At 43.2% G+C, this 72089-nt stretch overlaps 2 protein-coding genes across 2 annotated transcripts; one reads left to right on the top strand and one right to left on the bottom strand.

Moving 5' to 3' along the window:
* Positions 1-18366: 18366 nt before the first annotated feature.
* On the bottom strand, positions 18367-37010 carry LOC8040419 (lipase 3-like). Its single transcript, XM_040216099.2, has 7 exons — positions 36981-37010; positions 34187-34391; positions 32152-32263; positions 30470-30620; positions 30058-30150; positions 22457-22525; positions 18367-18606 (listed from the first exon to the last, which is right to left on the bottom strand). Exons 1-7 carry the CDS (start codon positions 37008-37010, stop codon positions 18367-18369), a joined length of 900 nt encoding a protein of 299 aa, XP_040072033.2.
* Positions 37011-46428: 9418 nt separating this feature from the next.
* LOC120844354 (lysosomal acid lipase/cholesteryl ester hydrolase-like) lies at positions 46429-61597 on the top strand. Its single transcript, XM_040216103.2, has 8 exons — positions 46429-46533; positions 46942-47149; positions 48297-48408; positions 49743-49893; positions 52009-52164; positions 57279-57350; positions 58405-58473; positions 61235-61597. Exons 1-8 carry the CDS (start codon positions 46429-46431, stop codon positions 61478-61480), a joined length of 1119 nt encoding a protein of 372 aa, XP_040072037.2. The 3' UTR covers positions 61481-61597.
* Positions 61598-72089: the final 10492 nt, after the last annotated feature.

Genomic DNA, 72089 nt, shown 5'->3' with positions numbered 1-72089 from the left:
CACCAGAGCTTCGCCCAAAATCAGCATCATTCACCACGTGGAGATGCATTTTTTTTTTCCCTACACGAGCACGGGAGCACGTGCTCACGTTCTCGTGAGCACGAGCACCCGACGCCGGACATCGGACGGACATAAGGACATGACTAGCCTCTAAGGAGCTTTGCCCCTAGAAATAATTATGCAGCTCTCGGCTTCAGCGACCGATTAAACATTCCTTTCAGCTTTATTATTTGCGTTTCTTTCTTTCATAGCTTCCGTGAGCCTGCCATCACTTTACGTGATTGCGAAGCTGAAGCTACTTGCAAAATCATGTTCCCCTGAACGACGCTCGCACTGCACGCGCGCGCGTGCTTGGCAGGAACGTTGAAAGATCGGAGTTCGCACTTGGAACCTCTGCTACGCTGGCACTTATAAAGAGATGGAGTATAAAACAAAAAAGTAAAGTAACAAAAAAAAAAAAAAATTGACGTGTTTGGTTTATTTTTGAAAAAAAAAAAACAAAAAAAACTCGATATGCACTGGATTCGTTTATAGGCCCCGTTAAATATTTTGATTTGATTTTCGTACAAATGGCTGGTAGAGTTATTGCACACTGTCATGTCTGCTAGACCGCCATCTCATCATTGTGAGCAACTAAGGTGCATGGCATTCGGACATAAGTATGCGCATGGGCGTCTTCCGGCTTGTGATAGAGCAGCTAAATAACCCTCATCAAGGTAAATAATGTTCGACAAGGCAGTTGTTTTGATAGAATCGAGAGAACTTGAACTAAAACAATCATTTCCTTCTCGCGAACAGTTAATGACATACCTGGGACCCACATGCACGGAGCACAAAGCCTGCCGAGGTGTTCATGTTGGAAGTCACGTCAAGTCTGTAGGCCAAAGTCAAGCAGCCGTGAGTCATTCTTAATAGCATATGCCGAAGTGTACCTAGGGTAAGAGTTTAATGTTCATCGCAATAATATATTCGATTTGATTTCGACAAACGCTGCAAGCTATCAAGAACTCCGCTGCAGCCAGAGCCAATTTTCCACAAACCGTGTATTCCCAATGGCAGACGTTGAGAAAATTGAGGGTGAGATAATAGCATCATTTTGATGAAAAACAATTACTACACGTTGGTACCAGGAATATATCACCGCTTCTGATCCTTAGTTTGGAGAACCTAACGATCAATATCGGTTACGTAAAGAAATTTATTATAAAATTAACCCTCACTCCTTAATTAAAAACGCGGTACGAAGATTGAAATATATTGAACCTTCTTTAGATTAGTTTGCCATAGTATTAAGGACCGCAAGAAGTAGAATTAGGGTAACAAAACAAAAGTTAACTGAATTTAAATCGTCTTTTACCACGAATCTATATCGCCGTACAGGGAACTTTTAATATCCCGTAGGAAAATGTCAAGTTAGATTCGGTCTTGTCCAGTGTCAGCCACGCATCTCCGACCTCGATCTGCGCTAGTTACGAGGCACCCGACTTCAAATCTCGCCGGATCCAGACAGTGACTTCGATGGTTCTGTTCGATCCAAAACGAGCCCGGCGACTCCAGTGTGGCCTGATCCACCAAACAGGATTCTTTTTTTCTTCAGATTTTAACATAAACAGTCGCAGTAAGGAAATTAAAATCAAACGAGACGATTTAAGATTCTAGCAGGTTCGAAGTCTACTGTTCTTTATTGCCTGATATCGACGAATTGCGTAGTTACGCACGATGTATTGGCGCTACTCTGCCCGTCCGAAGGCCCGGTCGGCTCGTGGTGAGCAGCTGCCGTCCACGTCCCAATGTTTTGGCCGCCGATTCCGTCGTATTTTTGGAGTTACAAGTTGCTTATGATGCATCTTCTATGACGTTGATAATGCCAGCCACTTTCACATCCACAAGGCGGGCACAGGTGTTCGGCCGGCTGCCCAAGCATGATCATGAGCGACCTCCGCCGCGTCCCGACGGCTCGGCCAACGGTCGCGCGCCGTCGACACCGTTGCCCTCACTCCGTTCCCGTGCGCGCAGCAGGAACGAGAAAAACAAGAAAAAGGAAAAAAAAAAAAAAACAACGCTCCCAGCGACAGATTCGCTCAAAGGATCTGTTTAAACGAGCAAACTACGAAAACGAGGAGGCCCACTAACAAAGTTCTTCCAACGACTGAGAAAGGAGTTCCAATAAAATCGTTTCATAGTGTTCATTGCAGGAGCAGAAAAAACGATAGGACACAGGTTAAGGCCCAGAGAACATACTGTAATCTTTCCTTGCGGCACCATTGATTAGCAGTTCTCGTGTTAGTTTGAACAGCTTGAATAAGGGAATCGCGCGTTGTTACAAGCTGAGAGCACGGCGCGGCAATATTTGTCTGTATGTGTCTTATCAATGCTGAATGCTGGGCTAGTTGGTAATGGTCTTGGGTTGCCAAAGGCATGGCAGCGCTTTTTAGACGAGCACAAAAGAAAGAAAGACAAGACAGACACGAGCGCTCGTGTCTGTCTTGTCTTTCTTTCTTTTATCCTCGTCTAAAAAGCGCTACCATGCCTTTGGCAACCCAAGATGTATGTGTCTGTTCGTTCTTGGACGTCAATGTCCTCGTAAAGTGTTTCGATCCAGTGGCTTAGCCATGGGGGGAGCTGATGGGGCTTTAACCCCCCACCTCCCTCCCCTTGAAATTCATGCCCCTCTGCACCACAAATTATGGGCATCCCAAACTCCTCAACCCCCCCCCCCCCCTCCCCTCTGAAAAAAAAAAAAAAAATCCTGGTTACGCCACTGTTTTGTTGATTGCGATGTGTGCTGCCCTTGTACCCGAGATGTTGAGTGTTTGCAACAGCTTCACTTGTGATTGTATTTTATACAAGCGATCTCTGATTAAATGTTTGGAGTCTTCTGTTCTTATCGTGAGTACATTGTACCCGCCCGAATCTTGTGTCAACGGACGTTTGCTTTGTTCTTGCCGGTTTCTAGCGTGCTATCCCGTGACGCCTAAACAGCTAAAAGAAGCTAAAATTGCTTCACTTTCGATTTGCATTCTGCAGAGCAGTTTCAAGTTTGAACGGGTTTGAGACATAGAGCAAGTGTGATGCAATTATAAACGTGGATAATAAAAAAAGAAAAACTTGCGTCCTGTACCCCTCCTTCCCATTTTACGTTAAACGAAACGAATTTAGCGCATTTTCAATCTACTCCGTGTGGACCAAAATTAATCTACGTTTTCAGAGGCAATATGACCTGTCTCTAGAAATGTGTCGGGCCTCTGTTGACCCTAAATACTGTCGACTCGTCGCTCGATCGTCTCTGCTGTGTGGAAGTTTCAGATATATATTGGCATTCAGTATCTGGGCGTCTCCTATTGAATTCTGTCTTAATCGTAGTAAGTAGTGTGATTTGCGTTCTACAGAACGGTTTCAAGTTCACACTTGTTTGCGGTATAGGCTTTATGTGATGTAATAATAAACATATGAATAATTTAGGACAGATCACCTCCGTTGGTTTTTTTCTGCTAATTTTTAACGACTTTTCAAACTAACACGTACAAATCATAAATGTGCTTGGCGTTGTTGGTGGCATTCAAAAACTTAACGCGTTTTGGCATTCAAAAACTTGTCGTGTTTGGTCCCAGATGTAGTGTCGACTTGTCATTCGATCGCATTTGTGGTACTGAAGTGCCCAATACATTGGTATCGTGAACTCAGGGGTTTCTCTATTGAATTGTGTCTTTCCACAGCGGCGATGGATCAAGCAATTCCATCCCCGCACCCGAAAAGCCTGATTCTATCGGGGGCCCTGGAAGCTAGTTGGACCAGATTGAAAGGGGATAAAAAAATTGGGCAAAAAGAAAATTCTAGTCTGCAAAATAAATAGGAACGAAAAGTTCCGCCCAGATTAAATCTGACATTTGTTCACTCCCAATTTCAGATCCTGACTGGATCTAAAATGTTCAACTCTGCTTTGTGTGTGATATTTTTTTACGGGATATTTTACAAACCAGATAGAAATGCATGACAAAATTGCGATGAACTTATAGAACATGTAAAAATCAGCTTTCTAAGATCTTGGGATATCTACTGGCCTGCTTACGAGTATAGCAGCTGATTAGAATGACATGCACAAAAAAGGAAGCAATTATTTTTACGATATTCTCATAAGCGACAAAGATATGAGTTACCATTGGGTCATTGTACGCCAAACAATCCAGTCTTGAATTCGACTCGCACGGGTTCGATCTAAAAATGTTTGTGTTTTGGTGATATAGAGGCACCATTTCCCAGATATTTTTGCTATAACTATTTTTACGACACCTCAAGTTTTGTGGAAAACAAATCTCAAGAAGTAACATTCGATTGTTTTCAAGGCAAATTTAAAGCGAGATTGTGAACTAAACACCGTATTTAGTAGGTCAGTATGTTCTAAATTATGCAATAGGTTGTGCCACGGATTTAAAACTGTTTTAAGGGTGGAGAGGCGTTACAGATGTGATAAACTGTTCGTAGTGACATCTTAGTTTTAAATACACGCTACCATAACAGGACGGAAAGCGTGTGTATTACTAGTAAAGAAAAAGAAGTCGACTTAATAGATATATTGAACATATTGAACATGTAGCAAAATAATTCATTTTCGTAAAAAAGAATAACTCGTAAAGGTGGACGGTCTCGAAAAATATGTTTAAACTCTTATAGATAATCTATAATATAAAAAAGACACAAGACAATGTAAAAAAGTATGATCATTTTCAAAGCGAAAATACAATTTTTTTCATTGGTTTATGACTTGGTATTTATCTATATGTCCAATATTGTTAAGGTATTTTAAAAAACCCACTAAGAAATCTTTATTTATTTTTTAAGCATATTTTTTATACTAACTCTTAAGTTTTAAGTCTTATGAAACCGTGTTTTTGAAAACAAGAAGTTACTGTGATTTTTAAGGACATTCTTAACGCACCTGCCCCCTTAAAGACCGACGACCAGTTCGCGCTTTCCACTTTTCGCCCGCTTCTCCTCTCCCTCCTACCCTTTCCACCCACGCCCGCCCCTCTTGGTCCCTTCTTTCCATCCTTCGCTTCCCTCGCCCGAAGGCGTGGAGAGGAGGGTCTTCTGCCTTGCAGAATCTCGAGTCTGGTCGTCGGCCTTTAAAACACTCGGGAATGAGTTAGAATAGCTGTGGGATAATTTATAAGAAAATATATACCTGCTAAGAACGGTGTTTTTTTAGCAGACTCGTTTAAAACCCTTCCTAAAAAGTTGTGTTCTTCACTCCTTGGGTCATTCTTTCCGCAAAATGCAAGGTGTCGAAAAAATTTGGCAGAAACACTTAAGACTGAATGCGTTCAGGAATGCAAAAGCATTCCTGCATGGCGGCGCATTCCTGCAAGCAGCGCGTCAGGTCTTTCTTTTTCACACGGCGCTTAGGCGGTGACTTCACGCTCCCTCACTGCGCAGGCGCGGCGAACCCCGCCGACTTCATGACGACTTCCTTTACGAAGGATCCGCATTGCTGTGCTTTTCTTTGTGTTTTATTTCTGAGGCGCGTCCACTTTGACCTTGAGCGCCCCCGCAGGCTTCCGTGTCGAAGCGCCTGCGTTGCTGGGCTTTTCATTGTTTTGTTTCCGAGGCGCGTGCTTGACGTAGTGGTGTAACCATCTTTCGGGCAACGCTGCACAAAGTCGTAGCGCGATAGGTTAAGAAACCGAATTTTCCGGTCGATTTAAAGAGCCTGGCGTCTCCTTGTGTCACCCTGTGGAGCAAACGTGGGGCGCCGCTTATTATCTTAATTGTTCTTAATTGGCTATTACTTATTCTGTCACGCTTTTATTGTTTAATGTTGCCATTTCCCTGACTGCGGAGTGATAGTAAAATGTTTACATGCTTGCCACGCCCTTCGTTTTCTCAGCTTTTCTCTGCGCATACGCTGTACCGACAGCAGTGCCACCGCAGTGGCGTTAAGTGAGAGAGTTAATTTTGGTGTCTACTTTATTTTCTCTTGAAATCGCAGAAGGCACTCATGACGATAGGGCTGTCTTTAACCCGTTGGGTTTGCATCATTATGTGGCTGTATGTGTAAAAAAAAAAAAAAAGTAAAGTATCGAGTGTACCAGGGTTCTGCACGTGTCATGACCGACAACAGAGCTCGTAATTCACACTTTGTGCGGGAATAACGATTGCTCTTTGCGTCGCGTACAATTACAGCATTTATTACAAACCCATTCTGCGTACGGAACGTTCGAGTGGTGCATCAAACGAGCACCTTCGAATAAAGCTTGGCTGTAACAGCCATAGCCCCTCAGAGGGTTTTATACCCCTGTCAGACGGGAAAGTGAATGTTATTTTAATCGAATGTTATTCACCGCTTGGCGAATCAGCTCGTAATACTGGTTCTGCACGTGGAGGGTGCACGCGCGGCGTGGTGTATTAAACACGCGGATTGGCCGAGCTGTAATGTCATTTTGCTTAAATGTCATTTAGCGTGCCCGTCTAATACCCCTGTTACACGGGCACACTTAACCACGGTTAACTCAGCTTTAACTGCGGTTACGTGGAAGCACAGGTGCCGCACTATACCCTCGGACAGCAATTTCAAAAGAAGTGAAGAGAGCGCGTGCACTGCTTTGGTGGGTGCTCAAGATGCTCAAGCGCACGTTCGCCCATAGCTCTGACTGCATCGCCGCAGAATGTTGTCGGCAAGTATTGTGTGCTAATTGTGGTTTAGCGTAACTGCAGTTAAGTGTGCCCGTGTAACAAGGGCATTACAGGGGTATTATTAGCCTTGAGAGCAATTCTTATTGCGTCGTCCCGTGACGACCTACGCAGCTGCCAGCAGGAATACCGCGGGGTGTTTTGTCTCACATTCCACGCCGGTAAACATGGCTTTACCCGTGGAATCGACTATATTTCGTTTTACCTTGAAGTGGACAGCAACAAACTTCACGAGCCATATGAGGCAATCAGGGGCCGTGGGTGCGTCAAGTGGCCTTCCGGTTGGCCTCAGCGACTTGCTGCAAGGTGAAGTCATACGACACTCTTAAGCTTAAACTGGCTTTAATAAATCGTTACATCCGCAGCTGCTCTCATAAAGACGAAAGAGAATTTTCTCGTGGAACGCGGACGTTGTCATGCACGAACCACCACACCCAGAAATACCGATTCGAAAAGGCAAAACGATCCCGATCTTCTGTTCCTGAATGAAAGTCACCGTTGAATGCCTAAACACCCGACAGCACTATTGACGACGCGCACCATCGAAAACGTCGCTGTGGTCGGCCTTCTACGATTGGCTAAATGCTGACTATGACGTCAACAAAGGATTTTCCATCGACGGAAATGAGAGTAATGGGAGAACTTCAACTTTGACAGTGTTGGCAGTGTTGGTTTGAGAGCGCGATTATTTCAGGCTTCCAACATGCTAATTACAAACACCACTCACCTTGTTCGCAGGGTAATGACGTCATGACAGGGAACCATAGGAGGGCGCCACCAAAACATGTCGCCGCTACTACTCTGTTTCATATACACGTTTGCAAGAAAGGCTCCTGTGCGCTGCCATTTTGAGCGATGCTGGCGCCCCGTACCGTTTCCGCCATGCTGGGGTGCGCCAGGGGCACGTCAGTGGGGTGCGCGATGACAAGATGGTGCCGTTTGCTGCATCGCCGATGGCTTACGTTAGCGGTCCACTTACTGTCTCGGAACGCAGGAGGAGGCATCCACACAGAATCGTAGCGTCACATATTGTAGGACGGGGCATCTTTCAGGGTTGGAGCTGACTTTATAACGATCGCAGCCTCTGTTCCTGCATGTTGTGGAAGCCAGAGCTGCCGCGAGCGCAGCCATCGTTGATGCAAAGGCCATGCGACTTTTGGCGCATTCTGAAGAGAGCGCCTTGAGACTTTAGATCTTTTTGAAAATTTTCGATTTGTTACCGCTTTAGGGATTTTATTTAATTGTCCTTGCTATTTCGCTGTCGAAGACGACACGTGTACGTTTTATAATTATTTTTTTTAAATTTCTTTCTGCGCTCAGTGGTGTACGCTTCGGCGAGAGACGCTTGGCAACATTGTACGACAATCATCGAACGTCCTGGCTGGAGAGTAGGTCCGCCTCACCTTGGCGCGCGGTTCGAGGTTAAGCCGGGATCCCACTTGCAAAGGTGTATATAGTATGCACGGTGATAGTATGCAACGCTGTCAAAGCTACTGGCTCGAGCGCGTAGCTTCATCTACGGTTTCATTTGCGCGAGAACGCGTGCAGATGCGTCAAGGAGAACAAGCCTCACGCTCGCGCCAGCAGATTTGACAGCGTTGTATACATTAAGTATGAAACTGAGTTGTTCCGGCTTTCTGCTACCCTCACCACTTACTGCTACTGAAACTGAGTATAGACGCTTTCAGCGCGCGCCAAATTCAGCCGCCATAGCCGACCTTCTCTTGTCTTACCGAGATGCCGAGCGACTGAAGCGGGCGTTGACGAGTCTCCACAAGGGCCTATGCTGGGGAGAAGGACACGCTAGAATCTGAAATGGCAATTACATGTCCTGCTGTGGTAATGATGAAGTGGATCGAACGGAATAAGAGGAAACAAAAACTGAAGGTCGGTTATGGCGGCGCCCATGCACAGCTGCCTGAAAGCGTCTATAGGGAGTATTCACTGGCGGCCATAGCTGTGTGCGCGAATGCTGAGCGCGTGCTGATGGCGAGCTTGAACAGTTCTTCTGCAACGTGCATTCTGCACCATCAAGAGTGCCGGTCTTAGCAGCCTATTGATGTGAGCTCGTTCTGAGCATGCGCTCTAAACAGCACCCATAAATATGGCGTCCAGTGAATACTCTCTATAGTAAGGCTCGATCTCCGAGATTCTTTTTTGACAACTTCACTTTCTTTCAGTCATGAAACGTTGGACTGCCTTCCTATTAATCTCAGGTGATACCCTGACGACGGCTAAATGCCAGTGTCCCTACTCCGTTTCCTGCGATTTGTTTTCTGGAGGGATGCCACGTGCTGAGACGTTGCGGTCTTTTATTGGTGCAAGATTAGAGGCAGGTAGAGGCGTGAGTGTGCTTCTAAACCTAAAATGATATGAATTAAAGAAGTTTCTACAAGCTGGAATGTTGTACGTATTAATTACGGAGAAGCAGTCTAAAACAAAATACATGTTTAGAATATATATATTGTGGGCACCCTGACGGCTGCCTACGGGGCATGGTGTACTACGTGGGTACTTTTCCCGCGTGGCGGCCAAGTCACGCCGGCCACGCGCACATCGCACTCCCCGCCTAGATGAGGCGGGGGAGAGGAAGCGCACGGGCAGTCGCTGGCCACAGCCGTATATTGGGAGAGTATGGCCAATAGGGCGGAGCAAAGGCCGCCGCCAGCGCCGAATACTGCCCCCGCTGTTACAGCGTAATCTAAAAGGGCGACACAGGGTCGACCAATCAGCAGACCACGACGTCACAATATTGAAAACGACAATTAAAACGTAAAATACAGAATTTCACAAAAAATTAGTTTTTTTACCGCTAAGATAAACTAGGCATCGCCCAACGCTCATTTTTCGCCCAAAGGTAGCGCTATGGAGGTCACAACCAGATGCCAAAGTTTCACCCCGATCTGATGTCTTGTTCAAAAGTTATAAGTGGTTTTCTTAAAATTCCAATGGGAAAATGAAGTCCATTTCTGTTTCGTTTTCGGTTTCTGGTGCCATAGAGCCCCATGTCTTCAAAAACTCCGTCGGCCGACATTTCCCCATTTAAATTTTCAGAAAATCACTTATACTTTTTGAATAAGGTATCGGATCGGGCTGAAACTTTGTCATCTGGTTGTGACCTCTAGCGCTACCTCTGAGCGGAGAATGAGCTATCGGCGATGCATAGTTTATTTTTGAGGTAAAAAAGAACGTGTAAATTTTTTTGGTGACACCTTCTAGAAGCGTCCAATCTCGGCGTCTCGGTGCCAGTTTGCTCTGGGCTCGCTTGCTCGAACAGCGTCTCTCCAGAGACTGAATGAAAGAAAACAGTGCGAAAGCTGGAATGCGCGAGCGTCTCGAGATGCGGCTTGAGTCCCGCTCAGCTCGTGCGGTGGCTTTGGCAGTACTTTCTTTGCCGCAGTCTCAGCTGAGACGGTGTTTCTAGCAAGTCGGCCATTTTTCTGGAGCGCACGTTCGTTTATTCTATTGTTGAATATAGACGTGACGACAACCTCACACGTGCGAAGTTTTCAGTCACAAAAAGTTAAACCTTTTCACTCTAGCGACGTTACAACGGATTAAGTCAGTCGTGTCACATATTTAGAGCTCACGACCACCGCAAGGGGCTGTTTCGCGGCCTGTCGTTGGCCCCGAGATGCTCGCCTATTCAATCCAATGTATGGCCAAACTCTCCCAATAAACGGCTCTGTAGCTGGCTGGACTCAAGCGCCGGCGGTGCTGGTTTGTTTTGTGTTAGTCTTCTTCATCCTCTCGTCCATGTCCAATTAATTGTAGTTTCTTGTTCTTGCAACCGCTGGTTCCGTGTGATTCCTCCGGATCCGGTCTCTAGCAAGGCTAACCGACCACAATATATATATTATAGGGCAATTTGTACACTGGCCTTTACTTATACTCTGTTTCATACATAGTGTGCAACGCTGTCAAAGCTACTGGCGCGAGCGTGGGGCTTGATCTCGTTGATCATTTGCACGCGTCCTCGCGCCAGTAGCTTTGGCAGCGTTGCACACTAGGTATGAAACAGAGTGTAGTTAGCTGTTTGCGCTGTAGGGTGCATCGGTATCGTTCACATTCTCAGTTGTGTGAATTTCAGTGTCATTGAGATATTTCTTTATACTTTGGATTTATGAAGCCGAGAGGGGTGGTATACTATAAAACAAAGTCTTGTTCGAATGAAAAACCGCCGGAATATGGTATGAATATCCCCGTGCTATCGCCACCATGTCTTGGTCGTGATTTTCATAAAACAGCCTCAAGCGAGAGTTGCCTTACTTACAAAAGACAAGTCCTAATTTTGTTTTGGCAGGCCTGCTTCTTTCTGGGTTAAGTTTTACGAAATGTCGGCCTCCTGGAAGTGGACTGTTGAAACAGCAGAACGATGAAAGGTAACCGGCCTTTTAGCTCACAGAGCACGATGTTCTCGCTCCAGTCCTAAATAAAACAAAACAAACGCTGAAATGCGCAGAGGATTTATAACTCCACATAATAAGCCACTTGATTGAGCCAAACTCTTCCACGTGTGGTGTGCATTATATAGGGAGCAACGCCTTGTTTTTCGTCAAAAGACGTACATACATTCATTTATTGTATGATGTACTCACTGACAGGGTGAGAAGGCTGGGCGTCTATTTCACATGCCCGTCCCCCAGCATGCGCTGGTTGCATTATGACGTGTTTTTGCTGCGCCTGCACGCTCGAAGCTCAGAAGTGTCATCAAGGGTAGAAAGCTTGCTCTGAAGGCGGAATAAACTAAAGACCTCCCTACTCTTTTTTATGCTGTTCGTCATTGCATTCAGCATTAAAATAATCTAGATATAGAGCGTTCGAATGGAGCGTACACATGAGACGGAATCTCACTATCGCTATTTTCTTTATATTTTAAACCACAGCATTTGCTTCTTGAGAAAGTGTTCACATAGAAGCAAACTAAATGTTTTTATTGAGAAGCCTTCAGTGACACTCAAACGAGGTTTCAATTCCAGGAACGAGTCTTTTATCTGTGGTGGCCATAGCCATGATGACCTGGTCGGATCTGTTCACAAGCGTGCCGGCCGAATTCTCGACGACCATAGCCGGTAGTCCTGCATCCGGCCGGGCCAAATACTGCGGGGCGATACCAGTCCGTGCTGCCTCCAGACGGCCCGTATCCTGAACAGCCTCGATGGGAAATGGATGTCATAAGATAAACTTACAACGAAAAAATGAAAGGCGTTTGCAATTCTCTCTAATGCCAAATCAGAGCGCAGCTCTTGAGAAGGAAGAGGGAAGGTTACGGAGGAGAGGGAACGGTACGGAGGGGAATTTATTGTGATATTGTGGGACAATTGCTTGGTAAATTTAGCGGAAAAATGTTCCGTCAAATTTAGCGTGAAAATTTCCCGCTAGATTTAGCGGGGAAACGTTCGTCTAAATTTAGCGGGGAACTTATCTTGCTGAATATATCGCAAAAGCTCTCCGCCAAATTTAGCGGAAAAATTCTCTGCTAAATTTTGCGGGAAAATTTCCCGATAAATTTAGCACAAAAATTTTCCCGAGAAATTAAGCGGGAAATATTCCCGCTAAATTTAACATAAAATTTTCCCTCTAAATATGGCGGAAAGCTTTCGCGCTAAATCTAGTGGGGAATCTTTCCACCAAATTTTGCCGCCGTGTGACGTCATTATAGAAAACTCCCCATAATGCAACGCGCAGTTACGCCGACAGCGACGGCGACGGTGACGCCGTTCAAGCCGGAATAGGACACCTAAGAGTTGCGTTCTAAAAAAAAATGCGAGAGCTATATTTACGGCGCAAAACGGATCTGTAGTTGGAGCCCTCGGAAAAGTGGCAACTAGCAGTCACGTGACTGGCCACTATAGACACGAGGTGCTTGCGCTCTTTCGGGAGATTACCAAGGGCCCTAAAAGTTACTTATTAATGTTCGTTTCTTTTCTTTTTTTACACTTCTTGTTTTAACAAAATTTATTGATGTTCGAGAAACAAGAAAATCGTCACTTTCTTTCTGACTCGTATGACTCGAGCGGGAGCTGTGAACCGCCTGCGCAGCTGTTTGCGGCACCATCGCTGGCCTCGGAGCTTTCCGCGTGGAGGTTCGCTGGTCTTCGTAGAGTGTCTTCGTAGGGACGAAGCCTTAGCTGTTTGATGCGGTAGAGAAGTCTACGCTTCAACTCCGGATTCATCACAAAAGACGCAGACTATCACTGCTACTGCCACCAGCACAGAAACCCAAAAGCAATAGCGCGCGCCGAAGTTGAGCGGAAGTCGCACAAGGCTTGCGTACGTTTTTCAGCCGAGCAGCCAAGCCAATCCTAGCGATTTACATCTCCTCCACGCGGGCACAGGCACGAGAGAGAAAAGCGCAAAGGAGGACCGTTACACCTTGCTTGATCAAAAATCGCCTCGAGACGTAAATATAGGTATCAATATTTTTTATCTCGTTGTAGATTCGTTTATTGGCATTCTTTATACATCCAGGCTGTTAAGACCCGTACACACAGTTGCGTTTGAGAGCCCGTGAGTGCCTTTGACTGCGTTGCTGCGGCGAGGAACCGGGACATTCCTACTTCCTATGTCGCTCGCCAAGCTATTCCTTGCATTGAATTTCTTGCTTCATAGGAAGCAGATTCATGTATAGAAAGAGCTTGACCAATGGGAGGAGCGGACAGAGCCAGGGCCTCCACCCGACGCAGATAGAGGGCTTGGCATGCTCTTTAGGCCAACCTGAAGCCTAAAAGAATCCCCGAGCGGTGTTAGCGAAAAACCGTTTTCACTATTTTTGTTTATTTATTTATTAACGGTACCTCACGTTGATGACATCTTTATTTGCGATTTGAAAGAACCTGAAGATGGGATCCTGCAATTTTTTAATTTACGCATACGTGTAGAACAGGGCCTTTGCTGGAAGTACAGGAAAGAAGCCGCAAAACCGGTGTTAACTAGAAGTAGTTCTCACGCTAAGTCCCTAAAAGCAGGATTGGCTAAATCATAATAACAAACGCGCTGCGCAAATCGTGCACTCATATTATAAGCAATGCAGTAAAAGGAAAATGGATGAGGCTAGAAGCTGCAGGTTAGAGAGAGTAATTCATGAAAAGGCAATTGGAATTCAAACTTAAAGTTGGCCACCAGCAAAAGGAACAAAAAAGGAAGAATAGCTGGGATCCAGTATTTCCACTGGGTTTCCCATAACTTAAAGGCTTGTGCAAAAATGTTTGGAATAGACGTAGTATTCCCCTCAGATTTCACAATTAGCAGGACAAACCCCGTGATGAATGAACCACGGGGTATTAGAGCGTAAGAGAAATGTAAGCACAAATGCGTCGAACTCAGATATGGAAAAGCACATTAACGAATGCAACAACTACACTGCGTACTGGTCAGATTTCAATGCCCACAATCAACTTTGGGGCAGCAGGAAAACAACGTCACGAGGTACAGCCCTTGCCGACCTCATGGAAAACTATGGGCTTCTTTGTCTTAATGACGGAAGTGTAACATTTCTAAAAAATGCGAAATCGGAAAGCTGTCTCGATGTTTCTTTCGCATCCAGTGACCTCTTCAACAAAATGTCCTGGCACACGGACCTTGAAACGCAAGGAAGCGACCATTATCCAATACTCATGACATTAGAAGGAATACCCTCAAGGAAGAAGCAAGTACAATCCATCAACTGGGACAAATATAGAGAAATGGCAAACCAAGGCATAACAGCTGCGACAAGTGATGATGAATTAATTCCAACTCTATCATATTCCCTTACTGAGCAACATTTTTTTCATTTGTGCGTCAGGTTGAAAATGCATGCGATCAAGAATACTCAAGATTACGTGCTTTAAGACGTAAAGCAGAGCGGAAAGCTTTTCGCACAAAAGGACCGGTAGATATGCGAGCTTCACGACGGGCGCAATTACACATTCGGAGACATCTAAAAAAATTAGCAAAAAAGATGTGGAGGAAGATATGTAGAAATCTCGATGTTCGTAAATCATTTACATACATATGGAAAATTATGAGAGGTCTAAGGAGAAGCCCCCATCAGCGATATCCATTTAAAGCACTCTCACTACGTGAAAATCGAAGTGAAGTCGATACTGCGAACAATTACTACGCTTTCCTAAGAAGTGGTGGTACAGATAGTAGTACTATCTCGACTGCGGGACCTACCATACCTGCTGCAACAAACGAAAGTCTAAATTTTCTCTTCACTATTGATGAGCTAAATGCAGCAATTCAAGGTGCAACTAATTCAGCGCCAGGTAGAGATGGCATTACGTATAACGCCGTGGCACACCTATCCCAACATCCAAACTCAAATTTCTTGAACACTACAACAATTCCTGGATCAAAGGAGCCTTACCACAAGAGTGGAAAATTGCAAAGATTTCGCCGATTTTGAAGCCTGGTAAGCCGCCCACTAGTCTCGAATCTTTCCGACCCATTGCACTCTTGAGTTGTATAGGAAAGCTAATGGCAAAAATGGTACTCGGTAGAATTTCATGATTTTTAGAACAAAATAAATGTTATTCAGAGCAAATGAATGGCTTCCGCCGCGGACGGTCATCCACAGACTGCATTATTGATCTTACAAAGAGTGTCGAAGAAGGTAGAGCCAAAGGGCACACGACCACTGCACTGTTTTTAGATATTACAGCAGCATTTGATTCTGTTCAGCATGAGGCAATATTAATGGCTCTCGCAGATCTAGGACTTGGAGGACGCATTTATAAATGGATATACGATTATCTCAAGTGCAGAAAAGTTTACATTGATACTTCAGAAGGAAATTCCAACTATTTTGATGTTGTCAAAGGAGTACCTCAGGGTGCAATACTAAGTCCCACTCTATTCAATATCACACTGATAGCATTAAAAAAAGCATCTTCCACGAGGAGTTAGTATTAGCATATACGCAGATGACATCTGCGTATGGTCTACTTCCCGCTCTAGGGTAACTGTAAAGCTTCGGTTGCAAAAGTCCCTCCATATATTGGCAAGTTTTTTAGGTTCCAAAGGCCTCCAGATCTTTCCCCAGAAAACAGTTGCCATGGCATTTACGAAGAAATCTATGGAAAAGTATCCGATCTTTTTAGGAGGAAATACAGTTACTTACGTCACAGTACATAAATTTCTAGGGATCAACATTGATCGAAATCTCTCATGGATGAAAGAAGTTAATTCTCTAAAAAAGCGAATCACGGGAGCAACCAATGTTCTACGCTGCCTCACAGGAACAGCTTGGGGATTTAACTGCAGATCAATGATTCTACTGTACAAACCTCTGGTTGAAGGTCTAATAAGGCACTCTATTCCACACCTAACAAATATAAGCCTTACGAGTAAACGACAGCTTCAAGGGACGCTTAACAAATGCATTCGAATCTGCCTTGGTCTACCAAGAGGTTCATCTGGACTTGGCACGGTAGCAGAAGCCAGATGCCTTCCTTTGGAAGTATTACAGAAACAAAAAATTGTACGAATTCATTTACGCCATAAAACTCGGCATAAGAATCATTATCTTTCTAAAATACACATAAAACGTCCAAGCTCCAGCTATGGGGATACTTTAGGTCGAAATATTGACAATATTCCCCAAAGCAGGCAGCTTTTACTAAATACTCCAAACTACCTCCATGGACGCTTCGAAAAATGGATATTAATCTAAACATCCCCGGAATCCTTGCAAAGCACCAACAGGGTAGCTTAGTTATGCTACAACTTGTAATGAGTTACATATATGAAACTTACACTGGAACAACGCACATATATACCGATGGCTCAACAACGGCGACGACTTCATCGTCAGCATTCTTCGTTCCATCGAGATTTCTTGCAAGATCTTGTCGTCTAAACCATCATACATCATCAACAGCCGCTGAGCTTCACGGAATTAAGAAAGCAATCAAGTATATGTGTCAACAACCACCACAAAATGGACCTTATTTACAGATTCGAAATGCGCTTTACAGTCGCTCAGTACTATTGGAAAGAAATCAATGTATTCAATTTCTTCCCCAGAAATAGCTGAGTACCACCACCTAGCGTTCGAATACGTTCATCAAATTACCATTCAATGGATACCAGGACATTCCGGTATACGGGGGAACGAATGCGCTGACAAATCAGCCAAGAGGGCCCACCAGAACATCGCAACACGAATGGTTCCTTTTATGAAAGGCGATTGTACATCTCTGACAAGACAAATTGCAAAAACGTGCACGTGAGATGCTTTGGTACTCACCGGATTCTAACTACAAATTTCTCTATGACATAGACCCTTTATTAGCAACACAACTACCAAGCGACCTCCCACGAAATTTAGAAACTCTTATACATAGACTTCGCCTCAACTGTGCGTACACGAAGAACTATCGCTTTAAAATAACAACGCGCGACTCCGTACTGTGAGAAATGCGGTGCGCCGGAAACCATCAAGACACATTCTACTCACATGTCAAGCATATGAAAATGAACGCAAACTTTACAAAAACTCTACGAATGCTCTGGACTGTAGACCTTTTGATCTACCAAAGCTTTTCGGACCTTGGCCTGCTAAGACACGTCGAGCAGCCTTAGGAGCTCTCTTTAAATTTCTCGAGGACAATGACTTGCTGACAGCGCTTTAATTATTTTTCTTATCTTTCTCTCATTTCCCATCTTGAAACTAGACACTATAGCGTGTATATATTTTACCATTTCATCTCATCATCATTTACCCTTTGTCGATCGTCTTTCTGTCCCCCCTCCCCTTCCCCACCACAGAGAAGCCTGTTAGAGCGCAAAGCTCAGACTAAACTCTCTGTTTCAATAAAGATATTCTCTCATTCTACTGGTCAGAAATGGAAGTTCTGCATAAAGAGCGGAATGATATCAAAAAAGTTATTAAAGAAACAATAAGGATAACGTCTATCGGAAACTGCATAAGTCAAGCCTCGATGCATTTTGGAAGCCACGGAGAAAGTTTCTCATATTGTAAGCAACGCCTTAAAGTTTTTTTTTTCTTTTTACAGAGGAAAAGATGTTTGAAGTGTTGTTAATCTTGGGAAAGCTTTGTCCAGGTTGGGGTACAAAGCTTCCCAAAGATTAAAACCACTTCAAACATATTTTCCTTTGTAAAAAGAAAAAAAAAAAAAAAACTTTAAGGTGTTGCTTACAATTTGAGAAACTTTCTCCGTGGCTTCCAAATTACATGTAGGTCCCGGAGCCCTCTCCCTTCGTCCTTTAGGATTAGGGCACTGTTGGTTTGACCGCGTGGTCTCTTGTAAGTGCATATGTTATTTGTGTTGAAATCGCTTTCAACAAAAAATATATTTGCGTAGAAGGTGATTGACAATGACGTTATTGTGGGTTGAACCGTTTATTTTCTTGTGAGTGAGTATGGTCTTTGTATTTGGAAGTGCTTTCAAGAGAGGAGATCGCTGTGTAGAAGGTGGTTCACAGTGGCTGTGTGGGTATATATAGATTGCTTCAGAAATAAACAGTTAACTGAGTTTTAGACTTTCCCTTCCGCGTCTCTTCCTTCGACTACACGTTTTTTTTAATAAAACATTATAACTGCAGAGTTATGCACAAAATGTAAAACACACACAAAAAAAAGACATAAAGAGAAAACTTTAAAAGCCAAATGAATATGGTCAAATATGCATGGATTGCAGTTCAGAAAACCGAAAGCATAATATATCGATTCTATTTGTATTTATCCATGAGATCAATCATTTCTCGGTAAAGTACGTTCGCAGACGTGATACCCCAAGCGAAATCAAGGTGAGTGAATTTATCATCTGGAACTTTGTAGAAGGCAACGACGTTGGGCAGCTCCGAGCGCAGTCTAGCGACATCCTTAGTTGTAACCAGTTCGTCGCCATCACTCCAGTAGATTGCGACAGGTAATTTAGTATTGCTTAACTGATGCTGAGGTGGGTTCACCTGAAAGAAAAAAACGTACTTCACAACAGGTTCTAGTTTATATACCTAGACTAAAAATGGTGTGAAAAGAACTTGGCTAAAATGAATAGGAAACAGTAAACTACTTAAGTGTAATGCATATTGATATCTCGTGCTAAGGTAGTTTAACATTATTCGAAGGTCGAATAGAAACGGTGATACTATAATCAGCTATTGTATCTTGAGTGTAGCTCGTTGCGTAGGTTATACGTATATATTTCCCCTAAACACAGCTTGTTTCGCCTGCATCCGCGCAGAATAATAACCGATCAAACACTGCCTGTACATACAAAATGTAGTGTACTTTTTAGACAATAAAAAGAGCCTTAATGAAACTGTGAAGTTTCAAAAGTGTTACGGTCGTAATATTTTACTGCATTTCAAGCGTATGACATGATCACTGTTTCCACATAAAAAGTGCTTGCGTGCAGGGTGAGTGCACAGAACAGTTAAACTGCGTTCATATTTGCAGCCTATTCGCTTCTAATAATTAGCGAATACTTAAGAGAGGAAGAGAGGGCTGGCATATATAAAACTGGCCTGTATTCAGCATAAGTGGAACGTCCAGATTTTAAGTAACTTTTAAAAAGCTCATATAAGTGGCTGCTCTGTGCTGAATATTTGCAACGAAAACAAAAGGTGACAAAATGTTTTGCTTAAAGGGGTAGTGCAACGATTTTAGTGTTGAAAGAATTTGCAGTTTGTATTTTTTATATTGTTTATCCAAGCACAAGTGACCAAAAATGCGTCACCTTGTACCGAAAAACTGCTATTCCACTGCGTAATCGCAAAGAAGAAAACGAAATATTTACCGATCTGCAGCCGCTTGTTGTGGTTAACGGAACTGATATGTGACGTAATCTGGGGGATACGCGGAAGTGAACAAAACCTGTCCCCCTCCGCTGCTACCCTCACCGTAACCCCCGTGGCGAACCGTCTTTTGTGTCGATTGCTCGCCGCGACCTTCGGCGATGCTAGTTCTTTAAGAGTGGATAATCGCGGAGGAAATGGTTGGAGCCTCTGAGGAGAGAACCCAAGGGGAAACCACGTGATCCCCCAGAGTACGTCACTCGAAAGGCGACGTGGAGACAGTGTTGCCGCATTGCCACTTCGGTTTTTCCCTCGCCAAGCGGCGAAAAGTCCCTTGTTTTCCCACGACACCATTTTAGTGACAGAAGTCGTTTTTAAGATACGCATGACGCCAAGTATATTTAAATGCACCAACACCTCCCCTATGTTTTTGTTTTGTAGAAGTTGGCATTGCATAAATTACGAAATGTAGTTGGCATTCGGCAAACTGGTCTCCCCTCTCCTTCTTTTCCGCACAATTCATTGGTTGAATGAACCAGGGGAACTGAATGAAGGCAAACGGGCCATTAACTAAACTAAACTAAAATCGCCTGCTCGTTTTCGTGATGTGAAAGGGACTCCACCCACTGTACAATTCATGATCTATCGCACTGACAGAGGATTAGTGTGCGTAGCTAGCGGTGAGAAAAGCGCGCGTACCGGCAGTACTATACCGGCAGGCTTGCAGCACGCACATGATCTAAGTCGTGATGAATTAGGTTGGCTCTTCAAAACAGCAAACTGCTATGCTGGCTAGTGCCACTTCCTTTCTCTTGTTCGATGTAGAAAAGAAAATTACAAAATTTTGGTTTAGTTTCGTATTAAAAAATATTTCCCACGTTTTACAAGTGTTTAAATTCTGGTTTCCCTTTTTCCCTAGCTGTCACGCTTTTTCCCACAATATGGGAAATTTCCCACCATTCGGCAACACTGCGTGAAAGCAGAGATGCACTTTGAACTTCGATTTGCTTCATTGTTTTACACAAAAACTAGCGCTCGCAAGAAAATATGTTTATCTGTTCTTCGTTCCATGGGTGACACAGATTAATTTCTGCAGTTAATTGGCCAAAGTCTGAAAACCGTTGCACCGCCCGTCTAAGGCCTTTCTTTTTTGGAGTTATTTTGAACCATTTCCCACATTTACAAGCCTTTTTTAATTTACAATCCGCGTATTTGTTCTTTTAAGGCGAGAGAGTTATATAATGTGACCTATGCAAGCGGGCTATGCGTCCTAGGGAGGCTCTCATCATGATAAATCGAACAATTATTTACATTTCGATTATTTTCTTTTTGATTAGAAACGATAACCTTATAAACCCAGATTATAAACTTTCTGACCGTCACTGAAAGAACAATCTGTAAATTTTAAGAAGACTAACTTCGTGAGACGCGCGGCGATGAGCTAAATTTACCGCTCGTGCAACAGGCAGAAGGATGGGCGTGGGAAAATGCGCCCGACCGGATGATCCAAATCTCACATCCTTCACGTTTTTGCACCATCAGCGTTGCGCCTGTTGCACGATCCATAAGTTCAGCGCACTACCGCGCTTCCACCGCGCTCTAGGTCTTTATTAACCTTACTGATTTAGTGGTTTTTCATTACACTCAACAAGTTTATAATTGAAACCCTATTATTAGCATGAAATATAAGTTTACTTAGCCAACCTTAGTTAACTTCATTTTACATATAATAAATAAAATTATTATGTCCCCATGGCCGTACAACTCACCTGCAGAAAACCCATTTTTGTAGCTTTCCTTGTTTTTTTTTAAACGAATCAGTCAAGCATAAACTCAATTCATGTATACATTGTAGACCACTTTGCATCAACCGCATTCTATGAAATATTCCACACCAAGCACAGGCAATTGCATAGAGTACTTTATATTGCAAGGTATTTCTTGATTCAGTAGACCCTTTCCGAACTTTAGAGCCATCTGGTGACTGAAATGGCGGTTTTACTTACTGGCCGTACTAATGGCAGCAATGAACCTGTAGTCTGCAGTATTTTCTCGGGCACAGTCACTTTTGAAAGTCAGCGGCAAACGAGAATGTGCTCTTCACAGTATAGTGTTTTTTTTTTTCTCGATCATCACTTTCAGTGTCAATGGCTAAAAAGACGCAATCATTCAGAATGAAGCGCCAACCCAGATGGACGCCTTGATACAACTCTATGCATCAAGGGGCTTTGAAGTCGAGTGAGTTCTCCAAACAAATTGACTGGGCCCGAGCTAGAAATGAACGTTTACGCAGTTCTTGCATTTAATTCCTTCATCAATAAAGAGAAGACCGCCATCAGTATGGCACATATGTCATTTTTTAGACGATGATGATAGTGATCAAAGCGGCCAGACTGAATTTCGGAAAGGGTCTATTGTTTTCTGCAATAGAACATCAATTGGAGGTAGAAAGTTTAGCTCCAAATTAAAATAATTAAAAACGTAATTGCGTGTGGAATGTTTACGATGAGATAGCCGAACAAGTTTCGACTCAAAACAATTTGAAAATCACAGAAATTCAATTGTCCTCGTTCTTGCAATATGAGATTGTTGTCATAGTGTTTATGAAATGTATTTATTAATGTAAATGTTCTATCCACAAGAAAACAGAATTTAAATTTAGTATTCCTATCTTATTATTTATTTTTCAAACTTAATAACACCTGGACTTTTATCCCTTTTGAGAATAGTTAAATCTGATAAAAATAAAACTACAAGAGAATTTTTGCTAATCAAGTTTTATTGAATATGCCACTTACGATAGATATAACATAGACACAGAATCGTTCTGTTCACATACACAGTTAAAACAACTTGTATTCCTCAACTTTAATCATCGAACGTACAGGACGGACTAAGGAATATTGCAACAATAAAACAAATTACCTATCACAAGTTTCGAAATAACGGTAAAAGGGATGGAACATTAAAGCACAATCTTCATGCTATGGTGCAGTAGTTTGATACCCGTGCTCTTTCTTACCTTTCCGTACTTTTCTTTGTTTCCAAAGGAGCCGAAATCATACTTCTGGAAGCAGTCGCATCGAACTAACTGAAAAATACACAAACAGTTACTAAAAAAATCCCAAAATGAACTCTCCTTCTTTCATTCTCCTATACAACCAATGATTTTTTTAAAATTATTATCGCGAACAATGCTCACCTGTGATAAATGGTTCAAGTTTCGAATGGAACTCCCGGCGGGAAAATTACTTAAATAAACTGGAAGACGTGTCTTGGGGAAAATGGAGCTTGAATTAGTTTCACATTGTTACGAAACCTTTCTATAATCAAAATCATTTGGTATCAAACATTTATGTCACAGTATTCTTAATGCTATTTGACAATCGAACGAATTTGAGGGTCGGATAGAGTTAAGAAGGCCACTGTTTATTTTACTTTATATTATGAACAAACATAAACATGAAATATGAAAAGGTTAAATCAAGTTTATATTCTAATGACACACTCAATGCAAAAATTCCAAGATCAAATCGGTCACCCAGATATCGCGAAAACAGCTGCAATACAGCTTCACAAGATTCTGGCCACTCGAAATGGCAAGAAAAATAGCTTGTGAAAAAATACACATATATGTCTTTACTTGAAACACATCTACGACAATTAAATATATTTCAAAGTTGGAATATGAAGTTTAATATTGGGGCAGTAGAACCACTAGTGTTCGCAAAAATACTGCTAGAGATATAAGTTAAGAAAAACGACGGGCGCTAAAATTAAAATTAACATTGTTTTGGTCAGTGTGTCTGCGCGGCCTGGGACCGATTCCGTGATTACCTAAATTTAAAAAACAAAACAAAAAAACTTTATGAACATTTTTTTAAGGACAGCTTATGCTATTTAGACAGCTCCTCAACAATGTTCAATGGGCTGACTCGAAGTAGAACAGAGTTTCGTTTTTTTTCATCTTATGCCCAATACTCCTTATTGGAAAGTGGATCATTTGAATCGTTCTTTCTAGACCGTGGTCGTAAAAGATTTGCGAAATTTTTTAAGTAATTCTTTTGATATTTGATATTCATGCTCGCGCACTTCATCAGAAACCGTGCCTAGAAAGCATTTGGTTTCCTGAGTTTAGTAAATTTGCGTTATGTGTGGACATACCTTATTCTGCTCGGAAGAATCAACGTTGTTTATAAAACCCACAAATGCTTCACATGCCAGACGTGATGTAGGGTGACTGCAGATTGTCTGAGCTACCCACTTTATTAAATCACTACTTGAAAAAAGTTCCCCGTGATATAATATGTCAACCAGGAGCTGAAAAGTCAGCAAAAGATGGCATCAAATTAGCAACTAGAGAAGCAAAAGATATTCGTAACTGCGTTTATTCTTGTTTCTTAAGACGGACACATACCGAAGCCTTCGCCATAGATTTTTATCAAATTTTAAAAAAAAGTCTGTCAAACAGATTTTTAAAGTGAACCAATTCATCATAGCTAATTATCCCTGGGCCGTTTTTAAATTTGGAATAATTGTAGACGGCAGCGCTCATCTGCAATCATTCTAAAATATTTCCTTTTATGCCCACCCTTCACAATCACAAAGATATTCAGGCAATTATAGACTTGAGCGTGTTGGTAATCTACATTGAATTAAATGCTGGTCCTTCCAACAGCGCTCTCAAAAACCTGTCCTTCCTTTCGCTAGCCATCATTCGAAAACAGTTAAATCCGGCATCGTCAAATCTCTTCTCTCCTCCTCCTGTAAAAAGTCCTGTCCCCACCTTATCAAGGAGAGTCTCTCGCGTCAAACGGCTAGGCTTCAGGGGGCAGGATACCGCGCGGATCTGATTGAAAACAACATCAAAAAGTTGATCGTGCAGTCCGGGAGCCGCCCCCGCAATTCCCCACCCAGATCCTTCTCCTCCCGCCCTGCTTGCATTCCCTACGTGCACAACACATCCCATCGTTTGAGTGCGCTTGCACGCAAATTCGACACCAGGGTCCTTTTCACCTGCAAATTCAAATTGGGTGGAATGTGCAAGCGCGTCAACAATCCCGAACCTCCGCCCTCCTGCACTAAAAAACACGCCCAGTGCTTCCGCCCCTGCGCGCGAGAGAAAGTGTACACGATCCCTCTTTCGTGCGGAGCGGAGTACATCGGTCAAACGGGCCGATGTATCAACGACCGTCTCCGTGAACACGCGAGGGAGATCACGAGCCCGCCCGAAGATTCCGTGCATCCGGTTGTTGTCCACGCAAAAAAATGTTCCTCTTGCACACCCCATTTCACCCAAACAAAAATCATAGGTGGACACCGATCTCGATTCGGAAGAGAAATAATAGAATCCGTAAGTATCAAGTCAGCGACAAAAACCTTTCCAGCCCTTCCCTTTCCCTCTCGGAGAGAGAGATTAGCTTCCTGCGAGGGAGGGGAGCCCCCCAGCACACGCGGCACTAGAACTTAAATGTTTGGGAAAACAGTGGCCAACAAAAACAACCCCGGAAAGCCGCCCTCTGTTTTTACTTCTTCTCGCCTTCTGTTTTCGCCTAACCCTCTGGTGCTCCGGTCCGTCTTGCGCCTTCCCCGGGGAATTCCGATGACCCCCCCCCCCCTCCCCCCGCTCTCCGCCGCGCCCCCGACGGCACGAAGCGACGCGAGGTGTCATCTACGAGAGAGGCGACACGGACCAGACCACGCCGTGGACCAGACTCCCGACCGCCCGCTGTGTTCGCCCCCGCAACGGTCTCCCTGTGTTTCTTACACCTCCCCTCATCCCCCTCCCCCCTTTCCCCATCGCCTCCCCAAGTCGAGCTCTGAGCGACGAGCCGCCCCAGTAAATCTGTAGTTGCAAGTCGAAAGCTGTGTCGTCTGTTTCGTCCTCTTGTGTGTTTCTTTCGTTTTAATTCAATATTCAGGCAACATTTCGATAATTCAAACTATTTTAAAGCCGCTTTTTATATGTCCACTTAAGAGGCCTTGCGCGACACACATGGCGCCACACTAATTTGAAACTATCAGTCAGTAACTTTTAGGCGGCTGACAACAGAAAGAATAAAACAAACTTAGGGCGAAGGACGACAAACTTTTCTTTCAACTAGCAACAACATGGATGAGCCTAAAAGCACTCCCTGCAATTCAGCACCGTCATGGAAAAGGGAAAGAAAGGGTGTGCGGTATATTATCTGCGTGTTCGCCACGTTCATCGAACACGACCCACTGAGCCAGACCACGGCGGATGTAACTGGAGACACCGGGAGGGGAGAGCCAGACGGCGGGCCACCGAGTTGCACGGAACGCCTGGATGCAACAGACTGGGCGCAGACGCAGACCAAAAAAAGAGAGGACCTAAAGTGTAAAGATAAATTGTAGAGATGTAAATAAGATGAAATGTGAGGTTACAGAATGAGCAAAACAAATTTTTTTTTAATGGGGGGGGGAGCAGTTATAATCCACGGTAAATACGGATTCAAGTAGGTTACCTTTTCTTTGGAAAGAACAAGGGAAGGCGTGAACCCATTATTGTCAACAGAGTTCATAGTGAATGACTCAATGATTTCCCTGCCAAATCTGTTAATGACCTCCTAAAATGTTTGTCTTCCTGAAACAAGGAACGCAGTGCATGCGCGGGCATGAACGACTATAGGGTGAAAGGAGTCAGCTGACGACCGTGAAACTTCCAAATTTCGCATTCTGAGTCTGTGGTTAACGCACCTTCCTGTCTGACCAATATACTGTTGCACGCACCTAAGATGTATAAAATAAATTTTTTCTTCCTTGCACGGAACGAACTGGTCAGCGTGCTTAACAATAACCCTTGCAGTTTTTTCTGATTGTTGACGCGCGTTGACAGAGCTGCTTAAGTCGCATTCCACAAGAAAAACTACGTTTTCATTGAAGCGGGATGCAAGAGCCCTTAGCCTTGCGATGAATTGTGCGTGTATGGGATTACGGCAAATCGTTCCGGTTTTGTGTTCTTGGTTGCTACGCAAGGACGAATAAGTTAAAGAATGAACCTCTTCAATGTGTTCGCCAAGAGGTCAGCTGGATACCCCGCGTTGACAAGCCTAAGATGCTGAAAATGAAAAATTGTTTCCGAAAAGTGTGGGCATGACTGAAAAAGATGACGAAATAGGAGTTCTTACAATGCTGTGCTTAACTGATTAAGGATGATTACTAGATAAAGGAAGCAAGAACTTGTTAGTCCTCTGCGGCTATCACGTGACCACATACTTTTTGATCAACGATAGGTTGGTGCATGAACCAAGCAGGTAGTGCATTAGGGCTCATTGACATGGCACCCCTTCTCCTAAAATTAACTGGGCCGTGAGTACTTGAGATTTGTCCACGCGCGTTAACATTACATGACTATTTTTACGAGGTCTTTCTGATCTATGATATTCAAAAATAAGTTCTTGTCGATATACTTCGTGTGTCGACATTTTGCACGTCAACCACATATTGCTTGTAGTCGATATTTATTATAACGTAGATGGTTAGACGTTACAATGGAGCCAGAACTGAAACTTGTCAAGGAGAGCACGGAAAAAGAAGATTTCTAGAAATTTGTAACATCCGGTAATGCGGATGGTGCTCCTGTTTGCAGTGGCAAGATGTGTTGAACTTTTTTTTAATTTGTACTTTCTAAGAACAAAGTCATTTAAAATTAACAATTGATCCTCCAGAGGTTTCCATGATTCACTTTCATTTATCAAAAAACCTACAGTCCATTAGCGAAAAAAAAACAAATGGTATATCCAGCTAAAGATATAAAAAAAGAACAAGAGCTCAAATCTACTCACACGGACAAGTAAAATACATCACAGTAAGCTGGCACAGGTGTGTGAAACGGTGGTACAAGCGTCAGAAAGCCAGTTGCTTCAAAACACTGTTTTCAAAAGTATTGGTTCGAAAACATCTGGACTGAATTTTAGAGCAATGCAGCTAGATTCTGTAAGCGTCATTTAGCTGCACTGTCCTAGACCGAGCTCCCAAACGTGACGTTTGTGCCTATCTTGAATTATTTGCATCTTCCATTTCGTACAACGAAGCCTTCTTTCCTATTCTGATAGCGCAAACAAAGACGCAGAGATATAACCAAATTCTGAAACCACTGTTTCTACAGGCGACACCTGTTGTTGCGAAACTCGATAATTCCTCTTGTTTCACAGTGTAGATACCGTTAAATTACTGAACGGATCATTTTTTGTGGGCATCGAATAATTATTTGCTCATGGAACTAAATCAAAGCCATGGAATCTATTTGATTTGGATTTGAAATCGAATGCCGTAAACAGAACACATATTTGGAGGTTACATACACAGGTATCGCGCATCAGCGGTAGAGTCTATAGCAAATACCATGAAAAAAACAATATTCAGCTTTATCAGCACACTGGGTTACAAATAATATTAAATTCCAAGAACATGATTTAAACACGCAGTGTGCAGTGTCGTGGCCCTAATTTGTTTCTCACGTGCCAACTCTAATTTGGAGTAACATTGGATCCGTCTTACCATTTTTCAGACATATATACTAACTAACGTTAGTGAAACGTGAAAAAAAAATAAAGTGCATATAATGTTTTAAGGCGTTTTCATTCTATCCAACTTATGTGAACCTTACTGACATAAAACAATGTTAAAGGATTTCACGCTTTACTTGATAGAAAATATAAAGTAAATTCAGATTCCGCGATTCTGAATAAAATTCAAAACCTGGCATAAGCAAACTATAAAAACTGATATGCCTAAAGAAAATAAATTGCTTCGATTCTGCAAGCTTTCTAAAACTGCGGACGATTTCTTCAAAACAGATATCGGGAGGAAACTTTCAAGATATGAGAACTTAAGGCAATGTTTTCTTAATGCGCACATACATCTACCAGGCGTGATTGTTGGCAACTCGATTGCCTAAAATTGATGCAAATATATCCGGTACAAAGTTATGGCTGCTTAAGCTCAACACAAACTAGCAACTGACGTTTTGAGATGATTCGGAAATCTCTTGTGAGCAAGGTGGGCTGGAAAACACATATAGCACAGGATTTTTCACACTCGACGGAAATTATTACCAAAAAAGACACTTGAAATGAAGATTATGGTTCCCTCACAATGACGTTGTTAACCGTGTTGGAGGAAGGGGTACGAATAAAATCTGGTTACTGTCCGCCTTATTACAAAAAAAAAAAAAAACAACAAAAAACAACCTATTAATTTCATTACGAATGTGCCATATCTAATACATTTTAATTAGAAATATGTTGCCCTTCATATAAGTATGTACGGTGCGCCCCAAACATAACGCCGCCACGAGATGGTCCGGTTTCTTCATTTCTTGAGCTGTTCCTGAACCTAGCAGTCGAACTAGTTGGTGAAGATTTGCATCCCCGATGAAAACCCAATCAGGGGAAGGTATTCCAGCAGCTGCAGCAATCAATTTATCTTTGGGTAGCATGCAATAGATCAATATTTGCGAAACCGAGTGGCGGAGTTAAGTTTGAAGGGCACTGTACAAGCAGTTCTTAGAAAATAGAAAAAAAATGTTATTCCCTGCATTATTCAACGGCAAAGGTAGGCTGTCTGGAGTCGGTCACACTAAAACCAGGGGGTCACGTGACTTCAGGGGGTCACGTGACCTCGGGGTGTCACGTGACCTCGGGTTGTCACGTGACCCCCTGAGGTCACGTGACTTCAGGGGGTCACGTGACCTCAGAGGGTCACGTGACCTCAGGGGGTCACGTGATCTCAGGGGGTCACGTGACTTCAGGGGGTCACGTGACCTATGGGGGTCACGTGACCTATGGGGGTCACGTGACCTCGGGGGGTCACGTGACCTCGCGGTTACGCCGACGCCGACGCCGACGCCGCTCAAGCCGGAAACGGGCCCCTAAGAGCTGCGCTATAAAAAGTGGTGCAAATTGTACGACTGCGAAAACATAGAGTGTGCGCGCCTTTTTTTACAGCTACGTGACCCAAAATAAAGCACCGCCCTAACATCAACTCCTGAAGACTGTTTACCGGCGAACGTTGCGGAGGCCTACGTCATCGCTCTTTTCCTCTTTGTTTCCGTATATCCAGGAATTTCCCTGCACACCCCTCTTGATTTTCTTAAGGTACCCCTTATCTCGCAACAACTAATCTATTCTCAATGCCCCCCACCTAACAACCCCTCCCCACATAATTTTACCCCCCCCCCCCCCTTAATCTCAATTCCTGGGGAAACCCCTGGGTATATCTCACACCCCATGGCTTAAATTAGCCACCGCACAGTACGGACAAGAATTTAGTTTTTGAAGTGTGTAGCTATGTCCTATTTTCACTATGGATAACGTATATTTAATTATAATTGTCCATCTAAGGTAAATATTTTTAAACTAATTATACAACGATAATTCATTACTTTTATAACATCACTTTACACTTTTAACCTGAGGTCCGCCGCAGTCAATAAGATTAACTAGGGAAACAATAAGTTTCCAGGTCACCTGAATAGCGTTCCACGAATCTATTGAATCTCAATAAGATATGCTGAAAAAATAATCCTCTCTGAAAATTGTTTTTTCCAGCTGAAACATGCCTGTTTTCGAGATTAATGTAGAGCAGTTATTTCGAGCCTACCGCAAGTATGTCTTCAAAAGGTAGCAAAACTCTCAAGGGAGCCCTCAGGTGTCCGAGATAAGCAACTGGTGCCATGCCACTGAAAAGTGTTATCTGAAAAAGAAACTACAATCACTTCACTAACTTTCTTAAAATATTACGAGCGATCTTTGATGTTACGCGACTCTGTACGCTTGTTACGTTTCACTGCTATTTTGTGATATTCTAGTAGACGCTTATACTTTGCTTTAAAAAATGCCTTTGAGTTTGCGATATTATGTAACTTTTGTATAGGTTACGCTGCTCTCAGTGGGTTTCAACATATTTTCAGACAAGATACCCTGCGTCTGTAAAAAGGAATAAATTGGATACTTTCTGCTTCCTAAAAATCTAATCTGGGTTTAATAATAAAAAAAAAAAAAACGTTTGGTGCCTTGTTATTAAATTCTGGCCTCTCTGAGAGAAGCTCAAATAATATCTGGGCTCCCTGGGACCAGCCAATGTATTGAAGCTTCTCTTGTCCAGATATCCTGAGAACTGCGTCAATCATGGCTGGAAGGTCGTAGATCATTATTTCATCAGCGCTGAAAAATAATATTTTAATTGAATTAGCACAATGGGTATCACAAAAGTTTTAAATTAAAGAACGATGTTAATCTATAATGATAGAATAATGGACTAGGTGAGCAATATATTAGAGGAAAGCAGGAGGGAATTCTGGATTAATTTATATATGTTTTGAAAGAGCCAACAGAAAATTGGATCTTTATTGTGCCTCTGCGTTTCATGAATCCAAACAATAAATTATTTGAAATGTATAAAATAATCCATATTGCTTTCAGCATTTAAGAAAACATAACAACAAAGTTGGAAATTTATGAAATATTTTTTGTTCTTTTTTATGAGAGCGACTTTTTGCGTCTAAACAATTTATAATTTGGTGCTTGCAACATCGTGTAGGCTAAATAAGGCAAAAACCTAAAAATCGCTGACCCTACACGGGTCTTGCTTCGATTAGATGCATCGGGAACAAAATATATTTGTGCTTGAATATAAACTATTTGTCTTTTTTTCTTCTGTACTTTTTATTTACACCTATCGATACGTGCAGATACGATTCAATCATCTAACGTACATATCCTTCAACTTTAATCTTGACCACAAGCGACCAAGTAATTGCATGAACAATTTGGCAACACTACCGACGACGCACCATATTCTCCACTGGCGCCAACTTGTTCAGTTTGCCCCCTCTGCTTTCAAAATAACCCAATACCCTGGTCAAAACTGTTCCATAACGAGATGTAGCGATGCCTTCAATTTACATGGGATTTGTGTTGCCGTGAAATATGATGCTGAATAAATTGAAAGCGCAGACGTCATGTTTCCTGATGTCTTTTTTCATTGCCGGACTACGTAGAACAAACGTGCACCGCTGTGAGATACAGCGCAAACAGGGCGTAGGTAGTTTTTACTGATGTTACAGTGGAGGCTAGAGACGAACGCCAAGCTCACTATTGGTTACCCACGGATGTCAATTATTTTCACTAGCAGATTTTGGTGCAGTAGTTTACCTATACAAGAAAGCAGAACAAGCGGGCAATCGCGTGTGCCTACTGTGTTGCCTAACCTTAGATTAAAGTTTAATAATCAAAATAATTGCCTTCCTCACTGCTTTAAACGTGTACACAAAGAGTTTTCAAATCAACCGGATAGAAAGTGAGATTAAAATTCGCTCGTTTTGCGGCCGGTCGTAAATAAAAAATCTAGCGAACAAATTCAGTTTCTCCGCTAGATGTAACGGCAAAATTAACGTCACGTGACCTCAACAGGAATTCAATTACCCGCTAAATTTAGCGGGTAATTGAAAGCACGTGACATCAGCACCAAAATGTTGGTGCTGATGTCACGTTACGTCAATTTTCCCGCTAATTCTAGTGGAGAATCTGAATTCGTCCGCTAAGTCCAGCGTCCCTTTTCCCGCTAAATTTAGCGCGGTTACGCCCAAGTGGACGCCGACGCCGCTCAACCCGGAAACGGGCACCTAAGAGCTGCGCTCTAAAATCTACCGACAAGCGACTGCAAAATAATATCTAGTACCCTCGTAAATGTTACCTGAAATTCCAGAACTCGCGGCCTTTCTGACTTAAATTCACATGACTGGTGTACGTGTTCCCTCTGGAATTTCCGAGCCAAACATCGTAGCCAGCGTCGGCGAGAAGAAAACCTACGGAATCACCACAATATATTGAGTCTCAGCATTGATATGTTGCAGACGTCAGGTTCTACTAAAGCTTTTCTACGGGCCTGATAAAGACGTGGTGTCGACAACCAATTTGTATTTTATGCCTGTCCGGAGGTGCACTCCAGTACCTGGACTGGAGTGGATGTAGAGGGAGCTTCACCATATTAGGGCAGATTCAGCTTCATAATGGGAGCTTCAGGCACTGGTAGTCGCACGTACAGGGCACTACTAATGATTTTAAAATAGTCGACGAACCCACTGAAAATTAATTAATGCATTAAATTTTGAGCGATTTATTACAAATCATAGCCTAAAAAAATCGGCAGTTTTGCTGTCACGGGCAATATATATTCCGCAAGCTCAAGATAAAGATCCTAATATCGGGCGATAGTTCTTTTCCCGGGTGCCATAATTTCAATGTACAATCGCGAACTATTTAAAATTTTGTACAAGAGGACCACGAGGAAGTTTCATTTAAAAGCTGCAATCTTGTAATTTAGCTTCTCGCTGATAAAGTTTTAATAAAATCCTGTTTATTTGACAACTTGTGTACTGAAGGCCCCTTCAAGTTATCAGACGGCATTAATTCAGTTTCTCACTTTTATGTGTTATGTCTGAGAATTTTTACACCCACCATCTAATTTCGGTTCACCAACACGTGATACCTTCGGGCAAAGCTGTTGTCAGTAAAAACAAAATATCAGTTCTCTCAAAAACAAAAACAAAAAAACGGCCCGCCATCGAGGTTTTCTTTCATACGTGAGATAACGTATATGCGCTTAGATTGCGCTGCTACGCACCATACTCGTTTTCATGACGTGGACAAAGCTTGGATATATTTCTGTCGTGCTGTGGCCATTAGTTGTAGGCTGAACTTTAAGAAAAAAAGTCGAGTCTATATATCCACGAATTTTTGGACTTTCGCAGCTAACAACCGCATTTATAACAGTCAGCGATCGACAGGAGCTATTCACACGTAGAACATAATTTAAACCTAAGACGAACAGCCGATAAGAGGGCCAAGACTCACTACTCCATTAAGAATTGAAATCTCTTTTTTTTGTGTGTCTTCTTTTTGCTCATTTCTATCCGTTTTAAATTATGTGTACACTAGTTTTCTCTTCATGGAGATCTCTTCAACAGCACGAGCTGTAGTAACTTAACAGCAGTTCTATCGGTGAGGATGTATTCTTGCAAACACTCACTGTCGCACAGCCGTGCTCAGCAAATGCTCACAAAGCGCACAGCCGTGGCTGCCAGTGAACACTCCCTATACTCCGGGTTGATGGAACGCGAATGTGTGGTGGCAGTTGATGGAGAAGCGGTTCACTTTCCACGCGAATACCTCACAAAACGTATTGCAATAACTTATAATATTTTGTTGTTAATCAATGAGATCACTTTGAGTTATAAGCTACAATTTGTACGTCGTTCTGACTGCTGCGCAAATCATGTTGCCATATTAAAGCTTTGTTATGTACTGTGAATTTCCACGCACCCATATGTGGTAGTAGACATGCCTGTCCATTTTGTCATTTTCATTAGGAGAGGTTATGTCCTGTCGCATGCAACTTACTTTTAATGACACGTCCACTACCTGCGTGGATATGTCTGGTAATTACCAACATTTTAAGTGTGAAGTTGAGTCACTCTTGTACACAGAGCTACCATACTGTTTTAAACGTTGTTTATGAGATTGTATGCGATGATGTATACATGTTGTTAGGAATGTATAACTATTTGTGAGCATGCTGCATTGTGTAACTAAGTGCCTCATACAAAGACTTCGGTCGTTTTTGTGGCACGAAGAACCAAATAAACAAATAAATATACAAAGCTGACAAGCCGCCAACTGGGTTATTATAACATTGGCCTACATAAGTTAAGTGGCAAAACCATACTCACCAAGACTCTGATTATAAAAGTTGTTGACGAAGTCCGCTGATGACGCTAAAATACCATGCTGAACCAAGACAGGCGTCGTTGAGGTTTTATCTACGGGAGCTCCGTTACGACCCCATGGGATTCGTTGGATTTCGAGGATATAGCCGTCCTCGGTGGTGACTTCGTATTCTTGCACGGGGTGCCCCTTGCTCTGGATCAGTTGCGACTAGAAAAAAGGCTAAGACATTTAGGCTGCTGCATTATATAGGGTAACATCTCCTAAAGATTAAGATGTAAAGTCGGCAATGAATAAAGCTAATATTGCAATTTCGTTGTATATGTTTAGACAGCAAGAAGATTGTCATCCTAATTAGGCATCTACTGTCTTCGCTGTAGCTGAAACATTAATCCAGTGCAGTACCACTGCTAGCCTGAGGTTTCAAAAATGCATCACGCAGTTGTGACACACGGCCTCCGGCAGGTACGATGCATATCTATATAGAAACGGGCAGGGTTGGCGAATACACCCGGGATCCCTTCTTTCTTCGTCACCACTTCTCGCTGCACGTACTCGAAACTGCGGTGTGTTAAAACACTTCCCCTTTTCCCCAAAAAATAAAAACAGTTCCCCTATATTAAAATGTACAAAAATAAAGGCATGACTAACACTTAAATTAACACACTAAAAAAAAATAACGGTTATTTGGCTTCAACTTTCTCTCGGCGATACGCGACCTTGTCGACATCTTTGCCTCCTAAACGGAAAATCCTGATAAAAAGTTTTTTTCTGTGTTTCTCGATCTTGTTTCTGAAAGTGAAGAGCCACTTAGAACGCTACCACTCCCTTGCTTGCGTCCTAGAGGGCAAGGAAAGCTCCCTCTTCACCCTCTAGGATGGAAGCTGGTGTTTCTAGCGTTCTAAGTGGCCCTTCACCATTAAACAGGATAACGTCAAAATGCGCGAAACTTTCTATTCGTCCTAATCATCCCAGAAATAACATTCCGACTCGGCCGCATCTTGCCGGGAGAAAGTTGAGACCCAGTAACCGTAATTTCACTTAGAGTGTATGCAATGTTTCGCGTAACATTGAGGCGGCACGGCAGGTTTCGTCATCTTTGCTTGCGGCCTGTGCGGTATTCGCGCTAGGAAGCGGGCCAACATTCGACCAGGCTGTTATCCAGATTGGCATTGACGCGCTGGCGCCTCCACTTTACGATACACAAGTAAAAAGAACAAAGCCAGCGGTGCAGCTCGGTATCGTGCGGAAAATGACACTGCAGACGTAGAAAGAGATCTAGGTAAAAGGAGGAATCTGCTGAAAGTGTATTTGCTTTTTACTTGCTTTTAAACAACGTTGTTATATGGCTGAATGCATTCTGCGAGGTAACTACGACATACCTATTGCTAAATTACCCAAGCATTTAGGAGAACGCAGAAAATGTAAATCTACGCTCCGTACGTCCTCGCCTTCCGCGTATTAAATGTCCGAAGTAAATAACCAAAATAGGGCGGAGACAAGCGCGCGTGCCAAGTTCCGTTTGTTTTAGACTTTTGATTTAGAACACTTACTGCTGCAGACGGCAGCGTGAGCAGCCCGTGCAGCTACACTGGCACCGTGCTCCTTGGTTCTTGGATAATTTAGGAAAGGGTATGCTTCGAATTATATTTGAAAGCTTACATATTAACTGCGTTCCCGATACCTTATGGACATGGTGTTTTGCACTTGGAAGCCACTGACCTCGGTAAAGCTTAGTACTTCCTTCCACGTTTGTTCCCGCGAAACTCCCATTAACGCGAGCTAACTAGTTGTGACAACATCGAAGATTGCTTCCTAGATGCGATGTTCGTTCATATAAATGTTCTGATTCATATTTTAACATGCTTACCACATTCATTGAAACGTCAGGGTCAGATGAGCTCAAAGTGAAAGGACTGCCCAGTTTTGAATAGGCTAACAAAATGCAAACCTTCAAGTATAAATTACGTGACATCACTCCTAAAGAAGTATTCTTGATACAATATTGCCCCAAATATGGCCAGAGGCTTTAACTTGCGAGGTATATAAGGCGAATAAACTAGGTTACAGTATCGCTAAAGTTAGTGCACGTGCCTAACTTCAACGCCATGACACCAATTCAATTAGTGCCTGCTCGCGCACAACTTCGATGCCGTGGCACCAATTCTATTACCGCCGATAGGTCAAAATGTAGCGCAAAAATTTACACCACAAAACAAGAACGCACATTGATCGCTTTCTTTTAAAGGTCTGGATGCGTTCTATGAGGCGAGAGCAACTTCCGTTCCAAATAACACAGAATGCGTATAATCCCATATCAGACTTATTGGGTCACCAGAAAACAAGCGTCCAACAAAAGAAAATAAGGGCTCACCTAAATTGGGAGCACGTCTTTTGAAACATTCCTTTAAAATACAGATTATCTACTGCCATTGCATTAAGTCAATAAACACTTTTCAAAAATGCGCCACCTAGAATCTAACTGTCTCCGCATAAATTGATTTCAAATTTCACTAATTAGATTTAACAATTATGTTTTATAATATTCATTCTATAGTTATTATATGCAAGAATGTGCATGGCGAAATAGTTGTACAATTTTCGCTGCATATTCCAGTGACGTGTACTAACCTTCTTAACATGCAATCATAATTGTCTTGCATACACTCGGAAAAATATGCATGATTTGTTTGCGCTCCGAAGATTCGGTTGCTGACGTCTGTAAATTGAAGCAATACACTCAACCATAGAACAAAAGACATCGCTGTCGTCGCAGCTAGCCTCATGTCGCTCCCGAACCCAGTTATAGTTCTTGTTATTTTGCGGCATTGTGGGTAATTTTACATCCGTCAATACATGCGTTATGTCCAGTACGAGCTTTCCGTCCCTTTTATGAGACCTAACCGACCTAAGCGATGCAAGCGTGACGTTTTGCATTGCTTAATGCCACAACTTAGACTGCGTTTTTTGGTCTAAACATATGTTTCGGCATCATCATTGCTGAGCTGCCTCCGTAAGTTGCGCTGATTGGCTCTCCGAGTGTTGTGCGTGAAAGTAGACGCACAGACTTTTTTTAGAGTGTATAGGCAAAATATGACCAGTCTCTTTGTCGCAACAGAAGTGCAAAACAATAGAAAGTCTAGAACAATGAATTGTGGCATTTGAACTTGAGCAAAGTTTGTAAATCTGCTCTTATAGCTTTTTTTTAATTTTCAAGTGCGGAAAGAAGTGGTTTATAAATCAGGCGGGACGAATATGTAAGGGAAAAGGGCAAAACTAGTCGATGCAAGATGAAGCTGACGTATGCTTAGTAGTCTCTGACAAACTCTGTCTGTGTTCATGCCAGTCTGAATTTGAGTGGACGAGCATAGGCACTTAAGGCTGCGGTCCCACGGCAGCCATCTTGAACAAGGCGTTAGTTCAACCAATAGATGGCGACACGCACCCGTGGGGTGGCCGAAACATTGGTTCACAGTGGGATGGCTCGAACGCCATCACGTTCCCCTCGTGGCCTTGCTCGCGCCGCTGCCAGCTGTGCTCAGCTGGCTCAAGTAGCGTGGCCCAGCAAACGGATGTATTCACACGACTGTAAAGGTACCTTTACAGTTACAGTTACGGTGGTTGTAACGGGCTTTCGCAATAAATATTACCAAGAAGGAATCAAATGTTGATTGACGTGTTCATATTCTATCAATTAAAATTTCTTCTGCAGGAATGCACGCTCAGTAGACTTAATCTTCCAAGACACCAGTGGAAGCGGACGTCAAGTAAACTGCTTCGCGATTTACGGTACTCACCTCACCATTTTAATGACGACTAAAATAACGTCACGAAATATTGTGTTTCACGGGGTCCGGAAGATGTTGTAAAGGTTGTTACATTATAGGGGAGGGGTTCCCAGAAAACAAACGCCGTTGCAATATCTTCGGAAGTACCGACACACATAATGTTGTAAGTACAGCTTAGGAGGAATATGATGAAAACCATCAGAAGAAATAGGAAGACGTTTATTTGCAATGATGACGCTATGAATGAACGGCGTTTAGCGACGGCAAGTTATGAGCGTTCGGGAATTTATAAGTTCACGTGATTGCTAACTATGGACATGCGTTTTTGTCGGGAGATGGTGTTGCGGTGGTGACCTGATATCGGACGACTCGTGCCAGACGAACAAGCGAGTTTCTTCTCAGCGAATGGTAAGTGTCCAGTGTCAAGCACAACACGTGGCTACCGACGTTGTCGACGTTTCGAACACTTACCGCTTTCGACAAAAGTCCTGGCACCTGGGCTAACTTCCTGGAAAGACTCGAAGCCTTTCTTGAGTCCAACGCCATCATGCACAGTAACTGAAAACGATCCACTATTCAACCGGTGGGTGTCGAAACATATCCGCATCTGCGGAGTCATAGGCGATGCGTACTCTAAGTGGCTGGAAGTTTACACGATGCCTGCTACGACGTCCAAACACGTCATTGAAGTTCTACAGTCTCTTTTACCTACTTTTGCCCTACCGAAAATACTTTTCTCTGATAACGTGCCAAATCTTGCTTCAAACAAAATAAACAAGTTTTTAAAGAAAAAAAAAACGGCATCAGGCATCACGTTAGTGCACCATACCATCCTGCAACTAACGGGCATGCAGAACAGATGGTGTGCGAAACAAAAAAAAAAAAAAAAGCCCTTTCGAAGCTTACGGAAGAAGCAGTTCAGTGAAGAATCGCCAGGTTGTTGTTCCAGCGGCACGCGACGGTCTCATCTTACACGGTAAAAACACCCGCCGAAGCAATATTCGTCGGACGAAGAGCCACACCCCTCGATCTCATGATACTATGGCTTACGAACGAAGACCGAGAGATTTCCAGATCGGGAGTAATTGCAGTTTATTCGGTCGGACAACTCGTTTACGTAAGGAATTTCAGCGGAAGTCGGGCCTTCCATGTAAAACTTGAGTACAAAAGGCTCTATGTTGGTTGACCAGAAGGTGTTATCTCTCTGAATACGTTGGATATCAATGCCTTTGAGTGTAAATATAACTAAATCACAAAACTCTCTGTGTGTTGTGTAACTGCCCTTGTATTTCATAGTAGAAGCTATGGTGGTGATTTGGACCTTTCACAGCAGGCTCCTTTATCTTATTTTTCGCCTCATACTCCTTTGCGGTTTAAGTATGCTTCAAGAATCTTTTGGAACGGGGACACTTTACGTCAATGAGGCCATTTGTTCCAAGCAGTCAATCAGGAAATAATGCTAAAAATCCGTCCCTCCTATTAACGAATAAGCCGCACTTCTGCACAGTGCAGTTTTCCTGTTCCACGTACAGTTGTAAAGCAGCATCCTCATTGATTCTACCATATTCTGTTGCGGGTGAAGAAGGTCTTTGGGTACACGATACTTGAAACAAGTCTGGCACTGTGCGTTGTGGTTCGACACCCACTAATGTCGTCGTCCTTATAGAGTCTCGTCATTTAATCATTACCTCGTCACCTCATATTGCTCTTCATCAACAGTAACTACGATAGGCTACCGCCGTATTACAATCCAAGAATTGAAAAATTGAGTCGTTCAGTCCTTCAAGAAGTTTATTATTCATATAAATTTATTACGTTACATTACCTCGAGACGATCGACGTCCATCGTCGATCTTCAAATACTTGTACCTGTATATAAATTAGACGCACAAGGGGGGGTCGGTGGTCGAATGCATGGTCTAGCGCACACCAGCTCGGAGCACTTGGATCGAAAGCTATCGCTGCAGAAGCCACCCCGCCCCTGCCCGTTTCGGTCTGGACTCTGGAAGAGCATCGTACCGGCGTGCGGTCGTGTATCACTACTGCGTGGTGCACGTTAAAGACCCCAGGTTTGCGGTTATACCGTACTGGCTAAATTGCTCATCTATACAGCTGAGAGTCAGACGCCCACTAAGGCGGACTAACTTCCGGCTGTATAAACATACACACAATAATTTGCAATTAGACGCATAATAACAAAGAGCACAGCGTGCCGCCTCTTTTCTTTGGATGCCTTTTTTTAAACCAGCGCAAGCTCGCGCATTCTCTCTTTTGAGACGGTTAGAACGGTCGCACATAAAGCCCGCGTTTCTCCTACCCGGCCGCTTCCTCCTCTCATTATGTGTAGTTGGTTATAATTAAATAAGCTATAATAATGGTGTATTATTCATATTTACTTTCAGTTTCAGTCAGGAAAAATGAGTTTCGCGGGAACTAGAGCAAATAAATTAGCTGCGCTTAGAGTATCGGCACTCTCTTCCCCGACAGTGTTGTGAACGCCGCCATTCTGGTGCTTGTGCAGAGCAGGCGCAACTGCCGATCGTCATGATCCAAAAGTGCGACATCCTCAGTATTAGATTCGGTGTTAGGAAGCTCAGGTAATGTTGCTTTGCTTTGTCGCACACTGTTTAAAGTGGAGGACGGAAAAGCGTTTCTTGTGATTTCAGATAAAGCTTCAAAGAACTGGCAACCATGATTGTAAGCCGCAATATGGCCAAGTGTCGCTACTCTGACGCGTAGCATATTTAATGACACTATTCACGCTCTTGTTCAAAAGGCTTGTAATACCTGGCGGAGCCATGACGTAAGCCCCGTGGATTCCACAAGCCACTACATTTTGACGACTGCCTCTTCCTCATTGTTCCCGGTTGGGCCAGTAAATTAGCTACAGTTCAGAGTAACGACACTTGGCCATATTGTGGCTTAAATTCATGGTCGCCAGTTACCTGAAGCTTTATCTAAAATCACAGGAAACGCTTTTCCGTCCCCCACAAATGTTTAAACAACCCGCGACAGAGCATTGCAATATTGCATCAGCTTCCTAGCACCGCATCTAATGCTGAGGAAGTCGTACTTTTGGATCATGACGATCGGCAGTTGCGTTTGCTCTGAACAAGACCCAAAATGGCGACGGGCAAAACAATCTTGGGCAACGAAGTGCCGATACTTTCAAGCTCATTTAATGACTCTAGGCATGAAGTGAACTCGGGTGTATTATTTTCCTCTTCGTCTTTATTGTTTATTGATTTCAATCATATCGAATAATGAACACATTATATTACGCTACGCGTGTGTAATTATTTGTCTTCGATTTATTAACCTGACCCAGTACTTAAACCATTCATTTATCGATAGTAAATCTTCCAATATATTTTTTTTAAATGTGAAGGTAAAAAGACACGGAGATTGATGATGATACAGATGCCAACGCCGCCCTCGGAACTTTCTTGAACACTAGAAATCAGCAGTTTGTCTGCCATCCGACAGCTAGCGCAACAAATCACCCAAACAGTTTTTAATTTTTTTAAAATTAGCTAAGCTCTACACCTATTAAGAAACCAAAGCAAGATCATTGTGAAAATTTAATACATGGCGATGTATATCTATTCCAAAGAATAAATGTTATTAGATGCCAATAAATCTGTTTTATGTCCAAAAAAGAGATGCGTCAAAAACAGGTAAGTTTGAAGGGCTCCTGGAGCGTTATGACTTTGAAAATGAAAAAAAGCCATCGGCCACCTTTTGGGCAACCATTGTACCCCTAAATGTTATAAAAGTTTTTATCATAGTTTAATTATTTCCACAGCGGCATTTGAACTACCATTACTCGAAGCACAAAAAAGTGTTACGTTTGATATAAAATATCTAAACCAAAAAATTTTACACAACATTAAATTTTTTTTTGCATATTACCAATTATAAGAACTACATCTGTAGCTAATTTCATTGCCCTAGCGCTTGTCATTAAAAACATATTTGTGCTGAAAAATGTCAATTTTAGGGCAATATTTGGAGGGATGAAAAAAACGAAGTAGTGCAAATACCAAGAAAGTGTATCGTTGCAGTCTGCTCCAACATCATCTTAACAAAACTGCTATATTGGAACCGTGCTATCTTTAAGGGATCGTTAATAAAACATGAACTAGCGGAGCAAGTGAGGGTCCGCGCCATCATATTCGCAACGCTACAAACGCGCATGAACAGTAAAAACCAACACATACATAACATCAAATGAAAAAGGATTGCATTGCGTTTCGAAAAACATCAATCCCAAAAAACAGTATTTAAAAGGAGATGAGTAATGACCTGCCAAAAAGTACCTAAACTGCCACATTCAGTGGGACCGTGGCCTTAATTTGCTTGGTTTTAGTTACACTTTTTGTTTCTTGTATTGCTTGCAATTGGACACCAAATGACTGAGAAACCCAGGAGAAGGTAGAAAAACAGCTGAATACTCGGATTCGTTCAAATGAGCACCTTCCTGCTCATGTTCAGTGCGATTCAAATCTTGCTTCCTAAATTATTATTAGATTGATTACAAAATACCATGCATGTAGATGAGAGACAACCGGTAAACAAGAATATATTCTATAGTGTTTGAATTTATTTCGATCACATTTTTTTGAAATAGGTGGTCATAGACGAGTTCTGTCTTCACCCTGTTTTATCAAGCTCATAGGGCTTGAGATGGGAAGATAATCGTCAGGGTAAGTAGACTAATTACTTCAAATATTTTTATTAACATCTAAATCATTTGTATAATAGGCCATGAAGGAATCGCAGCAGTTACTTCAATTACACTTAAGCCGGGGTCAGTCTGCTTATGCATCACACACACAAAGAAAAAACTGTCTACCGACTTTAGTCACCGATATACGTGGTTCGAATGCCCTGCACTAAGCTTCTCTTTGAACTCGTTCCCATGCGGTATTCGAAGCACGGATCTCGTGGTGACTTGCGTTGGAATCTGTTTGCAGAGTGTGTTTTGTAAAATGTATAAGCACTGTGACCCCAGCTTTAGAGGCAAGAGCACCATAAAGAATATGCGAAAAGGTAATGGTTTTTCTGATATTAAGCAATCCACTTTCGCGTTTTTTTTTTGCCCCATTAAAAAAATAGAGCTAAAAATAGCATCGAAAATCCTGCCAACAATGATGCTTGGAAGAGTGATGTCGATATTTAAATAATGTCGTTACGTTCACAGCAGCGTGTCTTTGTATAGGTGCTGCGACGACGCGTGACAACTTTACCTAAACGACTACGACTCTCTTTCAACCGTCATTTTGGGCACGGTGTGACCACCTAGAATTACAAAGACCTCTCTACTACCTCCTCTCCACATAGCGTGACGACAGCCGATATGTCCGGCTTCTCCCGTCATCTCGAAACGGCTCGACAAATCCGAGCGGCTGTGTAAGCTCTAGCCTGCTCGCCCAGACGGTTCGTCCTTCGTCAAATACGTCGTCATATTCATGGAATACGTAGGCCTCGGAGATACAAGGTGTTTAATATCTGCACAAAGCTTAGAACGTCCAAATCGTTGCGTGTTTCGAAGGGGTTCGTCGTCGTCTTTCCCTTAGTGAGCTCTCGTGCTCAGCAAGATTCGAACACTAGCCCTATCAGTTAGGGTTTAGTCATTTATACAATACACGTAGAAATACCGTCACAAACAAAGTTACACACAACTAAACAGTAACGTAGCTGCAAACGGTAATTTCTCAAGAGATATTACTGTCCGCAAGTCGAACAAACGGGGCCTCATCGAAACTGTATCCTAAAGTCTCAAATTCCTTTCCGTGAAGGTAACTATACTCTGTTTCATCTAATGATTTACCGCAGAAAAAGCTACAAGCAGAAGCTCCTACTGTAGGGCACATCTCGGCGGCACAAGCTCTCGTGCGTTAAGAGCAGCTCCCAACGCTATGAGCTCGCGCTTCTAGCCTTCTCTGCGGTACAACATAAGGTCAAACGGAGTATAGGGGCCCACGCTTCTTGCCCATTTCTTCCACACCACAGTACACATCACAGCACAAAATGTTACGGACGAATCACCCCTGATTGTGTCAGAAATCATTTCAAACTGAGAAACGAATTCGACAGAACGCTCAAAGCAATTGTCTTTACCGCCATTGCCGAACGAGTAAAAAATAGAGATGCAAGGCGGCCAGTCCCATAGTGTGATGCCATAGGAAGAGCGGTGTGCCCTTTGAGTCTAGGTTGTGCTGGCTTGATGCACTTTTTTGCGTGCAATTTTTAAAACATGCGAAAAACCCCGATTTATTGATTAATATCTGCGAAACCATTACGTTTTCGGAAATCCTTTAAATTAATCTGGCCTTTAATTGCAATTTCCTTCAATACAGCAATTCCTACATGACCCTCAAAACTAGTAATGAACGAATTAAATAACAATGTTCAGCTAATTAGTCAACTTAACATGACGATTATTTCCTACTTTAATGTCCGCAAAGCCTGATAAATACATGGTAAAAACGACAGTCGTCTAACACTCAGGCCCCCTTTTTTTAACATTTTCGAATAGAAATAAAACTTGCGGTATATTTTTGTAAAGCTTGGAATATAATAATTTAGTAAAACTGGTAACTGATAAATTACGAAATAAATCACGATTCATATCTTTTTGAATTTTATTCGCCAACATGAAGGACAGCGTGCGCGTGCATAGCTACAATTGCCGCTTGAGGTGCAGGAGAGCACGGGCGTACACATATTTCGTCTGCACTCTTCAGAAAGTTGTTGGCAAGCAATTATTGGAAACGTTGTTTATTTAGATGGTAGGAATAAAATATTGCTGTGTTGGTTATACTCTAGTTGCCGAGTACTCGCGACCCCAGTGAAATCAACACGCCCCGTAGCAGCAGCCTCGAGAAGCTCCAAAAGTGGTCCTTTCGCTACGACCGTGTGCTCTTGCTGCTTGGTTCTTGTCGAAAACAGTTTCACGCGCTTCTTGAAATCAACTAAAATATTACTATTCAATGATGCCACAACAAAATAAGGGATGAACAAGAACGTTAGCTTAATGGTGAGCAATATCCTTCATCCGAGAGATGAAAATAAACACACCGCAACATATCGTCCTATCCTAACCTTTAATGCGCAAGAGACGTCACGCCTCCACTTGGAGAGCTTAAGATAGCCTTAGTTTTATTTTAAATTGTACATCTAATAAGCTGCTGTTAAGTATGTAGAACTAAGTTAGCCGTAGGTTTAGAAAGAGTTATATACGTAAAAACAGGGGACGGGATTGGCGATAAAAATTCCTCCCTTGAATATCATATAAATGCTTTAGTTAGACAATCTGCTTTGTTTTTATCTGTTCCTAACAACATTGGTTTAGGCGTCATGAGAGTTTTATAAGGCTATCCAGCCTTTTAGCTCTTGTGTAACAGAAGAGGTGTTCAGCCCCCTTCCCCCTCCCCCTCCCTCCTTCTTGATAGCCTTAGTGGAACGAAATGCGAAAAGACAAGGACAGAGTAAGTGACACAACACGAAGCACTTCATGTTGTGTCACTTACGGCGCATTTTGCGAAAAAGTAATCATGTACCAACTGGCCCATCTGTCACTATTGATTAGTGGAACGTCGTGTGGGGCACAGAACCGTAGAGCGAAAGAGCGTTAACATTTGGCTAAGCTCTGACTCTATCTTGGTTTTGTTAACTAAATGGAATTTAATCTTTGATAACGTAGAGCTATGAGGATCAAAACTGTCATGTCTACAGTCAGGTAGGTCTAAGTATTGTTTGTGTCCTGAAAATGCAAACGCGATAAGGTACATTTGTGGGCGGGACTGTCTTTAACTCTTCCCAGGGCGTGCTTCTCTCAACAAGGAACCAGGAAACCACAAACCGGAGCAAGGAACGCACGCGGTTTGTAAATAGTAAAAGGTCAAAGATCGGTTTTTTAGGACTTCATGCTACAAGGGCATTATTACTTTATGGCTTTTCTTGGAATTTATGATTGTCGGTGTGGGCTTTACACATAGACATAAGCAGAGGTAAAAGCGAAGGACATAGATAACATATGGGCAACTCGCTTCATAAATATACCTTTACCGGCATGTATAGTGCACTCAGTTCCTCTACTGTTAGATTTGTTTTTGTCATATCATGTATCTTTCAGGTTACCAAGGGCACAGTCTTCCTGATCTCGTTATCTTGTTTTGTACGCAGTAAAGATGCAACGTATGAAGGCAGTCAAGCGAAGACAACTTCACGGGAGAGCAGGAGAGGCGGCCACTTTGATCCCTCTCAGCATACATTGGCTGTTTGCCACTCCAACAAACCAAGGGCTACGCTCGATTCTTGCAAGCAGCTATTAAATGCGAACACTGACAGTGCCACACATTACGGCCCATGTCTCTTCCGCAGTCTGAAATAGAGGGAAGTTTTGGAGCGAATGTGTCTCGGAAAGAACTGTTTCCCTACAAGGCGTCACAATTATGAAGAGTGAAACATTACAAGTGCTTTTCACTTTATTGGCTTCTGTAATATCTACTGGTGTAGGCAGTCTTCTTTCATTTGATCCCGATGTGTCGAAGAACGTAGTAAGTAGTCAATTTGCTTGTTATATTTATATTCTCAGTAAATTGGACAAATGTTTACTGATTTACCGTCATTTATTACATTTACATATTATGTATGCTGAATGAATAAACGTATTTCAAGAAGTTCTTTTTCACCATAGCTGCACGTTTCAGCTAAACAAATGCTGTAATTCCTAATTTCGCTTAGCCGTGTTACATTAATTTTTTTTATTTTATCAATATTTATTGCGTTACGCTGCCCTAAAGGAAAAGGTAGTCTTTGTTGTAGGCTGAAACATTGAAAACTGACAATTAAGTCGTTAAATGGCAGTTACTCATTTTGATGCAGCTCCAGTTACTCTAAGCTGTCCCAAGGCTTATATTTTTGAAATTTATTTTCTTTTTGGATTTTTGAAATCATCTTTCAAGTCGGAACTAATCTGGAGCAAGGGATACCCTGTCGAAGAGTACAACGTGATCACCACCGACGGCTATATCCTCAGCATCCAGCGAATTCCATGGGGTCGAAATGAAGACTTTCGCAATAACTCTTCCGCCAAGGTTCCCGTCTTTCTCGTGCACGGTCTCTTCGGCTCATCGGCAGATTTTGTTCTGAACTTCGAAAAACAGAGCCTAGGTAAGCGCTCTTGAAAACTCCGTAAACTCCTGTCTGTTGCGTCTATTTAGTGCTTTAGTGCGAAAAATACAATTATTGTAAGTGCACTGGAGCACTGTATGATAAATTATACCCAGATGCTAATAAAACCTCAGTGGTCCTACAGCTATAAAAAAAATCTGCTTTGAATGGTCGTGCTACAGATATATATTAGTGTATTCTTATAAAAAAATCTTTAAGCAGAAGAAAAAAGCGCGGCTTGTAAAAAGGTGAGAGTGCACGCTGTAAGAACAAAGTAACAAAAATAAATGATAGGTTTCAAATATGTCAAAACAAACTCCATAAATGTAGGCTGAAGCAAAACGTTAAAAAACGAGAAAAATATGTGGAAACATACGCTCTCCAAAACCTCTATGACAATTTATGAGCTTTCCAGAAGCAAGTGACGACTCTCCTTGAAAAGAAAAGCCCATTCAGTTATACTGAGAGATTATCAACCTTTGAGATCCACTAGCTATAATGGTAGATATCCAAACTTTTATATTTTATGCTCGATGTAGACTGAAAGCGTGACACTCTTCGCTTCATAAACGCCTGCGTCATTTATGCGAAAGTCGGAACCAGCAATCGGCTTGTCTTTGTCTTTACGCAGAAAATGGTTTGCATCTATAGTGGCTTTGAATTGACCAAAAGGTACCAAGTCAATTTTGGCTATATCAGTTTGACGTATTCAACTGAGAAAGCGATCGCTTTATTTATTTCTTGGAATAAACACTAAGTATATCCATAAAAAGCAGCAATGAAAAGGCCCGTGAAAACAACTAAAATTACACTCTTTCTCTTGCCATTCCAAGAATTCGGCAGCATTGCAAATTCGATACACCGGTCAATTGTTTGTTTATTTGATTGGGAGGAGGCGAGATAACTTTATTCATATTGACGCGGGAAGCCTAAATAATAGAGACTTTTATCAAATTGTTACCATGTTTCGAGTATCGTATTACCGGAGCCTTTGAAGCATGCTTTTAAGCGCGCGCCCGTGTGATACCGTGACCGCGAGGCGCGCGCTTAAAAGCATGCTTCAAAGGCTCCAGTAGTCCGGTACGCGAAACACGGTAACGGTTTGCTAAAAGTCTCCAATGTTTCTCAAATTATGTACCGAATGCAGCCTTCCTGCTTGCCGATGCCGGGTTCGACGTGTGGCTGGGAAATTACCGAGGCAACACCTACACAAACCATGTGAGCCTGAGCCGTGACGATAAACCTTTTTGGAGTTTCAGGTGAGCCAATTTGGTCGTACTTTGCGTACTCTCGGACACAGTAGTAAATAAAGAAATCATTGAAAATATACAAGCGAGATTGAGAACACCCGAGACCGGGTTTTTAGGGTGTTTCCTTAGTAAGGTTGCCTATTTCGACCACCAGACTTTGGTGGATGTTGAAAGGGGTCTATAGGACCATAAACATCTGCTCATTTAGGACATCCCAAAAATAGAGAGGTATACGTGGAATCGAAACCGGTAAACAGTGCTACACTATTTACACCGTGACACCATTTACGAGTTATTTTCGAATATATAAAGCCAGACTTGTGCTCGTTACTTGAAAAATGTGATGGATTACAATTACAAATTACCGAGCCTCAAATATAATGGATTACCGTTCCTAATTACTGGCGCTGAAAAGTGACGGACTACTTTACTCGTTACGTTACAAATTAGTTTTGTGTTACTTTTCCCGTACACTTATCCAGAAAACAATAGAAACAATTTTAATATTTTTCAAAAATGTTCTGCAACACTACTTTTCATTTCTCATACGCCCGTGGAATGGTAGCCCTTGTAAAAATAAAACATTGTATTTGAGAGTAAGAGTGTATGTGCACTCCGTTCACCTGTAAGCTGGCAAGGCACCGAAAGCTGCAACCACACCCGCCATCCCGCTTGCTTACGGCCTCCGGAACTGATCCCTAGAATTGTGCAGACAAAGCTAGTAGTGCGCATGCTCAGTAGCTGCGTCTACGTCCGCTACGAGGTTCGGAGGTAAAGCTGCGATCCACGAAAGTTCCCTTTTGACTCGGGAGCTTTCTTGGAAAACACGATGGAATGCGACGGAGAGGCTACTCGGCGTTATGCTACTCGCAGTGGCGTCACAAGGGGAGGGGGTGTGGAGTCGCGGCGGGCGATGGCCCCGAGTGCCGCTGACCCTCGTGACGCCACTGCTTACTTGATGCTCCTCTTTCGAATATTTGCACGTTACTTGCCCGTTTTCTAGTGGTTCTAGTGACTGGTCGTACAAACAATCGTGTTTTCTTTTCGGCTATTCTCCCCCTCCTGATGTTTTCTATTTTGTTGCACTTGCCATCCTTATGCTCCTGAATGTTCTGCTCATATTGCTTTATTTACTGTATTGTGCTCACTTTTTTATAAAGTAAGGGCTAATTAAAGTAATCCGTTACCAATATTTTGTAACGAAATTACATTATAAATTACTTCGGGGAAAAAAAGTAACGTAGCAATTACAAAATTACTTGAAGAAGTAACGGATTACTTCCCCAGTCTGTATAAAGCTCATCTGATATTGAAAATATCTTCACCGTACCGTTCTTCTTTAGCGCGGACCAAATCATCTCCTATGACATCCCAGCAATGATAAACGCCGTATTGAAAATATCAGGGCAGCAGAAGATGCAGTACATTGGCTGGTCTCAAGGAACACAAGTTTTGTTTGGCCTGCTTTCTGAAAAACCGGAATACAACGATAAGGTATAATATTTTTATAATATTTTGGGCAATAATAATTTAACATTCTCAACAAAAAAAAAAGCGAGGATAATGACTACAAATTATTACAGTGCATATTTCTATCCGTATTCTCGAGTTGGAATAAAAGAGCGTGACTTTTGAATATTATCAAAGTTACTTTCACAAATAAAGACATGCTTGTGCCAAACCCATTTAACTAATGTATCGTTTTTTTTTTATTTTTAAGTGTGCCTTATGAGCTTCAAATATCTTTTTTTTTTTTCTTTTATACTACAGTAGGCACTCGGGGCTCGTCATTTCAGAGTAAACAAGCTTTTAAATTCCTGCCTTTATTTCTCTGCACATTACATGAAACATTTCCGTATTACATTAAATTATGTTTGGCAGCCAACAAAATGATTAAAAATAATATCCACTCAACAGGCCACTCGCATAAATTTAAAAATCTAAATTTAGATGCAACCAAGGGTTGACATTTCGTCATCTTAACACTGGATGTGCTCCAGTTGTTAAACTTCTTTCAGCTTCATGTTCCAGGTCATCCAGATAGATTTTTATTCAAATTTAGTTTAATACATTTGACCATAAGAACTAGTGTCTCTGTTGCATTTACTGCATTACAGTATAAGAACTTCACTCCTTCATATTTTTATATCTGATACGTTTATAAGAAAAGTATATGGCATTTTGGCAAAATATTGATATTAACCTGCTGTTACGTTACGTGGTAATATCCTAATACTTACATATTTATATAGTATTTGTATTAATAGTAGTGGTAGTGGTGATAGTAATCACAGCAACAAATAATGCTGCAACTTTTTCCCAGCTACTTTACTACATACTGAATAGACCGATCTCACCAAACGTTCCACGCATGCGTGACGCCGCCATAACTGTAGTTCGTAGGAGGCAGACGCCAGTTCACGAGAGAGCTCATGCCGCCCCGTGCTCTGCTCGCGCAGACCTCCAGCAGGGTTGTCGCGCGTGCAGAAAGGCTACAGCTTCCACGATGCATGTCGGCAGCGGTGGCGTACTCAAACTAGCTGGTGAGATCGGTCTCTTGTCTCATTTCGCACCTTTGGATAACCTATATTGCCAATTTTCTTAATCTAGATAACTCTGTTTACTGCAATGGCGCCAATTGCGTTCCTCGAAAACTTCAGAGGACCCGCAAGACTTTTTCTGCCATTTGCAGATATACTTGCGGTAAGTGTACATCGTCTTTAAAGTGCAACTTGTGTTAAATAATTCAAACTGCTCGGGAAGCGGATGGCACGCGTTCTGTTTTCAGTCAAATTAAGGTGACGAACAGCATAACAAAAGAAGTAAAGAATGGCTGATTTTTTAAATTACTATCTTCAACAATCTAGATTAGACATATCCATTTCGATTCACGTGTTTGACAGGTCTACAATAATATATCTGTTAACAGACACACGAAAGAAAGTATAAGCAAACATTGCAGTGATCAGATATTAGCTTAACAAATAATTATTCTCATAAGGAGGCACGAAGGAATCATTTTAGCTGAACAAAGAAACACGCATTATTGGTAAATATCGCGTAGCCTTCAAATACACTACCTAAACGTCACTTCGCAAATTAAAGTAGTTCAGCTCTGCGCATTACATTTTTTGCCTTACTCGCACAGTCACTTGGTTTTAAGCTATGCTAACCCTGTACAGTCTCCTCTATGAAGACGTTTTTAAAACCTTTCCATTTATTAAAGCAACCGAAGCTATAGAGTAAGACAAGAACTGCGGCTTGTTAGCCTTTTCATAGCTTACGAACTCGCATACTTCCTTCAAACCAATGTATAAGGATGTACAGTATGAAATGATGTGGTGATAAAAAATGAATAGGCCATTCGTAACTTATCAGGCAATTGTGTTTTGCTTCTTATAGCTTGAAACCTTCCAATGAGGGTTCCTCCTCGTCTTGAAAGAAATATTGATTCATTGACTGATTAAAAGATTGATTGATTGATTGATAAAACTATTTTAACAATTTTCACTTAATTTCCGAAGTCCGCGATTTTTTTATCTTTTTGAAATGTGTCTCGCACTTTGAAATACAGACCTTAAAGAGGATCTTATATCCATGGCTTTCCAGCCGATGCTAAAGTTCATTGGACACGGAGCACTTCTTCCTAGCAGCTCCGTGACAAAAGAACTGGCGAAGCTCCTCTGCAGCAACATTTTAACCGGACTGGTTTGCGAAACAGGCGTGTTCCTCATCGCCGACGTGGATTCTAAAGAATTGAACAAGGTAAGTAAACATGCACATTTCAAGTCGTTATGTTTGGCATACTTCACGTCAATCAGGGGTAATAATTAAACAAACACCCAAGGGTACAAGAGCCTAATGAACAAAGAGGATAAAGAGCGACCACTGCACCATTTTTATTTTAAAACCACTGACAGGTTCTTGTATTTATTTGAATAAGGGCTGTCTTTAAATAAATATAAAAAAACGTTTTTTTTTTCTTTTTTATGCCGGGGATGTTTATTTAAGTCGACTTGTATTTGAGGTTTAATTTGTGCTTGCAGTCAGGTAAATCGGATTTTTTTTTCTTTATTATCACCCGGATTGGAAGTACATTAACCTACCAGTAGGCCCGCACAAATAAAAATACATGGAGGTAAATACGCGAATAAAACAGTGACAAAGAAATAAGTAGACTAGAAAAGGTGTAACTTGCAACTAAACTTTACCGCAGGAACGATTAAAAAAAAAAAGAATAAAACGGCACATGCGCAAAGATGATGGACTTACATTGACCACCTGGAGAGCTTGCCGTCACTGTTGAGTGATCGATAAAAGCCTGCTTCTTTTCGGATAGGGCAACAGAGGGAGCACTGATACACACATACGGGCCATGAGCCCTTATCATGAATGCTTCATGTATCTTGCGTTCCAATTTTGTTTAGAATTTTCCCATAATCTTGGTAGTATTAAACTCGGCGTGACACTCACACCTATCACTATGTACAGCTAAGTGTCCAGACGGGATTGCCTGGTGGCGGCGGAGTGTTTTTTGATTCTATCATTATTGCACCTTCCCGTCTGGCCAACATAAATTAGGCCTTTCAGGTGGTCAATGAAAGTTCATCATCCTGGCGCATGTGCGGTTTTATTCTTATTTTATGCGTTTCCTTCAGTAAAGTTCAGTTGCGGGTGCGCCTCGTCCGGTATACTTCTTTCTCTGCCGCTTTTTTCTTCTTTTTTTTTTGCGTATTTACCACGATGCATAAGTGCCAACTGGTCCAACTCGCAGTGTTAATAATAAGACATTATTGTTATGAAAATACTGCGGGCTTACGTCCGAAACCAAAGAAAGGCACCTGACACACCCCAGCGAAGGACTGGACTTAGTTCGGATCACTTGGGCATATTTCGAGGTTCAACCGAAATATTACTCAGTGACACCTTCCCCGCAATAAGCCTCCTCCAAGTTGCAGGCACCGCGGTCGTGATTCTAGCATCCAAACGGTAGATCGTTAGACCAGTTTTGCGCATTGGGGAAGTTTTCTTAAACAAATTTGCTGAGGCGTTTTTTTTTTCGTTTTGTGGCAGAGCATATTACGTTTGGACATGTGAAATGTTATGAAATGTTTTTCTTTTTTCGTATTGATGGCCATGTCATTGTTACACTTTTTTATGAGATCACTATTACATTTTTTCAGTGATTGAAGCTGAACAGGATAGTTAGCTTCATGCATGACATGATATAGCGCAGCATCGATGCGTGCAAGCTTTTATAAGAACAGCACAAAAAAATATAAAAAAAACGCCAAAGTTCTTTCAGTTATTCACAACTAACACTGGACGAAAACAAAAGCAGCCATGAAAAAGGTACAGGGTGCACTCAAAATAGTGCATTGTGGGGAAACGCAGTGTTTCTTATATTCAAGGCAACAATTGTTGTTTTAAGCATTTTTTTCTATCTCTGTAAGTACTACAGGGTTTGGTGCTACTGCTCATCCGAAAGAAGGACCAACGATTCAGAACTCAGACCCCACACCATTACTGTATCTTTGCAGAGAACGTACTGCCTGAGCCCGAGCCTATTTCGTGATTCGCGCGCACATTGCGGGCCGGGCGCCGGGCGCCGAGCGCGAGTTCCTTCGCGCAGTGTGGGCCGCAAAACGCACAGTACTCACATCAACTGTAAGAGATCAGTGCCTCGTCTTGTCATTTCGCGCTGGCCCTTCTTTCTGGCCTAACCAAAAAGAAAAGAAATTAAGAGAGATATAATGTTTTGAAAGTAAAGAAATATATACACAATCGGTATAAAAAATACAAAAATATTTATTTCACAACATCCTTTTTGTAAACAAATATTTTATTTTTTGCATTGGTATTGGAGCCAATTGGTTTGTTTTTGCTAAGCGGCCCAAGGAAAGAAGACCGTCTTGGTATTAATACTTACCACTTATATCATTTTTTTTTTCGCACCAAAACCCCACTACACTCTAAAAAAGGTCTGCGCGTTTACTTTCACGCACAACACTCGGAGAGCCAATCAGCGCAACTTACGAAGGCAGCTCAGCGAATCACGATGCCGAAACTTATGTTTAGGCCAAAAAACGCAGACTGAGTTGTGACATTAAAGGGTCACTGCAAAGAAAAAAAGTTTTTTTTTTTAAATAGCTTAATTGGGACAAGCATGTCAAAAAACAATTTTTCCGCGAGAAAAAACATTTTTTACAGCAATATTTATTGCGTGAGACTCATTTTAGTTTGCGGCTATTTCGTCCGTTTTAAATCGCGCGCCACGAAGTTGTGGTTACGTGACGTCAATCCCAATAGGTTCTCATTGTCTAAGAGTTTGATTGACAGCTTAGATCTTGGTTGTTAAACCTTTGTTATATGTTGCAATTTCCTTTTGAGCGGCATATTTTTACGTTTAGAGAATAACCCATGTGATGAGAGTTATTATTTTTTACAAAAGGTTTACAAGACGGGCACTTCCGTTTGGATTCATACAAACAAAAGCTTCGCCATTCTTTCATGGCCGCCGAAGTCTCTGCTCCCGCCTGTCTCGCCTACCTCGACTAATCGTTTCGCTGAAGTGATGAGTGTTTCGTGCTGACCCAGGTGCTTGAGTGAGACTTTTTGAAGTGAAGTAGTGTGTGTTTAGCAGCTGTCGCAGGTGTTAGTGATAGGAAGCGACGCGGGGTTTTGGCTTTCATAGCGCGGTTCTTTCGTCTTCCTCTTTGCTTGCTTAGCGTGTTTTTTTGTTTTTTTTTTGCTTGTTTGCGCATGCAAATGCTGACTTTTCGGAGATGTCAGATGCGTGATCCCGACAGTGAGCCTTCCAGCATCCATGTCGCCCTGAAAGGAATGCTATTTGGCTGGAGGCCATCGGGCGTTCGCGTAGCGACAAACGTGTCCAGTTACGTTCTCGTCATATCGCTCCGGAGGCCATCGAGATTCGCACCGGGTGCACCTAACGTCCACAACTAGACACAAAATAAAAAATAAAAAAAAAAAACCATGTTCACTACGTAAAAAGTGGTCTCAGTTCATGCATCTGTAGACAGGTACGAAATCTTGCCCAAATTTCTTCACACCGCACGACGAGCGCAACACGTCGCTGTGCAAACACAGTCCAACAACACGAAGCATAAAAACGGCAGATTTAGGAGAACAATTCGGCGTCCATTGTTCAATTAAAACGACGTAATTTATTTGAAAACGCCCGCAGCTTTTTACTCGCGGTATGTGTCCGGAATCTTCCACATTTTGAAACAGAACGGAGGAAGATTTACTTTTAAAAACGCTCGCTGCGTCCTCAAGGGCCAGTTTTACTGGACCCCTTGTACGTCAACCCCGCATAAAACACATAGCACCGCATTACACACACCACGAACGTTTCAGCTCTGTCGCATCGCCGTGTTGCACCAAACAGAAAGAGATCGCCGAAACCAACGCAGCGCTGTCGTGAACCTCTGCTTGTGGTTGCGCACTCGTGGATTCTGTGACTCGCTTCGCTTTCAAAGCGCGCACGACGATTACGAACGATACTTTCCGTCTTCCGGGAACATCACAGGGGCACTTCTCCCGGCCACGTCTTCGCTACATGTGCTCGCAAACCGCGTCAAACTAAAACAATACCGCCGATACGGCCGATACCGCGGCCTGGCGTAGTTGCCAGATCTTGCCGGAAGTCGAGACGCTGCGTCGTTCAACTCCGCAACGCAAGGAGAGTGAGGGGCGGGGCGTACTCCTCTTCCGCGGGGGTCAAAGAGCGGGAGTTTCAAATGTGGAGAAGTTCTGACTCTACTAAATTACGTCCTGTGGCGTAAATATTGATAAAAAAAAAATAATTTTTTTTCGCGGAACATTTGTTTTGTGACATGCTTGTCCCAATTAGGCTGTTTAAAAAAAAAAAAACTTTTTTTTCTTTGCAGTTACCCTTGCAGTTAAGCAATGCAAGCGTCAGAGCTTGCATTGCTTAATGTCACAACTCAGTCTGCGTTTTTTGGTCTAAACATGTTTCGGCATCGTTATTCGCTGAGCTGCCTCTGTAAGTTGCGGTGATTGGCTCTCCGAGTGCTGTGCGGGAAGGTAGATTCACGGGCGTTTTTTTAGAGTGAAAATCCCTTTTACTGTTGACTTGAGCGCAAAATGATGTCCAGCTCTTAGATGTTAAATCACACTTAGTGTTTCTTTAATAACCCACTCGTAACAACCTCATTCTCAATAGATATTTAATCACTTATGCCTCAGACAGAGTGGTTCAAAGAGTTTTATCAGACATGTGCTTCTAGTACAACACCTGCGTAGCAAAGGTTCTTTAGGAAATAATCCATGCTATAAAAATAGTTCAAAATACGTAATAATCAGAACTGCCTTTGCATTTCACTCCAGACCTAAACTTTTCTTTCCTTTCCAAGATTCGTGCCGCTGCTTATCTCTTAAGTAACATGCGCTAATGTTTGCAAAGGATATAAAACTCCAACAGTTCTGACATTAGCGTGCAATTTAGACGACGAAAATAGATGATTAACTATTTAAAATTTGTCGCCTTTGCAACTTTTAGCATTAGGGGAAGCATGCTGCGGCTGTTCAGAAAAACGCATCTCTGAGCCAACATTCAGAGAGTTAATTATTCATACACCAATGAATAACTACACTGGAGTAACGAAACATGTACGTGGGGGTATTTTCAGTACATCACAATAAGTGTACATACAAATATGGTTTTTAGCATTTAAATCAAATATAAGGCATCATCTAGAGTTTTACATTACGCTGCCACACCTTTTTTCAGTGTAATATTGCTTAGATTGTCCCACACCTCATTTTGAAAGAAGTTAAACATTATTAAAATCGGTGTGCCATTGCTAACTCTAATGTGCTCTCTGTGATTGAAGAGTCGACTGCCAGTGTATCTGAGTCACACACCTTCTGGAACTTCGGTGAACAACCTGTACGGGCTGGCGCAGGTAAGCATATCTCGCCAAAACCACGTTTTTTCTTTCCGTCCTTCTTTTGTTCTAAAGTTATAAAATAAAGTATTACTTTAAGTTGTAATCACATCATGTAAAACCAGTCTTTCTTGTCAGTTTACAAATAAATTTCAACATACGAAAATACGAAATATTTTAGGTGACTGCAATTACAACAAACCCTAAAAGTAGTCAAATTATTCCAGAATTCCGAAATCATTTACAGTAATACTAGTATTAACAATTCTTGGAGCATCAAAAGTTCACCGAGGAACGCTTAGTAAGGCAGGTGCAAAACAACGGCGGCGTCATTTTTTTTTTTTTTTTTTTCATGCTGGAAAATAACAACCGCTTCAACAACACTTCAGTGGGGTTAAGAAATAGAGATACGGAGGCTTCAGCTTTTTTTATTTCTGATACAGTGCTCAAACCTATAGCAGAGTCGGGTGAGGGGATAGCCTAAATGTATATAGTGGCATTTATCTTATATTATTTTGCACTTTTATGAAGTTTTTTGTTCATGCCCTCCCTATCATAGTCCGATGTAGGGACCGATAGTATTTTGAAATAAACATAATAAAAACTTGTCCATATAAGCACTCTGCATATATTCTCTTGAATGTGGCGCACTAGGCTCTTAAACTGACTGTTTCCGGGCATGTTTCCCATAGGAGGGTCAAGGGACTTGTAATTCGAAATGAATGACTGCTGACTCCTCTTGAGCTAATTGTAGAATACTGGCGACGGCCGAATGATGCCTTTATTTTATTAAGTTATCATAACTGGTCGCTAAATTAATTATTCGCATGACTCTAAGCGGGATTCACGGTGCTAGTGCAGCTCCTCTTAGCCATGAATTGCAAGGCGCAGTACCGTAAGTTTGATTTCCCTGATTAGGTTCTAACGATTGCGAGGATATCTTCTAAGCACGTGGTGAAACTGAAGGTTGTGGGTATATTGTAGTAATGTACATTAGGTGATCTAGTCTAAATCTGTGCTTCCTTCTTTTTGAAAAGTCATCACAATCTTATTGTTCACCTTTGCTTTACAGAATGCAAAATGTGGATGCTTTCAGAAGTTTGATTACGGGAAATCCCTGAACATGCAAGTATATGGACAGGTATGAGCACTGATTAGGATGCTTCAAAAATATTACAGAGGAAACAAATATAAATACATGCCTTCTCCCAAATCTCGATAGATTAACACTCACACGTAAGTATTAGTCGCAAGTATACCGTACAGCTGTCGTGCCAAATCTCTTTGTGCTATGTACTGTGTCAAACCAAAGTAATCATTTTATTGCGATTTCGTGAAAAAATCGACTGGAGATCAGAAACGTGGCCAGGTAAACAGGGCAGGCATTAAAAAAAATGGGAGTCATGTACACCTGTTGGTTTCTTGTATGTGCACTGTTATCAGTGCGCGTGTTATGTAAGGATTGTGAAACATTGTAACGACGTAAGGGGAAACTAATGCTACAGATCGGTTAAGCTTCAGAGCTCCTCTTTCATCAACTTTTCTTATGAGTGATGTTGGGAATGCACAGGATGCGCAGTACGGTGTGAGAAATGCGGCAAATATACCCGTTGCGAAAAAGTAGAAAGTAACTGTTATTAGCAAGTTACTGTTTTCGAAATGATTGGGATAGGAGTCTGGTATTTGTATTTTTTAAAATCGCGTTTAGGTGTTTTTACGCGTTTATTTTATAGCCCTGGTACCCCAAATCTAATAACAGCATGCCATAGTGTTCCTATGGTTCAGTATATATTTTTAAATACAGCGCACACGCAGCTAACTGTCGCACAATTAAAACAACCCTCCCACATTTGCAACGTATAATTGAAGACACTATGCAGTTGTCCGGTTAATTTTCTCTCGGTGAAATAGATTCAAAATACAAATGTGCATGGCTATACACGACTTCACCCTTAGGTAAATATGTGTGCGTAAAACACAAAAAGACACGATTATTTTTAAAGTAGATACCTTCATTCAAGTATTCCGTGCCCCGCTGCGAAAACGCATTGGTTCTATATACGTCGTTTCACCAAAGAACAGAGAGCTGTCCATGGCTAGGATGTATACAAACGCGGACACTCGCACTAGCAACGCAAGGCCATGACGCAGTTACTGCGCTGAACTGGCTAGCCAATGGTCCCACAAGCCCATAAGGATGGCAAACGCCGTGACGCCGCTATTTTCGCGCTGCTTCTTTTGTCCCATCAGAGTCGTTCTTACTGAGATAGCTTGACGGGTGGATGAAGCTTGTGCCCGCAAAACACCGCTGTAAAGAGCCGACTTCGCGGTGACAAAAGATGGCGATTCGTTTTCGTTTCGCCAATCTACTGTTAGCAGGCCCACTTGATATCTAGGGTACAAGAAGCATTATAAAAGCATGTCTCGTTCATCGGTGTTCCGTTACGCCTGTAACCGATCGGTGAATTCAGAGACCGCTCACGTTTTATCGATATCTAATACCAAAACTTACGAATACGTTTTTTTTCAGTCTAAACTTGCTTTCATAACAAACAAAAATTTAAAAAAAGCAAGACGATTTAGAGCACCAGTTCCCTGTTCCTGCACGGCGGGCGCTTTCTGCGGTGTTTAATTTTGCGACTGGTGGTAATACAAAAAGGTAATTTCTATGCAAGAAAAGCAAATGTACGACGGTAATATTTTTGAAGATCTCAAATAGGGAAGTGTGAGCAACTAATTCCATGGAAAGAGCTGAAGTAGCCTACGTTAGCTAGTTACCCTTTTATTGTTATGAAGCGTCCCAGCAGGCAGGGAGGGACATATCATAAGTGGGTCACGAATTAGTAACAGCATGTGGCGGAAAAACGTTTCGTTGCCACAATTCTGGTCATGGCTGGAAGACGGCATGTTCAAAAGAATGTAAACTCCCCAACTATTCGCGCTTTCTCGCGTTAGTTGAAACGCGGTGGCAACAGCGGGTTTCGAAGTTTTTGCGAAATCAAATATAAAACTAGACGGCGGGTTTCACACTATTCGCGAGATGAAATCTGCGCGTTATTTTCGGAAAATTATCAAGCCGCTCTTACTCAAAATTTACTATTAGGGTGACAGAATTCTTCGCAAAATTTTAATATTTTCGGACCGGAAGTGTGCGAGAACTACCGCATACATGGTGCCACTGAGTTTTTGGCGAAACAAAAAAGAGTAAACAGAAATCTGTGAGCGCCCCCCCCCCCCCCTAGCGTCGGCTGTAATCTAACCTAACTTGAAATACAGTATAGACTATACCTCCACAAAGTGCTTTACGTGAACGACTTCTCGTGCAAACAGAACGAGCAGCAGAGCAGGGCTTTGGCTTTTTTGGCGCTATTGCGAGCAACTTTTCAGATAGAGCAGAAGTGTTGTATCCCTATATTGTCCTTCAGCTTTAGAACAAATATTGAAGGCGATGATATAATTCGAAATAAAATTATTTAGTCGCATTATGCATATGAAAATACTGTTGGGCTACTTGGTTCGCGATGCTTAGGAACCCTTTTTTTAGCGGAAACAGAGACTGGCACGAGGAACGGGACACAGACAAACGCGTGTGACGTGTCTGTCCCCTTCTGCGTGTCCATCTATTCGTTATTGTAAGTGTTCTGAGCATGAATAATATATTCGCTAATATTCACTGCTTTTATCTTCTTCCTACATGTTTTGTACAGTCGTCGTGGGCATATTCTCCTAAAACTATTTATTCGAAAATCTTGCTTCATTAGAAAATTAGCTCAGTAGAAGAAAAGCCCATGCATATACTCGACATGACAAACATTCATTTTTGTTTGACAAAAACAGGCTATTAATTTAATGATTAAATAAATATCGTCCACAGCTTGCTTACTAACATCTGAATTTTGCAGGTAACCCCTCCGCGGTATGATCTATCAAAGGTAACGATTCCTGTGGCACTTTATTGGAGCAAGGGTGATTGGTGGGCGGATGAAAAGGACGTTGAGCGTCTTCGATGGAACCTAAAACATGTGGTTGCCTTCAACCGAGTGTCCGACGAAGACTTCACTCACCTGGACTTTGCCTGGGGTATTAGGGCTACTTCGGCACTCTACAGGGAGATGATGCGACTAATGCGTAGCTATGTCACAGCGTAAACGTTTAAAGTAGAAAACGTGCCCCACAAGCTCTATATTATAACTTCTTGATTGACAAAAAAAAAAAAAAAAATGAACGCTTGGAAATGTGCAAATAAAAAAAGAATCTGTGAGAAATATTTGTTAGGTTTTTTCTTAAAACCACACAAAACAACATGCGTTTCGTCACCAACAGAGATGAAGGCGACCCCTGAAGAACCAGCGGAAAACACACATCGTCAAAAGCAGCAGCAGTACTGCTGCTGCTTTTGACGTATTGCTCTCCGTTCGTAAAAAGAAATAAAAAGAAATCGTTTTGAAGTTGCCCAACATTCGTTGGGCAACTTCAAAACGATTAAGGTTTTCCTTTTTTTTTCTTTTCTTTTTTTTTTTAGTACCTGCCGCGCCGATCTGCACCGATTCCAACATTATTTGGCGCTCATCGCAGGGCCTAGTGCGCTCCCGCGGGTTGGACCGCAGACGATTAGCCTGTTTAGGCCTTTTGGCCTGCTTTTCCTGATTTGCTTTAGCCACGCCCGATTGGCCAACGTGGCCTTTCGACTAGATTTCGGCCACCGGACGCCATCTTTGCCATGTTCTTTCTCGGCTTGGCCGTCGAGTATATTGCTTTTCTGTATTACCCCAGTTCTCTTTTGTTTGGTTTTCTTCCCTTTTTGTATGTTGCTTCTTTTTCTGCGGCTGCTTCTGCGATGAAGACCCCCTATAGACCCGCCGCAGAGCAGGCCAAGGCCGAAAGCCGGGAACACATTTGCGAAAAAAAGTCGAATTTTGTGCGAAAACCGCACACGAAAATCGAGCGGCCAGCTAGGCTCCTCCCCTTTTCCGAAAATCGGGAGCGGTTCGAAAGATCTGCAGTGCCAGATATTTTCGCACGGCGCCTCCGAATTCGGGGCGGAGGAGCTCGGTGAGCGAAAGCCCGGAACAGGACGGAACGAAAAGATACGATCGGCTCGCAACATGGTGGCTCACGCAGCTTCGGAAGCAGCGCAGGCAACATCGTATGCCATCCCTGCGTTCTTATCTCAACATTACTCTTGCAAATAAAGATTATTATTATTATTATTATGAAGAAACCAGTTCAGTCTCTGTCTCAAAGGGTGGTGGTACAAAGGCTCGCGTGGCATACAACGAGGCTTTAATAGCTGAAGTTCTTAAGAGGCGCGAAATATGGGACGCCAGTTCGCCAGACTACCGAACAGCCTCCTGAAGTCGGAGCACAAAAACCGCAGTGCATTGCGATTTCCGCGCTGCGCATTCCACCTCATCTGGCTCGTCTTCCGAAAATCGCAAGCTACGATTTTCGCAGCCTCCGATTTCTCTCCGATTTTCGGTTCGTTTTTTCGCAAATGTGTTCCCGGCTGAAGAGGTGCCCATGACCATGGTCCTGATGGGCGGGGACGCCAACCTCTGCGACACGGTCGATCGCGCAGCGCCTGGTCCTGGCTGACCACGAACCTCAAGGGCAAGGGCCACTGCCTTAAGTGCCAGTCCCGTCGTACACGAGCTAGGACGAACGGAAGTCCGTGGACTATAAACTTCCTGGCCAAGCTGGCGACCTATAAGCTCGCCGCGGAACTTCGAACGATTGCGTCCTCGCGAAGGCTTTGCCCGTAGCCTTCGAGGCAAACACCTCGCGCTGCCCGCTGATCCTGGCACGGTTCCTCGCCTGTGAAGAGTTCCGGCAAAAGCTCAAAAACGAGTTTCTTCCGGCTACGTACCAGTCTCAAGTCGAGCTAACTAGAGCGCTGGGCCTAGCTGCCGTTGGGCTTAGAAGATCAAATACGAGTTAGCTGTGGAGGTTAGCTGGACTCAATTGAGTCCAGCCAACCAGAGTGCTGGGCCTAGCTGCCAGCCGAGACCCTCGTCAAATACGTCAGAGTGATGCAGCTCTATGACAGAGCCTGCCCAACGACTTAGGAGTCAGACTGCGTTGCTCAAGTCGTGCAGCAGAGCCACCAAAAATTTTAAACTTACATGCCTGGCCAGTCTGAACAGTGGCAAGAGGATTGAAGAGAGCGAATAGTACCTGTGGTTTCCATGTCATGGAGCCAGGGAAGCGTTCGCCAAACTGGCAGTGCTGTGAAGCCCAACGTAAGCTGCCTAGCTTGCCACCAAACAACTCCTCTCCGATTTGTCCCCGCGGCCCGCCGCCCGCCAGCCTAAGCTGTGATCATGTGAGGTGACTGCCTTTTCTGTATAAGGATGCTCAAAACTGCTTAACTATCAACCATTTACTAAAAAAAAAAAAAAAAAAAGCATCGAGGAGCGTATCATACTAACCCTTCCGCGCTTCGCAACGTGCGCCATAGACCCAGCTAAGCTTTAAGCTAAGCTAAAGCGCTGGATGTCTTGACTTATCCAAGTACCGCCATTGTTAGACCGTGCCCTGGGCGTTCCTATTGGATGCCGGCGACGTGCCACCATTTTCGGCTCATGGTGCATCCCACAGACAGACGCGCATGCTCCTATTGGTCTGCTTTGGCTGCCACTGACGCGCCGCCGTTTACAAGCACGCTCCTATTGGTCCACTGTAGATGCCGTCGCCGCGCCGCCGCGACAAACTGGATTGGCGGTGATGCTCCGCCATTTTTGGCTCATGTGTGTCCCAGCATACACCAGCTTGACAGTACTTGTTTTAAAATCGGTCCAGCGCTTTAAGCGAAACAAGGGCGCTTATATTCTTATTCTCATCATCACCTTTCCTATGAATCAGCATCGTCAGTACAAGATTTATAAGCTCGTCCAAGACCAGCGAATCCATCGTCGCGGCGTCGTAGAAGAGGGCAGCCTAGGGGCAGCCATTTTAGGCTCTTCAAACTTACGCCGTAATCTTTTGGCTCAATAAAGACATTTTGAATTTAAATCTGCAACCGTGCTCACCACACCATAGTGATGGTTGTGCGAGTTTTCAGTCTTAATCAAAGAACGTGTGCGTGTGGCCTATTTTTGCCCACGTTCGAATGCACGTTCCACAAAGCTCCTCGTCAAGCAATGCGTGAAGCAAATCGACCAGAGGCCGGGTATACGAAGAACGTTTTATCTTAAGACATTTTTTCTAAGCAGTTCGTATCCCAAGAAGTTCCTACGACATGCCGAAATTGGTATTCTCAAAGGGGCTAGTTACGAACCAAAATCCTACGACAAAAAAAGTGAGGGAAAGAGAGAAACTTCCGGTGTCTCGCGACCAACGTGAGCTGCGAGAGGGATGCGTTGCCATGTCAACCGCAGGGGACGCTTTGTCCGCACACATGCGTTAGTCTTCCACGTGCATTCGTTCTCGCCGGTCGAACCGATAGACACCGGGAAATGTCGACACCGCCCGCCGACAAGAAGGCTCGGATGCGGAACTTTTCAGAGGTCGAATTATCGACCTTAGTTGATGGGTATGAAGCGCATAGAATCGCGATCGACGCGAAAGGAGAGGGGCCCCATGGATCGGCCGCCAAGCAGCGGGCTTGGTAGAGGATTACGAATGACTTGTTTGCTGTGTGTGGGGTGAAAAGAGAGATTGCCGATGTAAAAAAGAAAAAAAAGAAAATGGGCTGACTACAACAGTTCCCAGAAGAAGCGAGGTAAGATAGCCCATTTTCACAGTTCGCGAACTAAGTTGTTGCGATATGCGTCGTAACGCGAAACGTTTGGCGCGAATGGTGAGCCTACGAGCGAGCACATTTTACTCCTTCAAGTAAGTTTTTATTAGCTTTGGTGGCAGTCTTGAAGATGTGAAGTTGCCGAAGGGCGACGAGAGCTATGCTCCCAAATGCCGCAGAAGGTTATCGTCTTCTGTCAGCATCATAGGACTTCAGCCCAAGCGTGTAATGAAATGTGCAATCGTTTGAATTTCGCTCATACCAGTGTCGTGCACGAGATAATGCGCAGTTAGATGTCACCGGTTTGAACCAACATTCGAACTCACGAACAGTACAGTGGCAGTCTGTTACGCGAAGAAAATCCAAGAGCAGCTGATTAGTCGCGCGATGTATATCTCGGTTTTCTGACGAGATCCGTGCAATGTTATTTGATACTAACTACAGGTGCAGCCCTCAAGCGCAGTCAGTGTGCGACTGGAGGCGGCGTAGGAGACAAGCCCCTGAACGACATGGACGAAAGGGTCGTGGGACTTCTGAATGTGGAGGCCATGATTGGGGGGGGGGGGGGGGGGCATCCCAGGCGCGTTCGACATTGGTGTTCCTGTAGAGGTACCTAATGGCGAGCCCTTCAGCCTGCCACTTTCCGGTAGGTTTACAGGAGGCTCGGCAAGGCACTAGCATTCCTTTATTAATGAATATCTCATAATTTTTATGCTCTGTCATTATACTAATTCCATTCCTGGGCCCTAGCTTAGTCAGAGAGGGTTTTACTTTATCTTTCCAATATAAATTATGTCACCTTTCCATTAAAACCCAAACTACCACACTAAAACAAAAAAAAAGTGTTTCATATGTAGTATGTTTCCTAATAAAAATTTCAGTTTTCCAGGCACTCCCCCAACATCGGACGCTGCTAGGCCCAGATCAGTAGACCTAGTTCTTTCATTTGGTGAGTTCATAACAGATACTGGTCTGGTTCATTTAACTAGTCATGTTGCACCTTGGCATCCTGTTAAACAAACCACTGGTTTGGGAGCACGGTATTAAAATTTCAGTCTAGCTTGACTAATCAAATAGCTCTATATCCAAATGGTCTCGACGAGGGACTAAATTATTTGGATAAACAGGGCATAACGGTAATAAGAGTTCGGGCACAGGCAAGCTGGTGAACGGTCACACTGAGAAACCTCTATGCAAGTAAATTGAAGAAACAGGACAAGCACAACAATGTACCATCATATAATGCTGTTGTGTTTGTCCTGTTTTTTTTTTTTCGCTTCCCTTGTCTGAGGGTTTCTCAATGGACAGAAGTGTACTATATTTTTACCGAAGATTCGGTTTTCTGGGTCAGTACAACATGTTTCTTAATCTGTGTTCAAGATACTACCACAGAACCAAGCAGGCCTAGTTCAGTGAGGCCACGACATACAAGGTTTGCTACCTTATCAATCATATCATTGCACATAGTGAATATACTTGTTTTATTACCCAATAAGAACTAAATCTTTTTTGCCTTCCAGCCAGGCTGATAATATTCTGGAACGCCCGCACGGTGATGCAGGTGCGCGGCTTAAGATTTTGTTGAATAATCATGCTTGCTCGACAGCTGACCACATACCCCAACAGCAAATTTTCCTAGTACTCAGCTCTATTGCTATTTCTATTCAGATGTCCACGGTGCAAGCGGAGGTGTGCTCCAGGAAAGCGAGGCCCTGCCGTGCACATCAGGTAGCGGCAGGTCTAAATACAAACGTGAGTATAGTCCTGCTAGATTTGGATTGCAACATGCAGCAATACAAATTTAACTCTGAATACAAAAATCACACTAGATTGAATATGCAGCAGAAAACATGTGCGAGAAGAGAGATCCACAGTGAATTCCATGCCAAGGCAATCTGCCATGTAATCTACAACCTCTGAGCTGCAATGCACTAACACTCGGCCACCGACCCCCCAATTATCTCATTAACTACTTGTTTTGCTCATTCATGCATGCTTCCTACAGCTGCACCTGGACATTAATTTTCCATGCGAGTATCACAACAGTAGCGTGAAAGTGGTGCAAAGATTTTAGGTTTTCAATCACGAAGAAATAATTTTTCTCTGATATGCAGGTAGCAAGGACGCCCCTAGCCACGAGATAATCCAGACTCAGGAAGCTATTGTTCAACGCCTCGACAGGATTGTGGGCCTGCAGGAGCAGATGGTGGCACTCAAAGCATACAAGCTGAATGTTCGGTTTGAAAATGGCAAAATTGTCCCCAGGTATCAATAAAACCTCACTTAGGTACAATAACAATACACTCTTTCTCTAATGCACTGAAGACTCTCGTTTTCCTGAATTTTAACTTGAAAACGCTGTTCACAAGCTCATTCCTGACGGCGGTGCCGGTGGCAGTGTCTCGGGCAGTGGTTGGCTTGTCGTCTTCTTCCTCTTCCTCGTCCTCAGATTCTGGAACTGTTCAGGACGCCACATTTAGCGCAACAGAAAATGAACACCTCGAAGGCTTGCAAGCACAATATAAACTTACAACACTGCAATAGCTGAATTAAGGTGCTGGAAGCAATCATTTATAAATTGCGGGTGTCACAAATCCAGATAGAGGTTCATTGAAAGTTCATAAGCGAAAATAACAGTATGGAAAGGGAATTATGGGTATCATGTGTGTACCAAAAATAACATGAGAGGCATTACCACCCACTGTGGAAACAAAGTGGCCAACCACGGGTGCAGGGCCCTTCGTGATAATAGACCCTCCCCCCGACGCTAGATCAAGTCACTTCTGCAGTATGTGCAGGAGGAGCCTTATACACAAATTCGGCTCTGTTACGTCACGGCTCGGTGGTGGCGCATTGGGCGCACTTCCGGTCTGTAGCTGTGGGCAGAAATCACCATGTGGGACATGCATTCCCATGCTCTTTTGGAAGAAACAATACAAAAACCCACCTTTTCGTCAAAACACTGTGGCTGGGGCTGTACCAGAGGATCGGGGAAAGTTAAGGTCACTTTTTACGTGTTTTCTGCCCGCTCGGTTCGTCCGAGGATGTGGAAAGGTGCCGTGAAAGAGGAAAACCAGACGCCATCGGACCACGATTACTTGTGCGGGAAGCACTTTGGGCTGATTTAGCGGATACTTGGGGTCGTCAGATTTATTTTTTTTTGTTCCAACATGAAGGAGGGAAAACCACCGAGTTGTACGGACCACCTGCGGACTACGTTCAGTGCTTCATCACGTTCAAACAGCCGCCTGATCGTTCGAACTGTCGTCTGCTCTTTCAAACATTTCTGCCTGTTCTCGTATGCTTGTTCAAACGACAGCGTCCCGTAGACGGAATGTTGACCCGGTAATTCCGATCAGAAGTAACTAAGTCAAAAGACCTTTAAGTTTGAATGTTGGTTGGTGTAAGTAGACTCGGTGTAAGTAGTAGATACAAGGAGATGTTGATCATTGTCACCCGTGGCCATCACCCAGGCACGTAGCCAGGATTTTGTTTCTGGGGGGCTTGCCCATGATAAAATGCTGTATGAGGGGGAGGGGGGGGAGAGGAGGCCCCAGCAAAAAGAAAGATTTCGGGAGGGGGGGGGGGGGGGGCAGGGGGGCCTGGGCCCCCTGCCCCCCCCCCCCCCCCCCCTGGCTACGTGCCTGCCATCACCGACTTGTTATGCCAGATTCACTAGGTCCGATTCTGCTTGCGATTTTTAGTATCGACGTCGACCATCTCAGCTACGGTTCACCATATTGCAGCCCGAACGATGTCATCGTGCGAGTCAGGCTTCAGCATCCATTCTGTGGTGTCCACGTATAATAAGTCGCCGCATGTCACATAATTCAGCCAGTTTTGTGGTGTAACGAGCCTCATTAATTTTGCTGAGGCCGCTAAAGTAGTCGGACATTGCGAGGAAGGCGTAGAATAAGAAATTCCAACGCGAAAAAAAGCACGGGGACTGACACCGACGGCGGCAACATCGTAATTCAATACTTGGCTTATGGACGACGGCGAGCTTCTTTCCCACACTCTATCGCACATGCGCGGCGCCAGTGGCGTCCGCTAGGTGCGCTCCATTTTGTTTGCAAACACGAGTTGGTCTACAGCCAGCAGGTGGGTAACGCTTACGATGAGTTAAGAACAGGCGTAAGGTGTGTTGATTTTCTCTAGTGCCTTATTTTTGAAGTAGCCTGATCTAGCCTGCCAAACCCTGCTGGCTCGTCTAAACTCACCGGGCGAGCTGGTGCTGCGAATGAGGCGCTAGGCTTAAAAGGTAGAACGTCCGCCTCGGCTTCAATGAGTCCCGTAGCGAACCAGCGGTGCGCAAGTCATGCAAACGCTTTAAATGAAGCTAAGAAGGTCAATAAAAACAAACCATTGCCACCGCAGGCCGGAAGAGCACGGTGAAAGTATCGAATGAGAGCGGACACTACATGGTCCGCACTTCGCTTCGACCACGCAGGGCAGCGACATATTGACATATCTGTTAATGTGACTGCTGCACCACAACGCGGTTCTGAAATGAAGCTTTGGGATTTTGGTACTATTTTAAACCACATAGTGACTCTAGGTACAGCTTCATGAGTGCCAAAGTTAACTGCGCCTTTGAGCAAGCGGACTTTTTGCGTGACTTTCCTCCAACAAATTTAACGCCTGTATTTGCAAGCGGTGACAGAGCTTATATAATAGTGTGCGAATTGATACCTACAAAATAAAAATTAGAGTAAGCAGGGAGCTTGTAAAAGAGATTACTGCTGAGCTTGCTGGCGACCAGAATTAGTTTCCCCTTTACCCCCTTGTAACGAGCAAAGGAGAATGAAGAGCCCGGGGTCACACCGAACAATGCTTTCGCTAAACTCGTTAATGTGGCATCCCTAGTGCTCCAACGCACAAAGCCTTACCGGGTGGTTCAGCGAGGGAAACATGGTCGCGGATGCAGTAACTGCGCAGGACTGCACAGGCCACAATTATGCGGCAGCACACGCTTTGGGTATGCTGGAGGACCCCTCCGGACCTGTCCAGGCATCTGAAGCGGGACTTGAGGATTCCAAAAGTCCTCTCGATGGCCTGTCTGGTCTTTGCGAGGCACTCGTTGTAGTTCTCTTCCTCCTGCTTCCGCGGCTTACGGAAGGGAGTCATGAGCCACGGCTGGAGGGGGTAACCTGCGTCCCCTAAAATATTGCAAACGGTGTTAGATTTTATGCCAGTGTGTAATGCAATCAACACAATGTTCCACCTAAATTTAACTACCTCACACTTTGCCTATCGTAGCTGCATTGGTGCAACTCCCACCTAATTTGTTTCTTTCTGACAGCTATGTCAGCTGCGAACGAGCTATGTGTGAGCAACACTCAACAACGCACTCGACCGATGTTCGCACTGGTAAAGGTTCGCAGGTTTGATTCCCACTTTCTCTCAGTATCTATGTCAATCGGCATTATGCTGGTGTGCTTTCATAACTTATTATACTGAGGTGCGCACTTAAAAAGATCGTGAACTGCATCATCATCACTTTCGACGAGATCCAATAGACTCATTTTACCAGCCACTTTGGTTGCAATGTGCTCATTGTGCTGCGATTTGTTCTGTGAGCTGCAGTCCTTTTGCAGGCGTGAAAACCGATTTGGCCAGCCTGTGCGTGCAGAACGTGAAACAATATGACCGTCCAGCGCACTGCTGCCTACTCTTTGTGAACTGCGGTCATGGTGGCGACACATGTGCACAGAGTAGTTGGTGAGATTGGTCTACCCCAAAAGATGCTATGTACATGATTCTGGAAGGTTCAACGAACTAACCTCATTGTGTTCGCTCGGTGAAGGACATTCCCAGCTGTAGGGTCCGACTGACGTGTACAGCGATAAACGTTGCTATACTGTCATACTGTTTAGTCGTTTTTTGAGGTTGCTCATTTGCCTTTCTCGCAATAGACGCATACTCAGGTTAAAATCAAAACAAGGCTGTTTAAACAGTGTTGTACACTTTGCTCCTCAAAAGTAACGACATACACTTACTCGTTACTTGGCCTTAAAAGTAACTAAGTGCATTACTTGTTCTTTTTCTTAGGAAGTAACTCGGTAGAAGTAACTTATCGCTAGTAATGCATTACATACATTTCTGATTCTAAGTGTGATAAGGCATTGTCATTCAGGCTGCTAAATATTTAATACCTCTATAAATTGGGACCAAAGCATACCAAGCAACCACCCGTCGGGCATGTCGCCTGCCTCGAACTTGTCATCCAGGTCACAGTCTCTCCACATGAAGCTGTCGTGCGTGCTTCTTGGCCACTTCACTGTGAGCTGTGTGATTTCATTGGTGGCGTTGCAGATGGCCTGCACATTCAGTGAGTCGTAGCCCTTCCGGTTGCGGTAGAGGTGCTGCTCCTTTTTCGCGATTTTCAGGGCGATGTGTGTCTCATCAACGCAGCCCCACACCTTGAGGAACCCGTTGATCTCCAAGAAGCCTAAAGGTTAAACAACGAAGATTCTGTTATGGTGCATTGTTATAGAGCTAGAACAGGAAATGCAGACGCTTTTCCTACCCGAGAGAACACTTCTAGATGAGACATGCCTCAAATGAAGTACGATCACGATCGTACTTCATTCGAGTACGATCACGACCGGGGGGGGGGGGGGGGGGGGGGGGGCGGACCAGTGATTTTCCTTTGCCACTTTGCGTGATGCGAAATGCTTCATCTTTCAGCCCGCATCTGCGGCAGCTAGAGAACAGCCTATACACTCATGTTGTGTGAGAGATCGGCTCCTCAGAGCAAAAAGCGTGGCGCACGGAAAGCGGACGCCGACGGCGGAATTTTAGCCCGCAGATCGAAATACAAGGATCAGACCGAGTAAGCGCGCTAACGTGGCTCTGGCTTTTTTAATTGCATTGAACCGACGGTCCCCACATTGGGGAAAACACTTACCGCCTGCAGTGAGCAACGCTGCCCGCGACGTCGTGGAAAACTTGATCCCACTGTTGGCGAGATCGCAGAACGCACTGCTCACTCCGTTGATTATCCGTGAGGAGCTCGA

Source organism: Ixodes scapularis, unplaced genomic scaffold (assembly GCF_016920785.2).
Source record: "Ixodes scapularis isolate PalLabHiFi unplaced genomic scaffold, ASM1692078v2 PGA_scaffold2__306_contigs__length_199485367, whole genome shotgun sequence".
In the NCBI taxonomy this organism is placed as follows: Eukaryota; Metazoa; Arthropoda; class Arachnida; order Ixodida; family Ixodidae; genus Ixodes; species Ixodes scapularis.
This window is presented reverse-complemented; position numbering and strand designations above follow the sequence as displayed.

What these genes read in the sequence shown, in the direction of transcription:
- LOC8040419 (XM_040216099.2), bottom strand. Translation starts at nt 37,010, where the DNA reads ATGCCGCAAAATAACAAGAACTATAACTGG. An exon ending in GGCCAGAATTTAATAACAAG is followed by an intron (nt 30,151 to 30,469) that starts GCACCAAACGTT and finishes TTTCTTTTTCAG; the next exon opens with ATAACACTTTTCAGTGGCAT. An exon ending in ACAAAGAAAAGTACGGAAAG is followed by an intron (nt 18,607 to 22,456) that starts GTAAGAAAGAGC and finishes TTTTTCTTTCAG; the next exon opens with GTGAACCCACCTCAGCATCA.
- LOC120844354 (XM_040216103.2), top strand. Translation starts at nt 46,429, where the DNA reads ATGAAGAGTGAAACATTACAAGTGCTTTTCACTTTATTGGCTTCTGTA. An exon ending in CCGATGTGTCGAAGAACGTA is followed by an intron (nt 46,534 to 46,941) that starts GTAAGTAGTCAA and finishes TCATCTTTCAAG; the next exon opens with TCGGAACTAATCTGGAGCAA. An exon ending in AACCGGAATACAACGATAAG is followed by an intron (nt 49,894 to 52,008) that starts GTATAATATTTT and finishes ATGGCTTTCCAG; the next exon opens with CCGATGCTAAAGTTCATTGG.